At 39.6% G+C, this 72,089-nt stretch overlaps 1 protein-coding gene across 1 annotated transcript; it reads left to right on the top strand.

The window, feature by feature from the left end:
* Window positions 1-23,508: 23,508 nt before the first annotated feature.
* LOC106546277 (uncharacterized) lies at window positions 23,509-50,132 on the top strand. The gene is made up of 9 exons (XM_087719156.1): window positions 23,509-23,763; window positions 24,447-24,739; window positions 26,129-26,184; window positions 29,669-29,807; window positions 32,047-32,174; window positions 33,261-33,396; window positions 37,425-37,602; window positions 44,793-45,012; window positions 49,400-50,132. The coding sequence occupies exons 1-9, from the start codon at window positions 23,509-23,511 to the stop codon at window positions 50,116-50,118; spliced, it is 2,124 nt and encodes a 707-aa protein (XP_087575282.1). The 3' UTR covers window positions 50,119-50,132.
* The last annotated feature ends 21,957 nt before the right edge of the window (window positions 50,133-72,089 follow it).

Below are 72,089 nucleotides of genomic sequence, written 5' to 3'. Positions count from 1 at the left end.
GGTGAAGTAGCTTGGCTACTTAAAATAGAAGCTTTTCAGCTGTAGGTTTTAAGATTGTTTTTAAAGTTAAAAGAAGGTTCTAAATGGTAAGGAAGCCATTATTTTTTAAAAAAAAACTGCAAAAAACCATTTGTTTTCCACCACCACCACCCAAAACAACTTCTAACAACAAATATTTTTCTGAGTATTTTTCACCTTAAACCATTGTTGTGCTTTTCAGTGTAAATGTGTTTCTAAACTTAGAATTAATTAATACTTTATATAAAAGTATTTTCAGGTACCAAACATGAAATGTTTAACAAATTCATGAGCTGTAAAAATGAAGCTGTAAAAAATCATTTATCTCTCAACAAAAGTAATGCAGGTAATCCTCAACTTAGAATCACAACTGGGTTCCAAAATTACCTTGCCAAGCAAGGTGGTTTTTAAGTGAGTCATGGCCAATTTTTTTTTTTGCCACAGTTGTTAAGTGAATCGTGTTACTCAGAAAATCTGGCTTCCCCATTGCTTGTTGGATTCTGGCTGGGAAGGTGAAAGCCAGTCTGGTTTAATGGTTAAGGCACAAGTTTAGAAACTGGGAGACTGTGAATTCTAGTCCCATATTAGCCATCAGAGCCAGCTGGATGACTTTGGACCAGTCACTCTCTCTCTCTCAGCTCACTCACAAGGTTGTTGTTGTTGCAAGGAAAATAGGATGAAGGTACGTTGAATATGCTCACCTCCTTGAGTTATTTGTAAAAATAATAAAAATGGGCCACAAACCAAACAACCAATAAATAAACTGGCAAATAACGATCACATGAGCCTGGGGTGTTTAAGTTGTCATGAATACATGCCAGTTGACATATGGCTGAATTTTGATCACATGACCATAGAGCAGTGGTGGGTTCCGGATCCCGGTGCAACCAGGATGGTGTAGCGGCGCCTGGCGGCCATCACATGAACATGTGCAGCGTGTGCATGTGTCCTTACCTCCTGTGATGCTCTGCGATGCTCCAGTGTACTCCCCATGCGCATGCGCAGAAGCGACGAAAAGCTCAAATACAGGCAAGGACGGTGGCGGGCGGGCCCTCCGGAACACCGTACAAGAATGGTACCGGGGCATACTGCCTACAACCCATCACTGCCATAGAGATGCTGTGACAATTGTAAATACAAGGACTGGCTGTAAGTCACTTTTTTCAGGGCTGTTATAATTTTAAATGGTGATTAAACAAATGGTTGTAAGTCAAAGACTACCTGCATTACCTCATTATTTCAAATCTTCATAAGGAGAAGTATTACGCTTCAAGGTGCTAGTTGTCACCTACAAAGCCCTTCATGGTATTGGATCTGGGTACTTGAGAGACCGCCTACTGCCAATTACCTCCACTAGACCAATTAGATCCCACAGACTAGGCCTCCTCCGAATTCCATCAGCCGGCCAGTGTCGACTGGCGACTACCCGGAGGAGGGCCTTCTCTGTGGCTGCTCCGACCCTCTGGAACGAACTCCCCGTGGAGATTCGTACCCTCACCACCCTCCAGGCCTTCCGCATAGCCCTTAAAACTTGGCTGTTCTGACAGGCCTGGGGCTAAAGACTCGCTGCCCCACTTCGAATGGTATGACTGTTGTGCTTTTTAATTATGCATGGTTTTTATGTTTTTTGTAACTTTGTTTGTTTTTTCCCCTCCCTTTGAGTTGTGAACCGCCCTGAGTCCCTTTCAGGGAAAAGGGCGGCATACAAATAAATTAAAATGAAATGAAATGAAATGAAATTATTTTAAACTGGGCTAGACATTTTTCTTGCTGATACAAAAGGCATGAGGGAATATGAATAAGGCAAAAAATAAGCTCCCCTCAAAAAACAAACGAACCCCCAATTGCTAACCTTGTACATACTGCCCTCCACTATGTAAAGATGGAAACCTTGTTGGGGAGGGGGGGTACATGACACAAATACTCTATTCTCCAATCATTTCTTCCTCTATATTCTCCCCCAACACAATTCATTGCCTCATGTGGCTGCTTCATTGCATTTAATAGTAGCAAATGCCTAAAAAATATAGGCCACAATTTAGACCACAGATTTAATTTACATTCCAATTATCCGATATTAAAAAAAATAATTTAGAAAAAAATTGATAAATATCTTCAATACAAGGAAGAATGTCATCTTTCAATATAATAATTTTATAACATAAAAAGTGCTGGGAAATCAAGCTACATAAACATTTTTTCCCATAGTTTGGTGTTGTGACTCAGCAGTTCTGCTGAGAGTTTTTTCGGGATACAAAATTCAGTATGCAGCTGGGGCTTGTGGGAGGAGGTTTGGGGATAAAAGGACAGATGCTGCCATGCCCCAGTTGCTGGAGTCAACGGCGTTCCTTGGTGTGTTCTGTGTCTGGTACAATATTGCTTGCTTATTAATCATGATTAAGCCTGTTACACTTGGAAAAGTGCTTTGGTATTTCATGTAAACCTGATCTGTGCAGAGGGTGGAAGAACTGCTGCGTTTGTAAGAGCTTTTGTTTTGAATTCTTATTGGAGAGTGATGTTTGTGTTATTTCTGGGCTCGAAGCCAGTTTGAACTGAAAACTGATAAAAAGGAAAGTCCTTTTTAAGTTTGCCTGCCTGTGTTTGTTAACAAGCCGTCAAGGGGGGGGGGGTCAGAAGAGTTTGGGATATGTGAATATACTTGTTAATCATTTGTTGTGATACCCTCAACTTTCTGGTCACCATAAGACTTTTAGGAAGTTAAAAAAAAACCAAGAAGTCCCACTTACACGATTGTAGACAATGTACTGCAAATTTATTGCTGTGTTACATTTGATATTGTCCTATTGGGGTTTTTTTGTAGCCGTGAATTGGTCTGGAAGTGGTGTGACAGAATGACATGTTCTTAAGGGCAGAAGTTTGAGCAAAAGTTTTCCCCACCCTCCTCAGAGTTCAATTACTGATTCTGTATGAATGAGAAAGCCTACAGGGGAACTTGCTTCACTAGTAATAACAATAACAATATGACCCAAAAAGATATGAGTTAAAAATGTCTTTTTTTCTTTTTTGCTTTGCTTGCATGTCCTAATCAATAATATATTTTTAAAAAGTTTCAACAATTTGAATTTTTTAGATTACAGCCTTTTCAATAACAAATGATATTTTGAAATGATCTTTCATCATTGGTTATTAGAAATGCATCGAAATTAACACTTTATTTTTATTTATTTTTTACTTTTGGATGAAGAAAATTGACTTAAAACAAAAGGCTTACTGTTCAGTACCAGAAAGACAAACACATGACTCAAAAATTTGATTATTATAAGTCAGCTATGGATGTCTGCAATGAATTAAGGCATCAATTTATTGTCTCTAAATCCACATCTTGTAGGTTTCTTCTCTTTTACCTTTTTTCTCCCTTTTATAATTTGGTATATGTTTGTTTTTTGCATTCAGTTAATCATAATTTTAAAAAAAACAGCTCAAGCTATCGTTGGTTATCCAGACTTCCCTAATTTGGTGTGGATTGGGCAGCATTTTTATTATGAGGTCTCACCACAATGAATAGGTATCACATTCTGTCCCACAAACTAGCTAATAAACAAGTGTTAGATTGTTGAAAAAAACCCACCCTCTGTAATTAAGATTCAATGTGTTGTTTGAATTAAATAACAACATCATCATGACTCAGTTTATCATATACATGCTTTCTGTTTCAATCCTGCTCCTTAAATGTAATAGATTTTCTGATGGCAATTCTGATAATCAAAAAGACTTTGTATTTGTATATTTGATTGTAAATGTGTTAACAGCAGTCAGAATCATATTTGCAAAAAACTGGAAAAATGAAACAATACCAAAACAGGAAGAAGTTATCCGAAAAATAATGGACTGTGCTGAAATGAGTAAACTGACACTTGAAATTAGAGAACAAGAAGATGAGCAATTTTATAAGATATGGGATTTGTTTTATCTGTGGCTAGGGGGAAAAAAAACTTGGAAATGAAAAATGATATACTTATGCTTTAATTGAAGAAGTTAAATGATGATACAACTATGCTGTGGAATAAACTAACAATGATACAATGAAAAATTAATATATCAATGAATTGAATATTTTAGAATTTTTTGCTTTAAAAAGGATAAGGATAATAATGATTTTATGTATATTTAATAGAGGTCTGGTGATACAATGTATAATGTTAAGAACGTATTATAATGATATTCTGCTGCTGATAAATAATTTTAATAAGGGAATAATTGAAAACTAGTATATATATGTAGTGACGCTTTGTTGAAAAATAAAGGAATAAGATCTTTGTTTGAAAGTATGAAGTACAAGGATAATAACGAACATAAGTATATTTTCTGGGGAAAAATAATACTAATGGTAACTGAATATATATTGTAGAATGAAAGTGAGGTATTTAGTTATACCAGATGAAAAGTCTGAGATGGTAAATATTATTTGAGGATGTGGATGTTAAAACACCTGTAACCAAATGACATGCTTTATGTGATGATGGTTTTTTTTTCTTTTTGTGTTTTTGTGTGTGTGTGTGTGTGTGTGTGTGTGTTTTATTATTATTATTGTTGTGTGTATTAAATATATATATATATAATAGAGAGATACAAAGTGTGTGTGGGGGGGAAATATAGTTAGGAAAGATTAGCACAGGTAAGGGAATAAGAAATGATACTAAATTATAACCTATTAAATGAAATAATAAATGTATAAGAATGATAAATGTTAAAACACCTGTAAGCAAATGACATGCTGTATGTGATGATGGGTTTTTTTCCTTTTTTTGTGTTTTTTTCTTTCTCTTTTGTTTTTGTTTCTCCATTGTTGTGTCTATGTGTTGTCTATGTAACAAAAATAAAAAAAAAATAAAAAAAAGACTTTGTGATGGACAGAAAGACAGTAAGAAAAGTATGCTATATCACAATAATAATGACCGTGCAATATTTTCCAATATGTATATCAAACAACTCAGCCAGAGAATAAAAGGTTGCTGAATTAAGTTTGAATACTGTGTTTGTCTTGAAGTCGCCCCTCCCCCCCCCAACAGTAATAGGCAAGTACAGTATGATGGAGCAACAGCCATATTGTAATTTACTCTACCAACCACTGGTGGAACCTCTTCTAACCAGTTCGGTAGATTTGATGAACCGGTTCTACCGAATAGGTGCGAACTGGTAGGAACCCACCTCTGCAAGGTAAGGAGAAAAATGTGTAAGTTTTTTTATATCCTGTAAAAAATGTGTTCTCAAACTGAGCTATGAAATTATAATCCAATCACAGACTGTTGCTGGCATTTCAGAATCTCAAGGCTGATCCCTTTTGGCTTATGATGTCAATAGAGGCCTTGATTGAATTAACTTGATTGAGATGATTGAGGGTCCCATATTAGTCACTTGAGATATTGCAACAAAGAATTATTAAATTGCCAAAACATAGAATACTATACTAGTTATAATGACAACAGGATTCCTCGCCTCCTTTTATTTATAACAAGACAGTGGTGTTCCATTTTATATCATATGGAAATAAATCACACGCTTCACATGAAAGAGAGTTGGAATATTTAACTGGATATTAAACTTTTATTTCAAACACATTTCAAATTACTCCTGCAAGAAATGGAACACTTCAAGAGAAATAAAATAAAAGCATGAGTGGCTAATATGCCCATGCAGAGAAGACATTAGAGCAAGATTCATAAGTTAAATAACTAAAGTGTCATTTCTTGATGGACTAAATATGGTTTCTTCCTGGATGACTTTAAATAGCTTACAAATGGAAAGTATTAAAATTATGTAAAATGTATTTACCCCTTCCTCATGATGTGTATTGATGAAAAGTATGCTTCCTGAACCGAATTTATACATTCCAAGTTTGTGAATGCCTTGTTTTTTGAATGGATTAAATCAGTGTTTCTCAGCCTTAGTGACTTTAAGAGGTCCAGACTTCAACTCCCAAAATTCTCCAGCCAGCCTAATGTTTATAAACATAAGCCTTATCAGTAACAGAGTTGGACCTTGGAGGTCATCTAGTCCAACCCTCTGCTCATGCAGGAGACGTATACTAGTGATTCAAACCGCTCAACTGCCGACCTTTCTGATCAACAAGCTCAGCGTCTTAGTTGCTGAGCCACCAAGCCAGGCTCGCTGGGGAATTCTGGGAGTTGAAGTCTGGACCACTTAAAGTGGGCAAGCTTGAGAATCACTGGGGTAATCTGTTATTATCACTGTTCCTGGTATGTTCCTTATGCTTCAATGCTAAAGAGCCATATACAATGAAGATGGGTGATATGGAAGATTAACCGAGGTATTTCATCACTGGGTATGTCCTTTCCCCTTTCTCTAATTTTATGAGAGAATTGTGAGGATTAGATGGCTATTTGTAAAAGAAAAAATCCTTTGTCTGGTGCCTGATTTTCATGGAAGTCTTCAGCAACATGATGAGTTTGTTGATTCAGAGTGAGGATATGATTAAAATTTTGCGTTGTTAAGCTTGCAAGCTACTGCTCAGTACTGACTGGGCTGTATTGCAACCAAAGATTATGGTTTCCAATAGCTGGACCATTACTATAAAGATGCATTTTCCCTTCTTAGGCTTGTGATATTCAGGCCTAACCAACCACCCTCTGAGAACAGTGATTAGAAACAAGAACAGTCTCTGTCAAACAGAGGTGGGTTCCTACCAGTTCGCACCTATTCGGTAGAACTGGTTCATCAAATCTACCGAACTGGTTAGAAGAGGTTCCACCAGTGGACCCGGAAAGCAGGCCACACCTACAGAAGAGGTTCCAAAAAATTTTGAAACCCACCATTGGATATGATTGTTCTACACTATCATGCTCATATTTATAAAACTCAGTGCCTCTGTGAAAAGTAAGGATGACTACTGTGTTTGTGGTGCAATCAGAACATTGCGTGTGTTGAAGTTGTTTTAACGCAAACCAAAGATGCCTTTTAAAAAACAAGTTTACATCATATTCTTATTCATGCCAGTGCTGTGTGTGAAGTAATTTAAGGTGGTTCTGACAAGTGCATCTTCATATCCGGTCACATGGGTGGCAAGCCACTCCCATCCGGTCACATGGGCAGCAAGCCACTCCCACAAAGGAGGCCACACCCACAGAGTAGGTTCGAACAGAGTAGGTAGGTGGGGCTCAGTGGTCATGTGACTGGGTGGGCGTGGCCAACTCAAGGTCACTCAGGTCGATGGGTGCTTCGCCTTAGCGGTTACAATGTAATAAGGGTTAACTGGAGAGGCAGTTTCTGTAAGCAGGTCAATAAAGATTAGGTTAGAAACAACAGTAGAATGTTTCCTTCCTGCCTTCTTTACAGGATTATCCCTGTAAAGTGGGGAAAAAACAAAAGGAGATTTCTTCCAACAATTGGTTCTCTGAACTACTTAGAAAGTTACCAACCGGTTCTCCCGAATAGGTGCAAACTGGCTGAATCCCACCACTGGTCTGCTACTAGACATTCTAAACATTGCAGCATGATACACTCACATGATCTCAGTCTGTGACCTTTCCTGCTGGCTTCACACAAGGAAAGGCAATGGGAAAGCCGGCAGGTCATCAGAAGTTGTGATCATGGAAGTGAGAAAACTTCAGAAACTTCTCAAATTGGCTCCCATATTTGAGGGAAATTAAAGGTAGAAATTTGTTCCTAGAAGTCTCGCTCTTCCATTGTCAGTTCTGCAAAATAAAAAATTGATGATAAGCCAAAAAACAAAACAAAAATTAAAAAAACCCTAACCATGCTTATTTTGGTAGCATTTCCATACCTCTTCGGAACCCTTAGAAGATCAGGAGGTTGATTTATGGCCCCTGAATCTTCAAACATTGTCTACCCTTGACTTTTAACACTCATGCATAAACCAAGTTAACATGTAGTAATCTGAGGAAGGGACAACGGGTCTATTTCACGGGCTCATTTCTTAATTATTGAAATTCTGATATGGTACATTTCCTTCTGGATGTGTATCCAGTGTATGTATCACTTCCTTAAGTTCCTTGCACGCTGCCTTTTTGTACCAAGAGATCAGATTCATTGTGTGTATTTCCCATATTCTGAGCACAGGCAATTAGGGCCATATACTTTATGGGGGAAAATCTTTTGGATTTTTCAGATTCAACGGGTCCTATTTCAGCAGTATTCCCATTCATTTCAGTAGCAAGTTTTATCTTTACTTTTAAATGCACCATTTACAGGATTCAGTTTAAAGTCCTCATGGGCAAAAACGTTTGCATTCATTCATGTGAAATGCAACCCAACCACGAAGTCTAACTAATAACAGGCTATGATCCCAGAAATCAAATCTCTCCCATCGAAACCATTTGCACAACCAGTCCAAGGAGTACTTCCAGTATTCTTTCCTTTTCTGGTCCCCTTCGTGGACTGCAAGGGTGGTATTCGTAGAGTCCCAGGATTCTGAGCTCCCTTCCAAGATTTTCAAAGTCTGTAATGATATAGTTCTTTGCGGTATCATTTTTCCCCAGGTGTATTAACAGGATGGAATCATTTTCACTGGACTTAATAAGCCTTGGAAGACTGCCTGTTTTTTTTTTAATCCTCACAGCCAGCACACTTCATGAGCCAGTGGATGCTGTCAGCATATGTGTGTTTCAATTCCTTGCAGATGAATTATGCCGTGGCTCTTCTGTTTAACTTCTTACAGGATGTAGTCTCTGCCCTTTAGATAATCTGTTGTTGTTGTTGTTTTTCTCTCTCTCATTCTTCAACGCCACATTCTGACTGTTCCAAGCCTGTTTCTAATGCAGGCGCTTGAAAACTATTATTGAATTCCAGCAGAACATACAATCTTCTATATCTATTTATCAAAGTTGTTGCTGTCATTAATTGGGTTTGGTCCTCTTAGGAAAAGATCTTTCCACCGCCAGTTATTGTTGTATACCTTCCTTTCTTTGGTCATGATTTCTTATCAGATGAAGCCTGTTGATTTCTGTTCCAGGGCTTTGATTTCTTTTTCAAAGGCTGTTACAGACTTTGATTTCCCACAAATGAGTCCCAGGCTGGAAGATGAGCATGCCATACTCATTGCAAGTCCCCATAAAGGGCTCTTGTCCAGTCATCTTCACTCTTGCTCCTCAAGGCATATATTTCTTCCTTCTCACACTTTCACATTAGCCAAGTAGAAATTCTGCAATATCCCTTAAAACATCGCTCAGTGCTAGCTATCTGATCTGAACCAGATAGAGCAGGTTTCACTGAAGAGCAGGCCACAGGTAGCAGATGCTTAAGAATTCTGCAGAATTCTGCTTCTAAACAGATCATAGCACTATTACAGCAGAACGTTGCTAGAAATCAGCTTTTAAAACTGGTGTTTCCTCCTTCCCATTACTCTGGCCACCAGATGGGTAAGCACCTTATCTGCATTTAGCCTACCAGTTTTGCTGGCATGTGGAGTCTGGGATGTAATCCTTGGCTCCTGTCCGTGCAATCTAAGTAAGTGACCAACCACGTTACTTGGCAGAAGATTATTTCTTCTGAAAACCTAAAAAGCTTTTATAAAAGGAAGGCCTATGAATGACTTAATGTATTTCTTAGTTCAATCTTTTACACAGCCCATTCCCCTGCCTCCCTTCACTTTCTCTTTTTTCCTAGAAATGTGAGGAAATGTCATAACTATGTGAGGACTTCAAAATTGGTGTTGGTCTGAAGGGATGCTGGGGACCTAGAGGTTTGCACTTGAATATTTCCAGTAATGGCCTTCGAAGTAAATTGTTCTTGGCTTGTGTTACCTGCTGTTCCACCAGCAATTAACTTCTTACAAAGGTCTGGTTGTATAAATGTGAAGTTCCATATTTTGGTCTGTAAGGCAGCGCACAGAGATCTCACACATCTCGCTTCGATTGTATTTATTAAAAGAGGAACCGTAAAGAAAGTGGTGAGAAGCTTAAATTATAATTCTTATCTCTTGTTTAGAAGATTGTTTGGGTGTGTGTGTGTGTGTGAAATAATGACTGATCTTCAGGGAAGGAAGAAGAAGGAATGTTCACGGAGCTCATATTTTTGCAAAAGCAAAAACTCAGCTCCTGTCAAATCGTACTAGTTGAACAAGAGTGCTGGTCTGCTCCAGTGGAAGTTTGTGGATCTGCACAAGGAAACCGCAAAATAGGTAAGATGGATTTTCAGCATGCTGAAATGTTTCTCCTAAACTAGTCAAACTTTCCCAATGTTGTGATTGCATGTTGCAATGCAGCAAGCAATGTTCCGAATTTTTCAGAGCAAGTCATCCGGCTGAATGTTTAGCAAAGAGGGGAAGGACAGGACTGGATCTGTTTTTTTCCAAATAGCCAGTCAAGAGAAAAGAAGGGAATGTAGTTACAGTAAATTAAATATTAGTGAAATTTTCAACGTTTGCTGGGTTAAAACAGACAATTGGAAGGATTAGAAACTGCACTCAAAGTTTTCACTGGCCAACTCCCTCAGATTATCCATTCCTTTATTAAGGCCATAAAATCTGTATTAGTCACAGAATTTTGGTTATTTTTATTATTAAAAACTGTAAGCTTCCCCTACACTTTTAGCCTTTGGTAAGCTGGACTTTCCATAGAAGAGTAATTGCTGACTGTCACTGAGAGAGGTATTACTGCAATGCTTCTGACTGAAACAGAACTGGGATTCCCTTCACAATTCTATTATTTTAATTTTGATAGAAATAAAATATGTTTTCAAAGTGGTAGAAAAGGCCAGACAGAAACTAATGCTAATGCCTCCTCCGAATTCCATCTGCTAGCCAATGTCGACTGTCGACTCCTCGGGAGAGGGCCTTCTCTGTGGCTGCTCCGGCCCTCTGGAACGATCTCCCTGTGGAGATCCGGAACCTCACTACCCTTCCAGCTTTCCGCAAAGCCACTAAGACCCGGCTGTTCTGGCAGGCCTGGGGCTGATGAGTTCCCGGGCCCACTTAATCTGATGTGACTATTGCGTTGTTTTTAACTTGCTTGCTTGTCTCTTGTTTGTATTCCCCTCCCCCCCCTGCTTGTTAGCCGCCCTGAGTCCCTCGGGATAGGGCGGCATACAAATATAATAAATGATGAAATGAAATGATGCCCATTAAAAATATGAAAAAGTAATAGGTGTTTGTAGAAAGAACCCAAATTCCTGTTCATAGGTATATGTCCCCTACATAAATTTCAACTATGTTTTGTGTTTCATAGATTTTTTAAAATAGGTTTGATATTTTCTCTTTTTTTCCTGGACTCTGAACATGTAGAAGATTGAAAGAATTTGACTCATTAGTATTTCTTAATTGACTCTTCAACACAGGCAGTAGAAATACTATAAAAAAAGATAAATCTAAATTTATAACAACTGCATTCTCAACCAAAGGGAAAAATTGATTAAAAAGTATACACACATTAATATTTTTTGCACCAACTTAGCTAAAACTAATCCTTGAGTTTCTCATTTTTGAGATTTTCAATACTATAGTTAGAAAAAGGAAGGTGACCCTGAATATAACCGTATTTCCAGCGAGGGAAAAATAGATTATACATTTCTAAATATAAAATTATTTCTGTGCTAAATTAGCAAAAACTAACACTTAAGATTGTCATACACACACCAATAAATATGTACATACCAGTATAAGATCTATACATATACAATTATGTGGAAAGTGCTAAAAGGCTAAAAGTTACGGCTATCTAACTGAATTGAGATGACCACTAGGTGGAAGCAAAGGGATAGTTTTCTCTATCACTTCATTGCCATCTAGTGGCATGATAATTTTGCAGTTTACAGTAATCCTAAAAATATTAAGACCAGGAAAACAAAAAAAAATATTCAAATTAATCAGTGCTACTTAAAATTAATTCTGTGTAAAATAAGGAATCTTTAAAAAATACTCTCCATCTGCATGCATCAATTATTTCCTCTCATACACAGAAATATATGTGTTTGAGAAATTCCTCTTGAGATTCCTAACTTTCACTGTTGCCTTATTTTAAAGATTTAGCTTTCCTGTCAGGTCCTGGGCTTATTTGAACAGTGGCATCCTTTGGGGTGCTCTTGCTTATGTGGAGATATTATGATTCTCTCTATCGTTATCATCTTTTATTTGTTTTTAATATTGTATACTACACACAGTAGTTATTTTTTTAATTAAGCAGTCTTACAAATCCAATAAAAAAAATAATAAAACAGTTGTGGGTGCTCCAACATTGGAGGTTTTTAAGAAGAGGTTGGACAATCATTTTCTGAAATGGTATAGGGTTTCCTGCTGGAGCAGGGGGTTGGATTAGAAGATGTACTATACCTCCCCTCTTTTGAAAGAAACAACAAAGTAGAAAGAGAGGAACAAATGAAATTGGTGAGAGATTCTGGAAATGAGTAAAATACACATGGAAGGGAAGAAGAAGGAGACCCCCCCCCATTTCTTCAACATTAGAGATTTAGCAGCCAAACAGACTCTCCCAAATCTTCAGGCTAACCTTTAAATGTGAGAGTTACAGTGATTTGCCTCTCTATTCAGATTTGCCGCATATTCCATTATTCTCAGCAGTAAATGTAGGATAATTAGGATATGTAGGATATATACTGAGAATAGTTTTTGGCGGGAGGCAGTGGTGTTCTTCGGTGGTCAAAGCGAGCAAGATGATGATTGCAGCAGTGTGATTGAAGTTCCTTATTTGGAAGATGAGTGTAGCGTTGATGTATGTGCAAAAGTAGGGATTAGATTATGTAACCATAACCATCATCTAGTCTATTTCGACCTCCCCCCCACAGGTGCCATTACTGGAGGGAAAAGCTCACATTCCCATTAAACAAAAGCATTATATAATAGAATATGTATGTATGTATGTATGTATGTATGTATGTATGTATGTATGTATGTATGTATGTTTTCATAGATTTTCACAGGTGTAGGAATGCTGGTCTTGTTGTATTCGGGTCTTTTCCCATGTAAGATTGAGATTGTCTTGGCAACGTTTCAGCGAGGTGTCACTCGCCATTTTCAGGCTGGGTTTTGGCTTAAAATGTGATCGGAACTGCCGTCTTTCTATAAATCTTGGTGAGGGGGCTATGGAGTGCTGGCTTTGTTTCAGTAAGGGGAGTGATTGGTTGTGTGGTTGTATCATGATTGGTAGATTGGTGCTGATTGGTGCTGGCTGTGTGTACATTGTTGTTTCGTGTTGTAACGGCCTGGGTGGTGGGTGCGGCTCGGCCGTTACTCCACTTACTGAAACAAAGCCAGCACTCCATACCCCCCCACCAAGATTTATAGAAAGATGGCAGCCCCGATCACACTTTAAGTCCAAAACCCAGCCTGAAGATGGCGAGTGAGACCTCGCTGAAACGTTGCCAAGACAATCTCAATTGTCTTACACAGGAAAAGACCCGAATACAACAATGGCACACTTCTTTTCAAGGGAAGGAGTTCCATGTGAAGACAAAAAAATTAAATTAAACTCAGGTTAATAACATACGTCAGTATGAATCCATTCAGTACTAAGCCTCATTGTGTTAAATGAGGTTTACTTTCATTGGATTGCAGTTCCACAATAAACATGTTTTACCAATTCATCTTGCATTCTTTACTTTTTAAAGATGCACCAAAATGTAATATTTTGTTTCTCTTTCTTTCCCTCTTCCATGAGTGAGATCAGCCTTCACTCCTACAATAGAACAAAAGAATGAAAGCTGTTATAATGTCCTCTATCACTTCCATAGAAAAATAGTCTAACTTAAGCTCCAGGTGTTTTGATTTATCAGAATTGTAGTTAGGATTTCCCACTTTTTAGACAGATGAGAAATATTATGCTAGGCAATTCTTCAATTAGTAAGAAAGATATTTCAGAACATGGCAGTGAATTAAGGAAGAAAGGAAGCAAACTTTAAAAAAAAAATCAGTTGAAGAAACAGCAGAGTTTGGAATTCCTGAATATCTTTTCATAATCTGTAAATAGTAAATTAAATTGAAGCTCTTAATCAGCTTTGTTGGTCAGAAGTTAAATAAACCAGTTTCTCTAGGCACTAAGCAATACCTATGTGCTTCTTGATGGTTCAAGTAACAGTACACTTCAAGTAGATTCTGGGGGGTAGTTTGTAATGAGCACTCATAGTATTCCCTGGTTTCTGGCGTGTAAAATACTGATCTTATTTATCACAGTATATGACACATCTGGTACATGGTTCAGGAAACAACTGCTTTACTTCACTTCTGTCATCACCTTCCAACAGATTTCTATCACATTCCAATTTGGACAAGAAACCTTGGACTTTGTTCCATAAGTTCTCCGTTAGCAGCTTTCCAGCACTGAGTGCTCTTGGTCCCTTCTCCTCCCAAGGCAATTAGTCACTTCAAACTGACTGTTTCAGTTTAATGGCAGAGAATACACGAAGAGTTGCACGCATTCATTAATGTCTCTTCAGGACATCCTTGATTTGCTTATAGAATTGTCGAAGTAACTGCAGACACCAGATCCGTCCGAATGTTGCACCCCGAGGCTTAACAGAAGAATGCGGCCCCTTCCTGCTGAAGCCTTGATCAACTGTTCTGACTTGAGTTGTTGACAGGAGATCTTTTGTTGAGTAGCAAAATGGTTCATTTTGGGCATAAACAACGGCCAACATAACAGACTCCTTGAGGTTTGACTTGGCAAGTTCTGTGAATAGTGACGCACAAAATAAAGCCAAAAAAAAGCTTGAATTACTCTGCAGCCCACAAAAAAGTTTCAAATTAAAAGGCCATATTTACAGCCCCCCTGTGAATTGTGATTTTATTTAATTTAATCCCCTCTCATGGCCAATTAGGTAGGCACCATTCCATATGCCCAGGCCATGGGAGGAATAAAGAAGTATAAACCTAATTTTAAAAGAACACTATATCACTCCTCCACAGGCAGAAATCATTCTACCATCTGGTGCTGAAAATAAAATGGTTTTTGTAAAACTTCCTTTAAAAGCCATTTGGTCCTGCTTGCCCCTCAGTTTTCTCCTTGTTTTTGCAACACAGTAAAGTTTTATAAATATGAACTATTTCACCAACATATGCTACAATAAACATTCCATTTTGCTTCTGGAATTAAAATACTTTGCTTAACTCTAGCAACTCAAAAAATCAGGAGAGGTCCTGAAAATTATTTATACGAATAATAAATATGAAATATATGGTGTCTACATATGTCAATGCTTTACAATATACAGTGTTGGCCATTTTCATTGTTACATTCTTCTACTGCAAAAACTGGTTAATTTCCAATCACTTCCACATATTCACCTACTGTAAAAACAAATGAGTTTTAAACTCATAGAACCTTGCTCTCTCCCACTCTAATAATATATTTGTTGTGAAAATGTTGGCAATGAAATCCGGGTTAGCTCTTTTTCTGATGTCTATTGGGAATATATGAAAAAAAAAACCTTAATAAAACCCATATTGGATGTTAAAAAAGCTCCAATGGTAAAAGTTCATCTCCATCTATAAAGCAGGACAGTTGTTTTTGCTATTTAGCCATGCAGTTAGACTAGAGCCTATTGTTTGAATCGTAGATGCATTCGTCCACATCCTGACCTCTAGGCTGGAGTACTGCAATGTGCTCTACATGGGGCTGCCCTTGAAGAGTATTCGGCGACTTCAGCTAGTCCAGAATGCGGCCGCACAAGCGATCGTGGGTGCACCTCGTTTCACCCACATAACACCTATCCTCCACGAGCTGCACTGGCTACCTGTTGATCTCCGGGTACGCTTCAAGGTGCTAGTTGTCACCTACAAAGCCCTTCATGGTATTGGATCTGGGTACTTGAGAGACCGCCTACTGCCAATCACCTCCACTCGACCAAGTAGATCCCACAGATTAGGCCTCCTCCGAGTTCCATCAACCAGTCAATGTCGACTGGCAACCACGCGGAGGAGGGCCTTCTCTGTGGCAGCTCCGACCCTATGGAACGAACTCCCCGTGGAGATTCGTACCCTCACCACCCTCCAGACCTTCCGCATAGCCCTTAAAACCTGGCTGTCCCGACAGGCCTGGGGCTAAAGACCTTAACCCTGCCCGAATAGTATGAATGTTGTGCTTTTAATGATGTATTGTCTTATATGTAACTTGGTTTGTCTTCCCCTCCCCCTGAACTGTGAGCCGCCCTGAGTCCCCCCAGGGAAAAGGGCGGCATACAAATAAAGTATCTTATCTTATCTTATCTTATCTTATCCTCCATTATATACTTTGTGCTAGCACTAAATGCTCTAAAACCACTTACTCCTGGTAAAGGTAAAGGTTCCCTTCACACATATGTGCTAGTCATTCCTGACTCTAGGGGGCAGTGCTCATCTCCATTTCAAAGCCAAAGAGCCAGCGCTGTCTGAAGACTTCTTCGTGGTCATGTGGCTAGCATGACTAAATGCTGAAGGTGCATGGAACGCTGTTAGCTTCCCACCAAAGGTAGTTCCTATTTTTCTATGTGCATTTTTACATCCTTTCGAACTGCTAGGTTGGCAGAAGCTAGGACAAGTAACAGGAGCTCACTCCGTTATGCGGCACTAGGGATTCGAACCGCCAAACAGTTGACCTTTCTGATCAACAAGCTCAGTTTCTTAGCCACTGCGGCACCATGTCCCTTGCTCCTGGTAGCCCTCATTAAATAAGAAAACAATTTAACAATTTTTAAAAGTTAAGCCTGGGAATGAAGAATCTTGTTTCTGCTTCAACCAAATGACAAGCAAGGGAGATCTTTCCTTTAGGAAGAGGTGGTGACAGCAAAGCTACCTGTTTGGGGCAGGAAACTTTCTATTTGGGGCAATAACTAAACACAGAACACTGGACTGGGTAGTGGGAAAATAGAGATCCGGGCTATGGGCTTTACAGGTCTTGTTTGCAACATATACACTTCTGCTAGACTGACGCACATTGATTCTTCCAAGTTGAGTTTTTTATTGGTTTCACACAAGGATGGTATTCACTTACCTTCCCTACTGGTTCGCAAATGTGAGCATATGCGCTTTGGCTAAAAAAAGAGCCTAAGTGTGATGATATGGAGCCAGGGTGGGTGGACAGGCGTACTCGCGATTTCCACTAACTGTTCGGGCAAACCAGTCTGAACTTGCCTGAACCAGCAATATACCACCTCTAGTTTCATACCCATAGACAAAATCTTACCAGATTCAGGAGTCTACTATCTGCATCTACAATACACTCTGTGAACTATTAGGGAGGGACTGCCTTCATCCTCTTCTTTCACACATAACATCTGAACTGACTTTTCTTTTACTTTTCTCCCTCCTGGAAATTCAGCTCCTCATTACATTCCATTACATATACCACAGGTGTCAAACTCACATCACAGCGGTGTCACATGACATATCAGGACTTTCTCTCTCCCTCCCTTCGCTAAATTGGGCATGGGAATGGCCAGTATGTGATGCATCCAGCCCACAGGCCATGAATTTGCCAGCCCTGACATACACTTTCTGTGCTGTTTAGTAGGGAGGAAAGAATACAGACTGATGATTACTCCTATCCCACATAAAAGCTTCTGATTTCAAATGTCTCACAACTGGATTACCCAACTGTTCCATAAACACCTCCATGACCTGCAAGAATGTAGCATTTCATTAGAAGCAAAATGGCCAGTGAATGGTCATCTGAATGACGTGTTCAACAACATTAAAATGAAAAGGAAATTGACAATGCTTTACAGTAATCAACCATCTTAAAATGTTCAACGTTAAAGTGAAAAGGAAATTAAGATTCTAAAGGTCTGAAAATTAAAATAGGAACTTTTTAATTTGGGTTTGATTTATGAAGCAAGTTTTTTTTTTTTAAAGTGACACAATGATCAGATTCTTCACAAAAGTCAGATTAAAATTTTGATCCTGATACCCATTTCAAAGAGGTTATTACGTTTGCTTGGAGGGGGTCACTGCCTGAGACTCTAGGATAGCATCCAAATGAATTGTAAAACAATATCTTCAGTACAAAAATACATGCATATTCATGTCAGTTTTTGATACACCAGATGGAGAAACATCAATGTTGGTGACAGGGCACTGATGAAGGTCTGTTCATGTTGGAGGCATTGTTTAAGGCGCTCCTTGGTTGAAAGGATTAGCCAGTGACATCACCATTACCCGGGGGATAATGGGGGATAACTATGAAAGGAGATGCTTTAAAAAAAAAGATGCTTAGAAAATAAAGGTTGGAATTTTTTCCAAAATCACCCAGAATGCAGTATAATTACCTTGATTTAGGAAATACTACTGATCTTTTTGGCCATAAGAAATTTTGTAGACTTGTATGCCAATGGCGGAAACTTTTTAACCAGTATGTTCAAAATAGAAATTTGATTACGAATGATCTTCTTCTTCTTCTTCTTCTTCTTCTTCTTCTTCTTCTTCTTCTTCTTCTTCTTCTTCTTCTTCTTCTTCTTCTTCTTCTTCTTCTTCTTCTTCTTCTTCTTCTTCTCCTTCTCCTTCTCCTTCTCCTTCTCCTTCTCCTTCTCTTTCTCCTCCTCCTCCTCCTCCTCCTCCTCTCCTCCTCCTCCTCCTCCTCCTCTCCTTCTCCTCCTCCTCCTCCTCCTCCTCCTCCTCCTCCTCCTCCTCCTCTTCTTCTTCTTCTTCTTCTTCTTCTTCTTCTTCTTCTTCTTCTTCTTCTTCTTCTTCTTCTCCTTCTTCTATCACTACTTCACGCTATTATAATATTTCAGTTGTTTTGGGGAATCTATTTTTCTACCATCTGAAATAAAATATTTCTCTGGTTATCATTTAGGACTTTATATCCCTCCCCACTTCTTCCTTTTCTTTCTCTACAGTAGGTTAGGGAGAGATAAATGTTGCTTCACCTCGGGGGGAAACAATGTTTCTGTTATAATATTTTGATCTAAACAATTACTAAGACAACACAGAGACAAGCAAAAGCCCATGTGTAAGACGAAACCAGAGATGAACTGCCTGAAGCTAAACACTGAAGGATAGGATTACCAGCAGCTGCTACGTCATCAGTTGTGATTTTTATATGCCAAAAGCAAGATAGAAAGCATGCTTGTGAATACCAGTTTTGGAAAAAATATGATTGAGAGGAAATCAGTACACCCTGTTCTAATCTCAAGGGAGTGATAGAATCATATGTGTAAGGAGATGTTGAGTCAGACTCTGCTCTGTGTAGAAATCAAATTGAAGCATCTCAACAGATGGCTGAAACAACCTTTCCTTGAGCATGTAGCCAGAAAAGGAGCTTACCCCTAGTAACTGCTTATATTCTTGAATCTCTCTCAACATATAGGAACTTGTTTTGGAAGATTCAGTTCTGTCTTTAAATAATTTAAGACCATTATTTAATTTCCTGCATAATGGGACAACAGAGACAGGATAGTCTTCTTTTTGTAAAATACTTTCCAAGCTCTTGAAAAATGTCATTATATCCCCCTTCCAGCTTCTCTTCTTGGTGAGAAACTTATCCAGTTCCCTTAGTCTCTCATTTGTCATGCCCCTGACATGGGAAGAGAAAAAGAAAATAACAATCTACTAGACCTCTGACGCTGAGGAATTGGTCCTCATGCCAAGCTGAGGTAAAAACAGGCCCTGTTCTATATTTCTGCCTGTGGAGCAGTGGTGGGTTTCAAAAATTGTTCAAACCTACTCTGTGGGTGTGGCCTCTTTTGTGGGAGTGGCTTGCTGCCCATGTGACCAGATGGGAGTGGCTTGCTGCCCATGTGACCGGATATGAAGATGCCGACGACACTTGTCAGAACCACCTTAAATTACCTCACAGACAGCACTCGCATGCATAAAATATGATGTAAACTTGTTTTTTAAAAGGCATCTTTGGTTTGCGTTAAAACAACTTTAACACACGCAATGTTCTGATTGCGCCACAAATGCAGTAGTCATCCTTACCTTTCACAGAGGCACTGAGATTTATAAATATGAGCATGATAGTGTAGAATAATCATATCCAAGGACCAGTGGTGGGTTTCAAAAAAATTTGGAACCTCTTCTGTAGGTGTGGCCTGCTTTCCGGGTTCACTGGTGGAACTTCTTCTAACCGGTTCGGTAGATTTGACAAACCAGTTCTACCGAATAGGTGCGAACTGGTAGGAACCCACCTCTGCTTTGGAGGCTCAGCCACTTTCTGGAGTCTGACCCACACCACCCACATGACTACCATAATTGTGTGATTGGTTGCTCTATATGGGAAGAAGTTGGTGTTAGAAGATCTCCTATCATATTTTTCTGAGTATAAGACACACCCTTTTCCCTCAAAAAAGAGCGTGAAAATGTGGGTGCGTCTTATACACTGAATACTGCATTTATGGCCTCCCAAATCTCTACCCTTTACAAAAATGGCCATGCATAGCCTTTAGGAGGCTTCCAGAGTGCTCCTGGGGGCTGGGGAGGGCAGAAATGAGCAAACAATAGCCTGTTTTTTTTGCTCATTTTTGCCCTCCCCAGCCCCTGGAGCACTCTACAAGCCTCCTAAGGCTATGCATGCCCCCCCTTTATTTTTTACAAAAAATGGGCCCATTTTTGGCAGGTCTGCAGACTGCAAAAACTTTTTTTAAAATTTTGCTTCTTTAAAATCTTGGTGTATCTTATACTCCGGTGTGTCTTATACTCCGAAAAATAAAGTAATACATTCTTATACACATACACGGATGGATTCAGAGAATCTACTGGTAAACCTGCCCACTATTTTTAAAATATTTTTTTAATTTCATTTTAAGAAATCTGGACTTGAAGAGAGTTCTGACTTGTTTATGACAGGATACAAAAAGATACCAGACTCTTTAAAACACATACATGTGCCGGGAGGCAGGGACCAGGAACCAGTTCTATGGAAAGATTTTTTTCCATGGACTGGAGGGAGCGTGGTTTTGCATGCTGTTGCATCTACATTAGTAAACAAACATATGTGTCATAATTATTATTTTTAATTATAAAACCTGTCAGACAGACTAAGATAAGAAAATTAACAAAATGAAGCAGGAAATGCTGCTTTGTTCACACACACATACACACACTCACACACACAAACAAACACACACATCACAAATGACAGAAACCACAGATCTGAAAAAGCATATTTTAGCAAACTTTTTTCTCTGTTGGCAAGAAAAATAACATACAAACAATGTGTGTCACAGTTCAGAGATGATAGATGTATTAAGACAATCAGTACATAAGTACATAAGTAACAAGTACATTGACTTTCCTGCCAAATTGGCAGTTCCACTTTTTTCTTCTTTAATTCTGGGAATCACTGATTTTTTACACAATATTTCCATGACTTTTATGCAGGAGAAATATATGCCTTTTGAGTGAACCTCGCCCCATGCTTCTTCAACTATTTCTAGCACTCCTATCAGTTTTCTCCTAGCATTACAAAACCATCATGTTCCCTGTCGTGGACAAAAAAAATATTTCTACTTTTGTTAGTGCTGTATCCTGCCTTTCCCTCCCCCCCACAGGAGATCAAGGAAATAAACTAATGTGCTCTATAGCAACCTCAAGAGATTAATTGTTAACTAAGGACTGCCTGTATCAATAATAATGCTCTCTAAGAGGCTTCAATATCACCACAGATGGTGATTGTAGTCAAGAAATTAAAAGACGCTTGCTCCTGGGGAGGAAAGCTATGACAAATCTAGACAACATACTAAAAAGCAGAGACATCACCCTACTAAAAAAAGTGTGTATACGCAAGGCTATGGTTTTCCTAGTTGCAATGTATGACTGTGAAAATTGGACCATAAGAAAGGCTGAGCGCCAAAGCATTGGTGCTGGAGAAGACTCCTGCGAGTCCCTTGGACTGCAAGGCGATCAAACTGGTCAGTCCTAGAGGAGATCAACCCTGACTGCTCTTTAGAAGGCCACATCCTGAAGATGAAACTCAAATATTTTGGCCACCTAATGAGAAGGAAGGACTCACTGGAGAAGAGCCTAATGCTGGGAAAGATTGAGGGCAAAAGAAGAAGAGGAGGACAGACAATGAGGTGGCTGGATGGAATCACCGAAGCAGTCGGTGTGAGCTTAAATGGATTCCAGAGGATGGTAGATGACAGGAAGGCCTGGAGGAACGTTGTCCACGGGGTCGCGATGAGTTGAACATGACTTTGCAACTAACAACAAAAGAGGCTGAGTTAGCTAACTGCTGTTTTGAATGGAGATACAGTACTTAGTTTGCTACCATAGGACCAGGGCAGTGGTGGGTTTCAAATTATTTTGGAACCTACACTATGGGTGTGGCCTCCTTTGTGGGAGTGGCTTGCCGGCCATGTGACCTGGTGGGAGTGGCTTGCTGGCCATGTGTTTTTTCTCTCTCACTCTCTCTCTCTCTCTCTCTCCTTCCTTTTGTCTCTCTGTCCCTTTTTTCTTTTTTTCTTTCATCTCTCTCTCACACTCTTTTTCTTTTTTTCTTTCTTTATTTCTTCCTTTCTTTCTCTTTCTCTCTCTCTCTCTGCCAGTCTGTCTGTCTGTCTGTCTGTCTCTCTCTCTCTCTCTCTGTGTGTGTGTGTGTGTGTGGCAGTGGTGGGTTTCAAAAATTTTTGGAACCTCTTCTGTAGGTGTGACCTGCTTTTCCGGGTCCACTGGTGGAACCTCTTCTAACCGGTTCGGTAGATTTGACAAACTGGTTCTACTGAATAGGTGTGAACTGGTAGGAACCCACCTCTGGACCAGAGCTAGTATTGCTCATCACAGGAGCCCACAGTTCCCTTTTTATGGGGTGCCTTGCAGAGTGATCATCTTTGTCTCTCCATGTGGCAAGCCCTTGAATTGGGTAGAAGTGTCAGCTCACCTTTGGAAACCTATGGCAGCTGCTCCTGATGGTTGCTGGACAGCCCCAACTTTGGCTGACCTCAGGTCTTCAAACAGTGGTTCATCAGGTAACTCCAGAGTAGGCTGTTTGTCTCCTCATTTGAGCTCACCATAACACAACTCAATGAACTAACATCCCACCCCCTTTCCCTGATTCCAGGGAAGATTAAAGACAATGTACAATTCTCATCTAGTGCAAGATGAAACTGTAACTCCAGCCAAAGAATTTGGAAGGGATCTGAGAACACAAGTCATTTAGAACATGCTTGCCACCACTTTCTGTGTAAATTAACCTGAACTACGCTGATGCCATTACATAGTAAACATTGTGGCTGTTGTCCCTGAAAATACAGGGGGAAAGAGCCGTAGTCTAATTTAGTTGATTGGTGTTTAGGTAATGTTGGCCTCCGTAAATGGGAGTGGTTTATTTCATGAAATTATTATGTGACATTGGAGCTGTCAGTTGTGGGGCATTAATTGACATCTTGTATCAGGTTAGGTTAATAATCTCCAGCTTGGTTCTGCTTGAGCGGACCTCCATGCCTGCAAGTAGAGATCAGTAATGAAAACATAGCCTCCAGGGGAGCACAATTAAGTTCTGCATGACCAATAGATGTGTAGGGCTATCTGTCTCACCATAAGCAGAACTAGTTCTTGTGTCTTCTGACTGAACTAACTTTGGCAAGTTGTGTTCCTGGGAAGCAAGGCTGCAAACCCAACCCAACCTCTTGAAGATGCCTGCAGCAATAAAAGAGACCCCAGATGTCAGCCTCATCAATCATACAAATCAGAAAAAGGTATTATCAGGCACGGAGAAAAACCACAAAGATCTACACATACCTGCTTGTTTCAGGAAACTCTCCCAAGAAGAGCCTAAGAAGACTTTTCCACACACGAAACAAGTTGGGAATTACCTAGTAGGCAAAGTGATCAACAAGGGCTCTTTTGCAAAAGTGATGGAGGGACTGCACATTCTCACTGGGGAGAAGGTAATCTGAGCATGATTAGATGAACCTGATTAGCAACTGCATTCATCTCACATTAGCATGTGATAATTCATGAATTCTCCCCTCTTTTCTTGTTTGCTCATAGCTTTATAATAGCTCAACTATGGTAGTGATGCACAAGTGACAAGTATAAAAGTAATTCACTGACTTACTTTTCTCAAGTTCCTAAATAGCTTTGGAAGATAAGGGCATATTTCATACAAAATATGCTCTATAGGTTTGACTGTACTGTGAGTTTCCCCCAACTGGGTGATTCTGCTGATGTTTGAGTATCTCTAGAGCATTTCAAGGGAAATTAAATAATCTGTGAGTGCAGTAATAGCAGACTTGTTCAGTCCCCCGTGGAAATGTCTGCACTCAAGTTATCTATAAGAAATGTACAAAATGATATCTGAACATGTACCTACAAAGATGTTTGCTAAAACACTTACCTACGGCTCAAACATTACCATAGAATTGCATATTAATTCAAACAATGGCCTAATTTCATCGCTGGTTTTAAGAATTATACATTTTTCTTTCAGTAGTCCGGATCTAATATCTGAATGCCATCCGTAGCGATAATCAGCCATTGCTGAGCTTGCTTATTTATATTTGCAAAATGTTGCCAAATTACGGTGGGAATTACCTGTATCATGAAGGATTCATTCATTTCTGTGGTTTAGGTAGCCATAAAAGTTATTGACAAGAAAAAGGCTAAGCAAGACTCATACGTTTTAAAAAATATGAAGCGGGAGTCTCGGATACATCAGATGATTATGCACCCTAACATAGTTCAGCTGTATGAAACTTTGGAGACGGAGAACTCGTATTACATGGTGATGGAGCTGTGCCTTGGGGGGGACCTCATGGACCGAATATGTGAGAAAAAGTGGCTAGATGAAGAAGAAGTAAAGGAATATACGAGGCACATCATGGCTGCTGTTGACCATCTTCATCACTATGGCATTGTCCACAGGTATGACGCTACTGTTTCTTTTTAAAGTCCCGGTTGGAGGATAACATATTTTACAGGGAGTTCTTGACTTATGGGCACAATTGAACCCAACATTTCTGTTGCTAAGCGAAATGTTTGTTAAGTGAATTTTGCCCCATTTTATGACTTTTCTTGCCACAGTTGTTACGTGAATCACTATACTTGTTAAATACCACTTTATAATGCCTTGGTAAGGCTACACGTGGAATACTGCATTCAGTTTTGGTCACCACGATGTAGAAAAGATGTGGAGACTCTGGAAAGAGTGCAGAGAAGAGCAACAAAGATGATTAGGGGACTGGAGGCTAAAACATATGAAGAACGGTTGCAGGAACTGGGTATGTCTAGTTGAATGAAAAGAAGGACTAGGGGAGACAGGATAGCAGTGTTCCACTATCTCAGGGGCTGCTTCTCCAAAGCACCTGAAGGTAGAACAAGAAGCAATGGGTGGAAACTAATCAAGGAGAGAAGCAACTTAGAATGGAGGAGAAATTTCCTGACAGGTACTCCTCACCTTACGACCACAATCGAGCCCAAAACGCCTGTTCTTTGTTATGTGAATTTTGCCCCATTTTATGATCTTTCTTTCCACAATTGTTAAGTGAAGATCGTATGAAGCGATCACGTGACTGTAGGACGTTGCAATCGTCATAAATATGAACCAGTTGCCAAGCATCCGAATTGAGATCACGTGACCATGGGGATGCTGCAAGTGTGAAAAATGCTAATGTCACTGTTTTCAGTGCCAATATAATTTTGAATGGTGAAGAAATGAACTGTTGTAAGTTGATAACTACCTGTACATTGCTGGAAAAAATTAACATTGCCACACTGTCTTGTGAAAAGCTTGCATGCAATCAGTAAGATTTTCAGGAAGAAAAATATATACAGTATGTTTGTACTATTACATTTGAATCTATTTGAAATATTATAAAGAATAATGAATACTATACATATTTTGAAGCAGAATTTCTGACTCATACTAAAATATTAAATAAATCAGAGGCAGAAATTGAAATAATTTTTCAAGATTAAGAGAGAGAAGGAGAGAGAAGTAAAGTAGATTGTGCCTTAAAGCTCTTAAGAGTTCCGCAGGGCATTATGGACCAATTGTTATTTTTTTAGCCTAATGTGTCTCCTAGTCACTGTTGTGAGATCCCCGAGAAGAGCTATTTGCTTCCAGAACTCAAGCAGATATAAAGGCCATGTGTGTGATGTATGTGTGAGATGCAATAAATTAGAGACCTATCAACTATATTCCTATTAATATCATTAAGCAGGCATATTGTGAAAAACCTCAGTTATTGATATCTGCAGCGCAAATCTTATGTTTCAAGACTGCGTATTTACTTTCAGTTCTTCCTTCTTTAGAGATCTGAAGATAGAAAATTTTCTTCTGGATGAAAACAACAGCATTAAAATTGTTGGTAGGTACTGTAAATATGAAACTCCTGTTGATCGTTTCGCAGCAATGTGTCCTGTAAAGTATTTGCAACATGTAGATTTATGTCTTCAGTTAATTGGGGAATTTGGATGGTTTTGTGGATTCCTGAGTGGGTTTTGATCAGCCCTAACCCTTGGTGCAAGTTGATGCGCCTGCTCACACCGTTGTTGCAAGTGAAAGATCACTCCATGGCTTCTCCACAATTCCCTGAGTCCTTCCTACCTCTTAATTATTATACGCACAACTTCTGGCAGAGAATATCTGCCACAGATGCTGTTTCATATTAACTGAGGAGATTGAGCTGAAATTCAAGGTTCATTTTCCCTCAGATATGATGAACAATATCTGCAGAAACTCTCTAGATCAATGGTAGTCAACCTGGTCCCTACCACCCACTAGTGGGCGTTCCAGCTTTCATGGTGGGTGGTGGGTGGTTTGCTGTAACTCTGCTTTGTAAATTTTATAAAGTAAAGTTACTTCCCTACTTTATAAATCACCATTACTGTGGAACCAGTGGGCGGTTAGAAAATTTTACTACTAACAGTGAGACAAAAGTGGGCGGTAGGTATAAAAAGGTTGACTACCCCTGCTCTAGATGATGTGCTAAAACTTCTTTTTCAAAATGTTGGATGTGCTGGAAAGAGGAAAGTACATAAGGGCCATACTGCTTATTCTTGGTCTTTCCATTTTTCTCTTCTTCCTTTTGTTAGGAAGAAAAAAATGTTTACTACTTTATACATTACAGTACTTTTCCTCATTTTTGCATGAGTTTGGATGGGTGAAATGCAGACATATGTTTCCTTTTAAAATGTCATCACCTGCACAATCTAAGAAGCGTCTATGACAACTTGCCATGGCCAACTCTCTGTGGCCAACTCATCACAGCCAACTTGTTGCAGCCAACGCGCAATGTCCAATTCACTATGGGACAATTTGCTGTGGGAAAGAGTCATGGCTGCTTCTAAATTGTTCAATTCTACCTGCTTTTTTAAAGGAATGTATTAATCTGAATGAATTCCAGACCTGTCTAAAATCTTTATTTAAATGCTTTACTATGAATATTGTAGGGATGTTATCTTGTTCTTCTACCACTGGAATAGACATTAAATAAAACAAGTATGTGAACTGGACTAAAGTAAGGATTGTTGACATGAGAATTTAAGCAATCTACAGGCATAGATTGACTTTAATGTTAATTTTTTTATTTATTAAATTTATATAGCCGCCCATTGTACAAAAAGTAGAATTGTACATTTAAAAAAAATCCTTATACTTTAATGTAGCACATCCTTTTTGCCACTAAAGGAAGGCCATCAAGCCTTCCTTTAGTGTAATCTTAATGTACATACCTCTCCTAAAAATCTAAAAACTGGAATGAACATGTCTACAGAAATTTTCAGTCATTCGGAACTTCAGCAATGTTCCCTCTAATTTTTTTTCAGTGTGAGCGGAAAAGTATAGTGTTTGAGCGGCACATTTTCATGCCTGAGCACCTGAATTTTTTTCACAGATGTCACCTAAGACAACAACAAAATCAGTGTTATTTGAAACTCAAAGTTATGTTTATTCAAAGTACCCGCTTAATTAAAAGTGTTATATAATATCAGTATCACTTAACAACGGTCCTGCTTAGCAACCAAAATGTTGGCTCAGAAACTCTGGCATTGAAGCACGCAAGTCTTAAAGCTGTCAAGTTACAAGACCCTTGCACCCCTAACCCTTTAGGGAAAAAAACCCCAGGGGTCTTCAAACCTGACAGCTTTAAGCCTTGTGGACTTCAACTCCCAGAATTCCTCCTCCAGTCATGTTGCAGCAACGTCATCTGCGTGGATCTGCTCCATCTTCGTTTTTTTTCACAGGAGGTAGGGCTGCTGCTGAAGATGCCAACGAGCCCCCACCGCCACTAGAATATGCATTTGTTTAGCATGACATAGAATAGTCTTTCAACCAGAAGTATGGAATAAAAGAGAGACTGATAAATATTAAAAAAAATAAAACCAAAAAGCAGCTATTTATTCGAGTTCTAGATAAACATTTAGTTCAGATTTAATAGTGTTTCAGAGATGTGGCTGTCAGCTATTTGTGTATGTATGTTATTATTATGGAAGGTTAGATGAGATTTCACCAACATTATTCACCCCTGATTAATGCATTCATTCTAATAATCGAGTCTGACTCTGAATTACAAATCTATGTCTGAAGAATCTGGGTTAAGTTTTGGATTGGAAATTTGGGGAACATGAAAGTTTATGCATAATTTTTGTAATTTTTTCATTGGGTCTTAATAATGATTTTATTCATTTGGGATTTTTTTCACAGGCTTAACACAGCTCTAATTTTGTCATTAGGAGCAATGTAACATTGGCCACTAATGTATTGTATGCAGGTTGCCTTAGAAGGTAATATCTTTTGTATAGTAGGAACTTAAGATAGGCAGACTTCATACAGATAAACAATTGAGAAATATTGTTCTTTTTAAAAAGCAGTGTTAATTGCTGCACCTTTCTCATATTAAGTATATTAGCTCAAGTTCATGTTAGGAAAAACTTTCAGTCTTAAAGGTTTGGTGAGGAGAAATCCAAAAATTCTTTTAAAGAATTTAAATTAAATTTGAGGCTACCTCTGCTTTCGCTCTCCCTCCCTCAGTTGTGCAGCAGCGGCAGCTCTCAGCCTACGGCGGCAGCGTCACACAGGCTGTGGAAGGAGGAGGAGGAGGAGGAGGAGAGAACCAAAGAGAGGCTTTTACCGGGTCTGCGCCCCACAGCCAGGACCGTCCTTGCACCTCAAGCCGCGTTTCTTCCTGCAAAGCCCTTCGGGCAACCCGAGAGTTCCGCTTGACACCAGAAGGGCTTTGCAGGAAGAAACGCAGCTTGAGGCGCAAGGACGGTCCTGGCTGTGGGGCGCAGACTCGGCAAAAGCCTCTCTTTGGTTCCCTCCTCCTCCCGCTCCTTCCACAGCCTGCGTGACGCTGCCGCCGTAGGCTGAGAGCTGCCGCTGAAACAAGTTTGGGGAGGTCTTTTGCGGGCGGCCAGTTCTAGCCACCCGCAAAGGACTTCCCCACGTTTGCTTTGAAAGAAACCTCTGCGCGGCAGTTAGAAACCTCTGTGCGGGGGTTTCTTGCCATGTGCGCGGCTGCGCACGCGCGCACCTTAGAGGGAACAGTGAACTTCAGAACTGAAGAAACTTCTTGGATGAGAAGTGAAACAGCTTCAAAGAAAAACTGGAATGAATACAAATGAACAATACACTGAAACTTTGGGGAAGGAGATTTATTATAATGACGTGACTAAAAAGTTCTTCACACTTCCTCTGGATTCTGTTTACATCTTCCCAAAGCTCACAATTTGGGAAGCCTTGTTTTAGAGCATTCTTGAAATCTATTTTCTGTATGATTAAAGCTGTTAGAGTTTGTCATGCAGATCTTTAAATTGGTTTTTGTTTTTGTTTTGGCCTATTTGTTTCTTCAGATTTTGGACTGAGCAATATCATAAAGTTTCAGGGCCTTTCCCAAGAACTGTTAAACACCCAGTGTGGGAGTCCAGCTTATGCAGCCCCAGAACTCTTAGCTCATAAGAAATATGGGCCAAAAGTGGATGTCTGGTCCATGTAAGTAGATTACGAATATTTCTATCTCTCCTTCAGCACTTTTAGGGAGACAAAGTGCTGTATAATGTCAGTAGCATTATAACTATGCATAATGGGAACTGTTTTCTCTCTGTTACATCACCTAAAAATCTAATTTACCAGGAGTGAGAAGATGAGCTAGAATAATAAAATACAAGGAAAATAAGCATGCTACTCCAAGATGTTGTTATAAAAAAAGTCAAACTTGGACAACATAAACACCTATCCGACCAATTGTTTTTATTTAAAGAGAGGGCTTAATGCAAATCAGTGTAATATGTCAGTATGTTTACTTTGGGGATCTAAAGAGCTCTTGATAATCCTTGCCAACACAACAGATCATGAAGTCATTTAAAAATGTACAGAGACCTTAAATACTACTGTAGAAATAATATTGTAAGAAATATTAAATAATGTTATGAAAACTGAAGCCGATAAAAGGTATAACGTATCCAGAACTTCTACAAGGCTACGCTATAGACCAGTGTTTCTCAACCTTGGCAACTTGAAGATGTCCGGACTTCAACTCCCAGAATTCCCCAGCCAGCATTCGCTGGCTGGGGAATTCTGGGAGTTGAAGTCCAGACATCTTCAAGTTGCCAAGGTTGAGAAACACTGCTATAGACATTGAATCAAAAAAGAGGAATACCCTGAAAGGGTTAATGCCATCGTACCCAGAGGTGAAATGCTACTGGTTCTGACCGGTTGGGTGGAACCGGTAGCAAAAAATGCTAAGGTTTGCCCCAACCGGTAGCAAAAAAAAAAAAATACTTTAAAAAGTGGAAAAAAAAGGTTCCATGACACTCAGCTATGCCACACAATCGTCGGCAACTTTTCCCCCACTTTTTAAAACATTTTTTTACTACAGGTTCCAGAAAATAGGTAGTAAAATATGCTTTAAAAACTGAAAAAAAGCTTCTGACGATTGTGCAGTACAGCTGATTTCGCGGAACTTTTTATTCACTTTTTAAAGCATTTTTTTTACTACAGGTTCCGGTCGCGCCTATCAGCTGTGAGCCGCACGATCATCAGAATCTTTTTTTCACCCACTTTTTAAAGCATTTTTTTCCTGCCGGTTCGGATGAATAGACAGGGAAAAAATGTTTTAAAAAGTGAGGAAAAAGGTTCTGATGATTGTGCGGATCAGCTGTGAGCTGCCCTATTTAAAGCATTTTTTTCCTGCCTATTGAACCAGCAGGGAAAAAATGCCTTAAAAAGTAAAAAAGGTTGGCCATGTTGGCTGCCCAGTCACATGACCCTTCCACCAAGCCACGCCCACAGAACTGATGGCAAATAGAAATTAGATTTCACCACTGATCATGCCCAGGTTTTATTTTTATATGAAGGAATGGAGAAGAGAGAAAACTGTCTTTTCTAGATTTGGTTTTGGCTTTTCTTGTTTTATTGATGTGTGTAATAAATCATGACCCGACAAATGCGCGCCCGACAACAGCGCACCGACAAAACCGTGGCGATAAAACCGCGATGTCAACAGCGCGCCCACAAAGGCGCGCCGACAAAAGAGCAGTGACAGAAGCGCGATTACGGTTAAGGTAAGGTTTAGGATAAGGGTAAGAGTTAGGGTTAGGTTCAGGGTTAGGTTTAGGTTTAGGGTTAGGGTTAGGGTTAGGGTTAGGGTTAGGTTCAGGGTTAGGTTCAGGGTTAGGTTCAGGGTTAGGCTTAGGGTTAGGGTTAGGTTTAGGGTTAGATTTAGGGTTAGGTTTAGAGTGCGCTTCTGTCGGTGCGCTGTTGTTGGCATGCTTCTGCGTTCATTCGTCGGCGCGATTTTGAACTCATGGTTTTTTCCCCGCGGTTTTGTTGCCGTGCTTTTGTCCAGCGCGCATTTGTCGGTGAACCGTAATAAATGGCTACAGCAAGGATCCCATGGACTGGCACTGGTCCATGGCATGCCAGCAATCGAACCATGTAAACAAACAAAGTCCTATCTGTGGGTGCAGGCAGCATGCAAAACCACATCCCCTCCAGTCCATGGAAAAACCTTTCTCCATGGAACTGGTCCCTGGTGCCCAAAATATTGGGGGCCACTGGGCTACAGTATATAAAAGCAGAAATATAAATTGTTGCTTTTTGTAGGAAATAACTCATCCATTTTTGCTTGGTATAGCAAGTCCCAGTGATGAACAGGTTTGATGCACAAAGGGAGGGGCGAATGAATAGAGTCATCTCCATAGCCATTCTGTTTTGTCTTCTCCTTGGACAGAGGAATCAGCACATTTGCCATGCTGACTGGCACTCTGCCTTTCACCGTGGAGCCATTTAATATCAAGCAACTTCATCTCAAGATGGTTAATGGAGAAATGAATCCCATCTCTCCCAACATTTCCTCTGGTAAGGGATGGTTTATTTTATATTTTAATATAAAATATGGCAAATATAAAACCTGCTGTTTTAGATTATAGCCAGCGTGGCCATTGGCCAGGCTGGTTCGAATTCTGGAAGTTGTAATCTAGACACATCTGGAAGAGACCAAGTTAAGACAGGCTTGCAGTATATTGCAGCAATTTCTGTGTAACATATCAAGAACATCCATTTGGCACAGCTCTTCCTCAGGACGATGACTGACTGATTGAATTTCTACCCTGTCCTTTCTCTGAGAGTTCTAAATAACCTGCACAGAAGACTTTTTATCCACATAATGACAGTCAAACCTGGCTGACAAAGAGTGAGGAACTCCAAGTCACCAGTGAATTCTGTGATTTGAACATGGTCATTGCAGTGCAGGGACAGTATAGGAAGCACTGGATAATCCTGATAGTCCAGCTGCTGTCACCAGCTGAAATAGCTGATGAATCTCTTCTGGATTGGCTTATTATTCACAATAATGAGCATTACATTCATCCTATAAATAACAAATCAATAAATGACAAAATAATCAAATGGTTTAAATGGAAGTGGCCCAAGGCCTGGGAAAATAGAATAGATTTGAATGTAGTCCATTTTTTCCCCTTTTCTTTTCCAAAACGTTAACTTTTTTCAAGTAGTGTTGGCCTTTTGCCTAAGTTTAAGCAAAGAATAAAATGCTGTGATTCTTCAGTATTTGAACTGGATCATTTGTCCATGATAATATTGAAGAATGGCTGTGGGATTTCTGGAAAGATGAGTAGACAAAAGTGCATTAGTGAGAAGGTATGTTTTGCCTCTGTATGAAAGCCAATGACAAGAATAGGTCTATTAAAAGAATATCATTGGAAGTGAATAGCTTGCCCCTCAGAAATTTAAATTCAGCAGTGATTTCTCTGATGTCAGAAATGTTGACTTTGGTTATTTTTCTTCCATGATGTTGTTGTCAGGAAAAGTGCTTCATTAATTCTCCCTATTTGTTGTTTGAGGACTCTGTAGGCTGTTTCAAAAAAGCAATGCCACCTAATGAATTTGCTATAACAACAACTCTGGGTTTTTAAAATTTGTTCACAGGAGCTGTTCATTTTATGCACTCTTTGCTTCAACCTGATCCCACAAGGCGGCCTACTGTTAAAGAGGCAATGCAAGACAAATGGTTAAATGATAGTAATATCAGCAAACCACCAAATGCATTCATATATAGAAATAGGTAATTATTGCAAGTTTGTCATACTTGATTTCTTCATTTTCAACAGTAATGAATTTGCTTGAAAAGGCTCTTTGGTCATGTGGTGAAAGTGGCTTCTGACCATACCTTTCAGGTCCCATCATCCTGCCACACTTGAAGTATTCTGTTTATGGGCTGCAGAGGTGGGTTCCTACCGGTTCGCACCTATTTGGTAGAACCGGTTTGTCAAATCTACTGGACCGGTTAGAAGAGGTTCCACCAGTGGAACCTCTTTTCACCCGGAAAGCAGGCCACACCTACAGAAGAGGTTCCAAAATTTTTTGAAACCCACCACTGCTAAAGGGTTAGGGGTGCAAGGATCTTGTAATTTGACAGCTTTAAGACTTGCATGCTTCAATGCCAGAGTTCCTGAGCCAATGTGACTGGAGGAGGAATTCTGGGAGTTGAAGTCCACAAGTCTTAAAGCTGTCAGGTTTGAAGACCCCTAGTTTTTTTTCTAAAGGGTTAGGGGTGCAAAGATCTTGTAACTTGAGAGCTTTAAGACTTGCATGCTTCAATGCCAGAGTTTCTGAATAGCTACTTGGACCGACCTGAATACTAATTCATAATTTCATATCCGGTTACATGGGCTGCAAGCCACTCCCATCTGGTCACATGGGTGGCAAGCCACTCCCACAAAGGAGGCCACACCCACAGAGTAGGTTTGAACAATTTTTGAAACCCACCACTGATGGGCTGTGTAGTATTTCCTGTTGCGTCATCCACTTTCCTGAAGAAAGGCGATGTCTTGTCCTGATTTCTTTTAAGAACAACTTGTGAAAGAGATGAGCCTTTTACAATCTGGGCATAATTTTATTTATTCATTTATTTAGATTGAAAAGCATATCTAATTTCAAATAACTCCAAGCTCTGCACCTAATAAAAATCAGAACAATAAGAGAAGCAGGTCATAAGCATCCAAAAAACCCATTACTCCAGTTCTACTTTCTTTGGGAGAGGGGGTGGGGGTGTTACAGCCAAAGAACAGCAATTATATCTCCTTCTGAGGAGATAAAACAGAAATACAATTAATGATTTAAAAAAAAACAATTTAAGAGAGAATAAAACTTCTCCAGAATAATGATAACTAGCTGGAATAAGACATTTGGCTCTCAAAAAATCATAAATAGTTCTTCAAACACCATTCTAACCTATAACACTACGTGGAGATTCAGGCACAGTTATATACAGATGAGGTCTGAGGCTCAAAAAATTTGGGATGATGCAAAACTTTAAATTCTGCACAAAGATGCAAACATTACTAGGAACAATTGCCAGAATCAAGCAAGTTCAGCACCCAGAAAATAAAGCAGAACATCTGGATTAAGAGATCTAGTTTACTGATCAGTGATTTAACACTTACTCTAAACTCTGTTAAGTGTTCAACTCTGTTTCTTTCAGATTCCCAGTTATTTATTAGAGACTTAGGAACATTTCATCATGTACTTGGATCATCCTTGGGCTGACATGACCCATTTGAGTTGGGATGAGGTGGGATCCTACTGGTTTAACAACCAGTTTGCTGAATGCACAGTTTACAGAAAACTCACCTTCCACATTACTGTTGGTGAGGAAAACAGCTGAGGCGTGGCAATGTACACTGCCACGCAGATCAGCTGGGCTTTGGAAAAGGAAATATAGGTGAGTAAAGCACAGGGGCGGACAGACAGGCCCACTTCAAAGTTGGAGCAAACCAGTTCACTCCCAGCTGATAGTCGGAGATACCCGTTCGCCCGAACTGGTCCAAACCGGTAGAATCCCATCTCTGTTCTCATCTCTATTGTCCAGACAAACCAAATGAGAAACCTTTGGTTCCCCATTCCTGAATTAATAGAACATTGACCTACTATCCGGTATTCTACTTTCTTTTATCTGAGAAGACCAATATGGTCTTCTGGGTGCTGTTTTAGCCATCATCTTCTGGCACTGCCATCTCTTCCTCTGAGAAACAATAAAAAGATTGGTCCCCCTTTCTCACATCTCAGAGCCCTGGTGGTGCAGTGGTTAAAGTGCAGTATTGCAGGCAAACTCACAGCCAGGAGTTCAATCCTGATAGGGCTGAAGGTTGACTCAGCTTTTCATCCAAGGTCAGGAAAATGAGGATCCAGATTGATGGCAGCAATATGCAAATAATGCTTCTGCATTGCAAATCGTCCATAGAGTGATGTAAAGTGCTATAGGGCAATATATAAGCCTAAATATATAAGATGAAGACTCAAATACTTTGGCCACCTAATGAGAAGGAAGGACTCACTGGAGAAGAGCCTAATGCTGGGAAAGACTGAGGGCAAAAGAAGAAGGGGACGACAGAGAATGAGGTGGCTGGATGGAGTCACTGAAGCAGTCGGCGTGAGCTTAAATGGACTCCTTGGTGGTGATGGTGGTAGAGGGCAGGAAGGCCTGGAGGAACATTGTCCATGGGGTCACAATGGGTCGGAAACGACTTTGCAACTAATAACAACAACATAAGCCTGAATGCTATTGCTACTGCTGCTCCACTTAATTCTTCCCCTCACATGTGCCTCATTCTCTCTCTCTCTCCAAAAAAGACAAGATGGGGCTGGAAACTTTCTTCCTGTTTTTGCTCAAATCATATGGCTATTCTTATTCCCTCCTATTTGGATGCTAGGATTCTAAAAAGGCAATGTTTTTGTTCTCTTTAGCGCAAAGGAAGAGCCTATGGCCCATCTCCCATAGATGTGCTTGCATTTGAAGTCAATATGAATTTTCCTGCCTGCCTGTTGTGTGACATCTCTCATGTATTGGAGATACCTGAGGGCTTGAAGCAGGGGTGGGTTTCTCGCCCCGTTCCAACCGGTTCGGTTGGAACGGGGCCAGCGGCGTCCTCGTGCAAGCGTGCGGTGCACGCATGCGTAATAGCGTCTGTGCGATGCTCCAGCTGTTCCTGGAGGATCGCGCAGGCGCTGTATGCGTCCTGCGCATGCGTGGAAGCGCAGAACTCATCAAAACCGGGTAAGGAGCGCGGGCGGATGGGTCCTTCGCCGTTCCCGGAAGTTACTTACTTCCGGGTTCGCCGACCAACCAGTTCGCAGGGACCGCCACGAACCGGTTGAAACCCACCCCTGGCTTGAAGGATGTGTATGAAGGCAGGAGCGCTCTGCTTTAATAACAGTGACACAAAATATAGTCTAAGTTCGATGATAAAAAAACGTTCTTAGAAAGAAAAATAGAAACTATTTGGGATGAACCTTGTGAGTAAGGTTAAGATGACCTTGATAAAAATATGTGAGAACTGTTTCCTAGGTGAACCGGGATGAAATATTTTTAAACTCCAGAATAATGAGAAAGCCTCCCTGAAGTATAAAAAGAAGGGAAGGGATAGCACAATCAAACTTGCAAGTTCTGTTATTCTAACTAATCCCAATAAAAGTAATTTTAGTCTTCATGTGGAATTAATTTCCTGGCCTGGCCTATCTAGCGGGACAGACATTAACAGCTCATTTAGCAGTTTCTATTATGACAATGAGTCATGAAATGTATTTCCACAGTGCTAAAAATCCACTTTAAGCATTCAAAAACTCACGTCGAAATGTTGTAACTTCTAGAAACTGAGAGATTTCACCCTGAAGTCCTTGGTGAATCCTTGTGTTCAGTGGTCGGCTGCAAATATTCTTACTACTGGTTCGGGCGCACTCCTGCGCGTACTCGCACACAACACTTCTGTTCATGTGCAAAAGCGTCCAGACGGGTGGGCGGAGCATCCCACCACTGTTGCTACCAGTTCGGCTGAACCAGGCTGAACCGGGAGCAACCTACCTCTGCTTGTGTTGCTGCTGTGAGGGTTTGCCCCAGATAAATTTAGAACAAATTGTGTTATGTGGGGTGGGGGGAACTGATTGGAAAACCTGGTGAACTCAGGGAGGATTTTTCAGACTAAATTTTGACCAGAATTATAGCACAATTTTTTCTGCTGTAGAAGAATATAGCTCAGTTTATTGCGGCAACTTGAGTCAAAGAGATTTGCCTATCCCATAACCTCTTCTTTTCAGGCTTCGCCCAAATGAATTGAATCCTGTGGTCTTGAGTTACATGACAGAAATAATGGAGTCCAACCTTTCAGATGTTGTGACTGTCTTGATTAAAAACAAGCCATCTTCCATCATGGCTACATATTACTTATTGCTGAAGAAATTAATTAGGTATCAGAGAGAACCCAGGACTGAAAAGGTAAGATATGACTTCATGGCATCTTTAAATTAATTAAGGAACACAGTTTGCTTATATCTTGTCGATAGTCTGTTTCATTATTTATACAATATAATTTATATTATATAATATATTATTTATATTGTATATTTATTGTGTTAAGTCACATTATTTAAATATATTATATTTACATATAATATAAATAGGTTATATTTATATCATATCTAATTAATTAATTAATTATATAAATAATTCTACTATTATGAAATGTAGGGCTAGCAGGGCTGATCATCTGGAGAACCTGAAATTGTAAAAAGAAATAAGTAACCTGACTAGAAGTGGATTAAACAAACTGGGTGAGCCTAGCAACTCAATCTGTTGTTAAGGTGATATCTGAAAAGGGATTTGCTTCTTTTCATATTGCCATGCATGAGGTCAAGCCATGTGGTTAATGTACAATCCTGTCCAGATTATCCATGGGGTGGACATGGCTCAGAGGATCTTTTCCCTAAAAAAAATAGAGTGGTGCAGTCTGCTTCAGTTGCATTTGAGATTATTTTAGAGAAAGCTGATAGAATTTCCAGGAAGCAAACCTTTAAGATATTCTAGTTGGCCAAGAATGGATACAAGTTGACAATCTGGTTCTGATTTGTCTATATTAGCATCCTTCTGTTGGATTACCAATGAAGATATACCTGAATTCAATCCTGATCATTAAAACCATAATTACAGACATGTAGGGGTTTTTTTTTAGCAACAAAGATGGGTCATCAATGGCTTCTTCCAGAATGATTTAATCTACAGCCTTGCTATTGTTGGAAGAAATATCCATCTGGTTCATTCCAAGCTGGGAAAAAGGCACTAGAAATAAAATGGCAGCTGGAGGCTGATTAGAAAGATGGTTTAATGGTGAAACAGAACTACATGGATGGTCTTCAGCAGCTGACCACACAGAGTTGAGAGTGGGTTTTTTTTATACATTCTCTTGGGCTTTGAACTTGAACTTTCTGTTCCTGTGCAAGAACAAGTATTCTATCGGCTGTTGTCAAATTCCTATGGGGTCATGTTTGTCTGAGCTCCCAGGCTTGGATGAAGTTTGCTGGTTGATGCAATGTCCTTAGGAGATTGTGCCATGTGGTGAGCTCTGCTGCTAAATGTGTTAATCCTATTATGTCCTGGAGAGTCATGTATTATCCCATCACCACAGAGCTGGAGGTCTTGTAGATAGGCTGGCCCAGTCTTTCTTAATGGGCACCAAATATCTGCTTTCTGTCTTTAAAACGTGTTTCTTCTTTAGGGACATATAACAGTCTGGCTTTTTAAATATTTCTTAAAATATTTCATTCTTCTAGGTGGGGTGTAGCTTCCCACAATATATTTCAATATACCATGATTGGACTTCCATACAAGCTTGCCAGTTATAATGCCCCTAGTACGTGGAGTGTGTTTGGCCGGAGCCGAGGTGGCGCAGTGGTTAAGGTGCAGTACTGCAGGCCACTTCAGCTGACTGTTATCTGCAGTTCAGCGGTTCTAATCTCCCCGGCTCAAGGTTGACTCAGCCTTCCATCCTTCCGAGGTGGGTGAAATGAGGACCCAGACTGTGGGGGCAATATGCTAACTCTGTAAACCGCTTAGAGAGGGCTGAAAGCCCTATGAAGCAATATATAAGTCTAATTGCTATTGCTATGTCTAGATTATGGGAAATATGGCCCTAATACCTCTAAAAACACGAGGTTTGAAGAAGGTTCTAATAGATTATTCTTGGATCTTTTCTTTAAAATAATTATTCTGCTCTCACCCATCTTCAAAAAGACAAGCTGTTGATAAACAAGAGCAAAGCAGGCCTATTTGTACAAATGTGAATTTAAAATGGGTTTTCTGTGGCAGTATTTATAGAAAATCATTTTTTTAATTTCTATTTTTTAAAAAAAATATCCAAAAATACTGCCTTATGATAAGGAAAATAGCTACCTTATTTACACATATGAAGATTAAGTTCTTGTTACTTAAGGTAATAAAAAAAAGCCAAAGCATCCTTCAAATCATGCTTAATACTTAGAGGTTTTACGGATGTGTTTACATAATTTACTTGGTAGCATTATGGATATCGTTGCTACTGCTTTTGTCTATGATGTTTTTCAAATTTCTAATCTAACATATAACTTAAGTCCCCAGCAACTTCAGGAAAATTTTATAACCACTACGCAACTGAGAAACTATTGTAAGATAGCTGTAACTGACACTAGCTCATTGGCTGCCAGCTTGTCACCACCAAGTCAATTCTGTCAGATATTAGAATGCTGCTATCATGTTCCCCCTAGTCTTTCTTTTCTCTACACTAGCCAGACACAATTTCTCTAACCGATCTTCATATGTTTCAGCCTCCAGGCCATTAATTGCCTTAGTTGCTCTTCTTTGTACTTTTTCCAAAGTCTCAACAACTTTTTCATAGTGTGTGGCAGCAGGCTATGATAAACTACTCCTGAATCTTATAAAGAAAATCACATGAATAGAAATAGAAATAACTTGTAAAGTACTTTCTCATCCCTTTTATCCTTTCTCACACATACTGAACATATTCATAGCATTTATTTTCTGGCATAGATAGGAGATCTGCAAACTCCTGTATGGATTGTAAAATAAAATATGATATGAAGCACATTTAATATTCAAGTATAGAATCCCTGACTGTCTTAGAGGTAGAAATGAAAGTGGAAACTTAGATGTTCAGAACTGAAATTGTCTATATCTTTCCATTATTCATATGATTACTGTTGTGACTCAGCAGAAGTTTGCTGTGAGTTGAGTCGGGATGCAAGATTAACAATGCAGCTGGGGCTCATTAGTGGTGTCTTCTGGTGATAAAAGAACGGATGGTGCCACGCCCTGATTGCAGGAGTCAACGTTCAACGTTCATTGATCATTGGTCGTGGTTTGTTTGTGAGAGACACTTGGAGAAGTGATTTGTTTTGTAAGAGTTTTGTTTTGCATTCTGTTATCTTGCCAGAGACTTTATTTATGTTTATTTTTGGGCTCGCAGCCTGTTTGAGCCAAGGACTGATAAAGTTCTTTCCTTTTAAGTTTGTCTGCCTGTCGTCTGTTAACGAGCGAAGGAGGGGGGACAGAACAGATTACCATTACTGATCTATTTCCCATAGTCCATATTATGTCGGCAAGAACCAACATAATAAAAATTCAGGAATGATTTCTCCTCCATTTGTAACTCCTCTCAATATTAATTGTAGACATTTCCCTTGTGAATCTATTGCAACTTGCACTTTTTTTTAACATTGTCATAAATATTTTGTTACTTAAATTTTACGCCCTTTGTGAAAGCTGGGTAACTGAATTTATTTTCTCCCTGACATTTGTTTATGTTATTACTGTTAGCAGTTAATTCATATTATCAAGTTGTCAGAAGAGAAATAACCTTATACATTCATCTTGATTGTTCAAGGAGCTGCATTAATGAAATGGTTATCACTGAAAAATAATTCCCTAGAATGAGGCTGATTTTTCTTAGCCCTTTGAATCAATGCAGATAGAATCATATTCAACCACTCATTCAGACAGTTAAAAATATTTAAGTTCTATAGCCCATTAACATATTTCAATACACTAATGCTGGATGTAACCATAATCTCTTGGTTTCAAATGTTCAAACATACTTTTAATTGAAGCATAGAACTGTAAGTCATAATGGCTATCAAATTCAACTTTCTGCTCAGTACAAAATAAATGTAAACACCATCTTCACCATCACTATGGACAATTAACTTACTTATTCCACTTACTCTTTGAGTAGAATCTATCTTCCTGCTGACCTGGCTTTCCTCTTCTTTTTCATGTACTTGAAGAATGCTATCATATCCCTCCTCCCATTATTCTTCCCTTCTCAAAGGATAAAGTACTTTTAGGATAGTAGCACCAAACTGCTCTTAGGTGTTAGTCTACAGCCCCAACTTACTCCCCATCAATCTCATTTTCTTGAATTTGCTCTAGGTTCTCTGAATCTTTTAAAAACATGTTATTCAAATCTGGTTGTAGTACCGTATTTTCACCCATATAACCCGCGGGTTATATGCGGTTTTTACATGCACAGCGCCCCCTGCGGGTTATATGCGTGGGCGGGGTATACGGAAAATATTTTACACGATCGGAGGCTTACACGATCGGAGGCTTGCTTCTTTCTCCGTTTCTTCCCCCACCCCGATCTCAGCTGTTTCCTTCTCCTCCGTTCCTTTCCTCTTCCCCAGCGTGCGCAGGCTTCTTTCTCCGTTTCTTCCCCCACCCCGATCTCAGCTGTTTCCTTCTCCTTCATTCCTTTCCTCTTCCCCAGCTTGCGCAGGCTTCTTTCTCCGTTTCTTCCCCCCCCATCTCAGCTGTTTCCCTTCTCTTTTACTCGTCGCGGGTTATATGCGTGGGCGGGTTATATGCGTTGGCGGGGTATACGGGAAATATTTTACACGATCCGGAAAACCCGCGGGTTATATGCGTGTGCGGGTTATTTGCGTGGGCGGGTTATATGGGTGAAAATACGGTACTTGAGATTGGTTCTGACCAATCACTGCAGAGCAATGACTTCAGTCTATTGGAATATAACATCCATCAGTGGAACAGACTTGTTTTGTCACTCCATCTGGCTGTCAAATCCACTCCAGAATGTGATGACACCTTTTATCATAAAGGTGGGTTCAGGAGGAAGAACAATTTAATCAGAACTCTGCCTCTGTAAAGCCAGCTGTTTACACAAGAGTGTCATCTGTGCATATGAATTGTCCATATCACTTTTTTTTTGCTTAGTTCCAAAGAACTGTAGTATGAGTGTTGAGAAAATGTGATTTCTCACACTAGATCTGGAAAAGGATATCTGATTCTCCTTCATCATCTAAGTGTTGTGCTATGTTCTGCTTGTCCAATAAAACTCTCCTCTGGAAAAACCCTGAAGGTTTAATATACTAAAGTTATATCTCACTCTTTATAATCTTGACTGCAAACAGCTGGTCACAAAAGTGACCATGGAGATTCTTAGTCATCCAGGTCATGTTTGTCCCCAAAGTGCTTTTTCAAGAGGCAACTGAACTTTCTTGCATTGAAAGAAAGTCTAGTCCAGTTGCCTGTTGAAAAAGCACATTTGGGTCTCATCACAAAAGATTTTGTTTTAGGCATGACTTTTGATGAGAAAACCCTACTGTAAATTTGGCTCTGAAAAGACTATGAACAACACAGAGGTTTTTTTTTCCCATGACCATGTTTGAACCATTAATTATACATATAAAAGAAGGGCCTGTTCTGTTACACACTGTGATTTCTCCAAGCAACTTGCATTTTATGACATTTGTTTTAGAAAGAACAGTCTAATGCCATCCAAAACCATCTAGATCAGTTTTACAGAAAAGTTATTGCCAAAGAACTTCCTATCCAGATGCTTAACCAATTAGTTCTTTTGAATCCAGTTCAGATGGACAGTAAATAAAGTGACTGTAAAAATCTTAAGATGAACCTTGGATTTCTTAGGTAGGAGTGTATAAAATTCTGAGATAGTCTTTGACTAAGTTGGCTAGAACGCTTACGTTATCTCATATTCACCTCCAGCCCTGATGTAGTAGAGAGGGAGCAGTGCATTTTTTTTTCAAATGTTACAAAAATTGTTGAAGCAATTGTTGGGGGAAAAAAACCTCAGTTTTGATACAGAAAAGTTTCTAATTCTAGGTAGCTCTCTTCTTTCCTGAAGTCACAAAATGCACTCAAAAGTGCATATGCTATACATATTGTATATAATGCATGTATATTATATATGCAAGTGCATACAAGTGTGTATTACTGTATATTTAATTAGTTTTAGTTAGGTTGTTGAAGTGCAATGGGCATTGAAGTTTAGTACTACAAAAGCCAGCTGTCAGGTCAAATTAATTACCCTGTTTCCCCGAAAATAAGATCTCCTCAGATAATAAGCCCAAATCGGACTTTTGAGCGCATGTGCTAAAATAAGCCATTCCCTGAAAATAAGCTCTCCCCAAAAATATTGCAGCAGCCATGAGGTGACCATGCTTGATGCCTCCTGCACATCAAAAATAATAAGACCTCCCCGAAAATAAGGCCAAGCACTTATTTTGGGGGTCAAACAAAAATAAGACGCTGTCTTATTTTTGGGGAAACGTGCTATGTAAATATGCCTAAATTATAAATCTGCCTCAGCCTCTGAATGTAGAAATATCAAGTATGCCTGAAAAGGATAGACAGTTTATTCTCAATCTTAGAAACTTAAGATTTATGTCTGTGGAGATTCTCAATCATCCAGGTCATGGTTATTGCAAAGGTGTTTTTTCAAGAGGCAACTGGATTTCCTTTGTTTTTCCTTGAAGATGTTTTGTTTCTCATCCAAGAAGCTTCTTCACTTAAATCCTTCTATCCTCCACCATTCAGTCAGAACAGAAGAAGCTTCTTGAGTGAGAAACGAAATGCCTTCAACAAAAACAATGAATGTTCAGTTGCTTCTTGAAAAAGCACCTTTGAGGTTTAAGATATATGGACATCAACTTCCAGAATTCCCCAGCATGCTGGGAGTTGGTCCATATATCTTACAGTTGCTAAGTTGAGAAACACTGGTCTATAGTAGAAGCAAGTCACCAGTTTTCCAATTCTGGGAAAAGAGATTGAGAAGTGCCTGGGGAATATAATCTAAATCCATTAGGTAGGGAGGGTTATCTGAGAAATGGTATTGAGATTATTTTATCCACCTTGATCTATTTAATTTTGTAATTTTTTGTGTATCAATGTAAGCTATAATCTGTCTTGTGAGGAAACAGAAAGTTAGCCTATTCAGTTAGATAGAAATAACAATAATCTATTACTTCCAATACTAGTTTTCATAGAATTAAAAAAAAAGATGCCTGAATTAACTTATCACTTTTCATCTTCTTCTTTTTTTACTTCCCTTTACACTGAGAAGCAATTTGGGGTAATGGTTAAATCATCAGATTTAGAAACTAGGAGACTGTGAGTTCTAGACCTGCTTTAGGCCAAAGCCACCCAAGTTGGGTGACCTTTGACTAATCCCTTTCTCTCAGTTCTAGGAAAGAGGCAATGGCAAATCACTTCTGAAAAAGTCTTGCTAAAAAAAGCTGCAAGAACCTGTCCAGGAAGTCTTGAAAAACCTGATTGAATGAAAGAAAACAAAAATAATATTACTGTGTCTGATGTGTCTACAGAAAGAACCTGAACCAGAAAAGCTTCACGTTGAGCATCCGGGAAGCCTAAGTCAAGATGCAGATGTTCCAGTTTTACAGAAAACAAAAATGGTTGCAACAGAAAAATGGAAAAGTGGCAACAATAAAGCATTTCATTCCACTCTCAGCTCAAAAATGCCATATGTTACCAAGGAGGATGACATTGCAGTTATTCTTGAAAATCAAGAAATCTTACCACAAGGTAATGTGTACTGCTCTTTTTGATAGCCTGGGGATATTATAAATGTATAACAGTGGCATGGAACAAGACTTCTAACAAAAGACAGAAAATTAACATTTTACACTTGTCAAAATATTTTCTGATTAAGGGTGAGGAAAAATTTAAAAAACGGTAAATGTTTTAATGCTTGAAATTAATATTTTGAGTATGTCTAACTAGGTTTTGTAATGTATGAGACCCTGATAAAATGTGAAAGGGACTTGCATGTAGAAGTTAATGGCAAGGATCCTAACCTCAGTTGAATGTGCTGTTTAATGCTTATGTTATCTCATATTCACCTCCAGCCCTGATGTAGTAGAGATGGAGCAGTGCATTTTTTTTTCCAAATGTTACAAAAATTGTTGAAGCAATTGTTGGGGGGGAAAAAACCCCAGTTTTGATACAGATGGGCTCATCAGAAAAGTTTCTAATTCTAGGTAGCTCTCTTCTTTCCTGAAGTCACAAAATGCACTCAAAAATGTATATGCTATACATATTGTATAGAATGCATATATATTATATATGCAAGTGCATACAAGTGTGTATACCGTATATTTAATTAGTTTTAGTTAGGTTGTTGAAGTGCAATGGGCATTGAAGTTTAGTACTACAAAAGCCAGCTGTCAGGTCAAATTAATTACCCTGTTTCCCTGAAAATAAGATCTCCTCAGATAATAAGCCCAATCGGACTTTTGAGCGCATGCGCTAAAATAAGCCATTCCCTGAAATGGAGCCCATTATTTCATTCATAGTTGCTTTGTACTGATAGCAATAAAGGTCAGTTGTTTGTTTGTCTAAAGGTTAAGCTACAGACTTTCATAAGAGACAAAAACACAGAAAAATAATGTAAACAATGTTATCGGAGTACAGTAGCATTATTTTGAAATTTGTTGTTGTTGCTATTGTTTTTGCAGTCTTGAATTGCTTGATAAATCTCCATGATTCTCCGAAACTTGCCAGCTTTGTAATATGAAAAGGACATTAGAAACATTGGGTTGGATCCAAATGTTTATTCCACTGATGGGAACTTCTGGAATAGTTAAATTTCTTCAGCAATCTACATTGTTTTCTTTTCATTTATGAAATCACTTCAGGGTTTGAAGTGACTTATGCAATTTCAGCAATGGATTACATTATTCTCTACTTAGTGAAAAACATTTTTCAGTGGATCAAATGCTTTCAACTACGGGAGGGAGGATTTTTATACCTGGGAATACTTCGCTGGATCCAATCTATGATTTATGGGAAACACAGTGTACTCTGAGAATAGACAGAGTCTTTAGATTTATAATCCTCCATTCAGAATTAGAAACAACAACAAAATATTTCTTCACTTTTCACTCCAAAGAACCTAGAAAAACTTTTCCTTCCGGGGGTGGCTTGGTGGTGGTCAAGTGACTGGGTGGGCATGGCTATGTAGTCAAGTGACTGGGGGGAGTGTCAAAAAACAGAAACTCACTTTAACAATGTCTTGATGGAGCAGGGGGTTGGACTAGATGACCTCCAGGTCCCTTCTAGCCCGGATTGCTGTGCTCTTTCAAAGTATCCTCTGAAGTTGCATCTAGTGCCAGGTCTTTCCTCCTTCTCCCTTTTCCTTCCCTCCCTCCCTCCCTCTCTCTCTCTCTCTCTTTCTTTCTCCCTTCATTCCCTTTCCCCCCTTTCTTTCTTTCTTTCTTTCTTTCTTTCTTTCTTTCTTTCTTTCTTTCTTTCTTTCTTTCTTTCTTTCTTTCTTTCTCCCCACCCCCTGTTTTTGGCCTAGCAGGCCTCAGAAAACCCTCCTGGGCGCAAAAACAGACCCCAAATGCTAAAAAAAAGTTTTAAAAAAGTTCCTACCATCGCGCAGCACAGCTGATTGTCATCACTTTTTTTTTTACTTTGTTAAGCATTTTTTTACTACTGGTTCAGATGGCCAGTAGCAGAGGTGGGTTCCTACCAGTTCGCACCTATTCGGTAGACCCGGTTTGTCAAATCTACTGAACCGGTTAGAAGAGAGAGAGAGAGAGAGAGAGAAAACACATAGCCTGCAAGCCACTCCCACAAAGGAGGCCACACCCACAGAGTAGGTTCGAAAATTTTTTGAAACCCACCACTGACCAGTAGCATTTTTTTACCACAGGTTCAGGCAAACCGGTCCAAATCAGTAGCATATCACCGAGGGGTGGGTTCTGGCAGAGACTACTGCTGGTTCACTGAGGGGCGTGCCACGTGCTTGATGCACGATGTGTGCGCATGCACAGTACAACTACAATTGCTTTGCGCATGTGAAGAAGCAAAAAACAAGATGGCACCGCTGTAGGTGCCACCAGGAGAACTGGTTTGGGGACGTGGTAGGCCTCGATCACTGCCGGTTCCAGCAACCCAGGCCGCCAAGCTACTAAATCGGTCTAAACCAGTAGGAACCCGCCACTGATTTCACCCCTGCCTAGAAGGTTTTATGAACAATGTAAAGAGAAAAAAAACACCACACAGTTCAGTTATTGGTTTGTTTTAACCAAAACCTTCAAAATTTCCTAAGACAGGACAACAAAACTGCAGCAATATTAAACTCATTGTGGATTCATAGCAACATGTTGAGTATAGCAATAAAAAAAAAGCTGCACCTGGCATATCTACCAATCAATCCAGAATTTTATAGTCTTGTTAAAACCCTCAATGTCACATATTCTTTCAGTTGACATTTCTGAATAATGTTCAAAGGCAGTATGGAATAAAGAAAAAAAATACCCTTTAAGATAGACGAAAGCCCGTAAAGGTGCAATTGTCACAGTCGATTATACTGAGAACAAGGCAAACATTTTTGGTCAGAATTGCAGCTGTAGCAGTGGTGGGTTCCGGATCCCAGTGCAACCCATATGGTGCAACAGAGCCGGGCGTCCACATGAATGTGCGAAGTGCACACATGTGTACTTACCGCCCGTGACCTCTGCGATGCCTCTGTCATGCTCCAGCTGCTCGGCGGAGCACCGCACAGGCACCATATGCTCCGTGTGCATGCGCGGAATCCCCCAAAAGCTCAAATACCGGGTGGGCCCTCCGGAGCACCATACTGGAACAGTACCTGATGCTCCCAGCAGGCACCAGTACGCCTGTACCGGGGCGTACCGGTCACAGGCGAGTTGTAGGTTCAGAAATACTTCAATTCTATGAACTTGTTCTTCTTTGAGGAAGTGCTGTTCTGTCCAAAACTGATTCTACACACAGATTCCATCATTGATTAGAGGGAATTAATTAGTGTTTTTCTTGCCTGGGATTAAAAGAGCCAGAAGATAATAGACAAAACGACAAATTAACTTAAAAGGACAAACAACTTATAGAACTTCTTCGAAGGTTAAATGTCTGCCTGATGTGACAATTGCAAAAAAATTAGTTACTCAGCACAATGCAGCAAATTAGTTTCTCTCATGCTCTTACAACATTCCTTTAGTGGGAAAGGGAAATAGAATTAAACACCCTTTCCTTAACGCCACAGCCATGCTAGTTCTGAGGAGATGACAAGGTATGTTTACACACAACTGATTAATCAACAGATTTCTTCAGAATTTATTTGTAATCACTCTAATCCTATTCCTTGAAGTAGCAGCTCCTGAAATATGATGCATTGTTTAATAGAATAGAGCAGGGGTCAGCAACCCGCGGCTCTGGAGCTGCATGTGGCTCCTTCATCCCTCTGCTGTGGCTCTCCCTATCGCCAGTCAGCTCCACAATTGATAGAGTTAGAGTTAGGGCTTTTGGTTAGGACAGGTTGAGAAAAAGGGATGCCGTGCTAGGAGGAGACTATGGTGGGGGAACCGGATTTCCTGTTGTCAGAGGAAAAAGGATGCTGTGCTAGGAGGAGACTCTATTGTGCGGGAACTGGACTTCCAGTTGGCTCCAGAATTGAATGGGGGGCTTTTGTTTAGGACCTTTGTAACTCTTTGAGTGTTTAACGTTGCTGACCCCTGGAATAGATAATGAAAAAAAAAAAATCCTGACATGAGGCTAAATAATCATCCTCAATGCTTTGTTAAACAAAGCAAATTCTTGCTTGTTAAAATTTTAAAAAACCTTTCAAAATGTTGTAGTAAAGCTTAGATTTATATAACACCCCATAGTACTTTATAGCACTCTCTGAGCAGTTTACAGAGTCAGCATATTACCCCCAACAATTTGGCTCCTCATTTTACTGACCTCGGAAGGATGGAAGTCTGAGTCAAACTTGAGCCTGTCAGGATCGAACTCCTGGCTGTGAGCAGAGTTAGTCTGCAACACTGCATTCTAACCACTCCACCACCATGGCTATGATCCAGAGGCAAAGCAGATATTCTTATTTTGATGTTTATAGACTTTAAATTTTCATTACCTGATTTCATGTATTCTGTGTTTTTTTTAGCTTCCAAGTTCGCAGGCAGAGAATCTTCATGTGGGCCATTCAATGAGACACAACGTGAACCACAGGAAAATGGAGAAGATGTTAAAGATTGGCCAGAAGTAAGAAAATTGTATTTATTAGAAAAGCCACCTTCTCCTCTAAAAAATAACCCAAGATATGCTATGAATCACGAGACTGAAAAGTCTTCCATGTCATATATATGTAGACTAACACCAAGATCAACAAATGAAAACAGAATTGTAGATCAAGATCCTATGGTTTTTCCTAACACAAAAGTCAAAGATCTCTTGAAAGCAATGAATGAGAACCTTCTAGTTCCAAAGTGGCAACATCAAGAAAGAAAGAGTTCTGCTTTTCTGGTTATGGAAACACCTCAACTCTCACCTTTACCAAGATTGAAACCAGGTGCTACAAAGGATCATATTATAAAAAAGATCTCCTGGGTGGGATCATCACAACAGGAACCCATTGGCTCACCTTTTTTTGTTAGTGTTTCAAGACCACCAGTTTTCCCAGTAACACACGAACATACTTTCATGGTAAAAAGTTTGAGGAAATCTAAAGAAAAGGCCAATGACTTTTTTAAAAACGATAAAATAAAAAGAAACATTCAACTCAAATACACAACTAAGAATGCAGACCTAAATCTTCCCACATTATCTCCACCATATCAAACATCAGGAAAAAAGTCTGAGATTTTAAGGCTAGATTTTGCATAAACAAAATAATTACCCCCCCCCCCCCAAAAAGCATACTGATTGGAAAACAATGTACAAGTTCAGTAAAGAAACCGAGAACTTGTTGATTGGAAAAAGGGAAATGGGAAATAATTAGTTCACTGATTGTACAATAGATGCATCTCAGGTAATGAATAAAAAGGTTTGCACTTTATGACAAAGAAAAAAAGAAATAAGAAATTCATCCTTTGAAGAAGGTCAATGGTAAAAAAAAGAATAATATATTTTGTCTGGTAGATTCTGTTTCTGTCCTTTTATTCACACACAGAGAATGTGCCAAATAACTGATTTGTTTGATTATTTTTATTTTTTAAAAAATGTTGTACAATTGTACTTAAATGCAGTTAATTTATGACATTTACTGCTATAGGAATTTATATTCATAATGATATAGTGTATTCAGTGGTGGGTTTCAAAAATTGTTCGAACCTACTCTGTGGGTGTGGCCTTCTTTGTGGGAGTGGCTTGCCGCTCATGTGACCGGATATGAAGATGCCGATGACACTTGTCAGAACCACCTTAAATTACCTCACACACAGCACTGGCATGCATAAGAATATGATGTAAACTTGTTTTTTTTAAAGGCATCTTTGGTTTGCGTTAAAACAACTTCAGCACACGCAATGTTCTGATTGCACCACAAACGCAGTAGTCATCCTTACCTTTCACAGAGGCACTGAGTTTTATAAATATGAGCATGATAGTGTAGAATAATCACATCCAAGGACCAGTGGTGGGTTTCAAAATTTTTTGGAACCTCTTCTGTAGGTGTGGCCTGCTTTCCGGGTCCACTGGTGGAACCTCTTCTAACCGGTTCGGTAGAATTGAAGAACCGGTTCTACCGAATAGGTGCAAACTGGTAGGAACCCACCTCTGAGTGTATTCTAAAGGTTAAATATTGGCCAACACATTGTAAACTTGAGTATGTGACGTACTCAATCTCTACATATCAGTGGAAAATACAGAATACATACAGAATCTCCACATATCAGTAAGGTTTCCAGTCTTGAACTAAGAGACCCCTGTGTAAATACCTAGTTAGAATTCACAGTTAACACTACACAGTGAATTACATTTAAAAGGAATTTGTTACCATCCAAGTCTCTTCAATCAAGTTCAATACATAATTAAAGATTGATACAGTTTAGTATAGTTTAATACACGTTTGATGTGGGTTAGAATTAAAATCATATGTCATGCAAAAGCTTTAGAGTACAGCCATTAATCGGGAATCCATATTGTCAAGATCGTTCAACCTCAAATGTACATTGTAGAACAGAATTAACAGTAGCATCTGCCCAGCCTTCTAGAGGTGTAGAAAGGATTCCTGCAGGTTTCTCGAGGATCTTAAAAATACACAAGCACCTTCTCAAGAAGGCTGCTGGCATTTCAGCTCCTCCTGTGCAACCTCATGGACTTGTGTACCTTAGATGAAGTTAGTTGTGCAGCTGACACCAGGGGAATTGGCTTCTAATGTCACTGAGGGAAGGAGGAGAGCAACTTGAAACTAGAGGCTTAGAAACTCTGCAGTGCAGGAATGTTCCGTAATGCGGTTCCACCACAAAACCGCGCTCGACTAAACCGCATCTGACTAAACCGCGTAGCTGATGTCATCAACAGGGCGACAACAGCGCGGAGACAGAAGCACGCTGTAAACCCTAAACCTAAAATTAACCCCTAAACCTAAACCTAACCCCCCTAAACCTAATCCTAAACCTAACCCTAAACCTAACCTTTAACCTAACCCTAAACCTAACCCTAAACCTAACCCTAAACCTAACCCTAAACCTAACCCTTAACCTAACCCTAAACCTAATCCTAACCCTAACCCTAACCCTTAACCTAACCCTAAACCTAACCCTAACCCTTAACCTAACCCTAACCCTAACCCTAAACCTAACCCTTACCTTAAGTTGAATCGGCTTGCTTTCAAAGCACTATTTAAAGCGCCTTTCTTTCTCCGCGCTGGCTGTTGTTGCCCTGTTGATGACGTCAGCGACGCGGTTTAATCGGGCGCAGCTTAGTCGAGCGCGGTTTTGACGGGTCACGCCTTAATGCTATGAATTCTCTCCAGTTGAATTGCAGAGGGGCGAGAGAAAGAAGATGTCAGGTAGACTTACTTTGCAGGTAATAGGTATCACATTAAGCCACATCTTTCTGACAGTTTGTTCTGGTCACTGAAGAGAATTCTATTGAGAGCGCACAAGGGATTTGCCTTTTCTTTCAAAATCCAAAGGAAGCTCATTTGGAGCTTCAAGGTTGACCCAGAGGACCCAAATTGTTGGAGGCAATAGGCTGACTCTGTAAACTGCTTAGAGAGGGCTGTAAAGCGGTGCATATGTCTACATGCTATTGCTATTTGTCCTGACCAAAAAAAAGATAGACACAAGTGTACATTTATTTACAATAACATTTAAAATGAATAAATGTTAATCTTTTTTTTCGTGTGAAAAAGGTTTTTATTTTCCATTTTTTCATTTTCATACACTCACATATATACTGTGCATAGCCGGAGCCATACAACATTAAACAATAATCACAGCAATTCCCCTTATCAACAATACCACAAAAAATAGAAACCCAATATACCTCTTCCACTCTCCGTACACCTCTTTCTTCCACCCCCCTCCAACTTTCTATCTTCCCTCCATCATCCCCCTCTACCGTACTTCCCCTCCCCCTCTACCACTCCTCTCTCCCAATCCACTCCCACCCTTCCTTCTCACCTTCCCTCCCATCCTCTCTCCCACCCTCTCTACCCATCTTTCTTCTATCCCACTCCTCCTCCCCTTGGTGTATTAATAAATGTTAATCTTAAATGGGACCAAAGAGTATGTTGCTTTGAATAAAAGTCTGTGGATGTTGTTGTCACTGAGCAATTTTATTTAATAAGAATAAATAAATATGAATATTTCAGGGAGTGTTTCCTTAAAAATGTCATACCTGGAAAAAGAGCCACCTCTCTATCAGATATCTTATGAAATAAACAAGGAAAATATTTGAACTCTCAACCTCTTTGTTCCATCAAAGAGAGCAACTACAGAAGAGCAAATTGAATAAGATTGCTGTAAAGAATTCAGACAAAAATGACTCCATTTATCAACAGGTCTTTTTCTTGAACATAAGATAAAAAGGGAGAATTGACCGAGGAACTTCTAGCTAGGGGTGATCTGTTGTTGTTTGTAACACATGCCTAGCCACGCCATTCTTTTTGTCATAAAAATACACTTTCCTTAATAATTTAACAGTCAGGGAAATTTTGTTTAGCTTCTAAATAGCCTTTGAATAATTGAGAAGGCATTTGACACTGGATAGCTTTTTCATTGACATCCACCTTGTGTGAAATGGTGATGAAGATTGAAATAAGTGACCTGTCTCCTGAAGGTCTCATTTTACAGTCTATGGACAGACTCTCCAAATCAGAAACCAATCAACCATGGCTTCAAAGAGAACCAACTTAGGAGCCCTTTAGAAACAACTTAAGAATATGGAATATTTTAAAAAGCATGGGAAAAGGATAAACAAGGAGCTATCAGTACAGCTTTGGATTCAAACATACAAGAAACAGAGCAAAGTAGTTAAAAACAAGGTAGAGCCCTAATATACAAGATCTCAGAATATACTTCTTTTTATTTGTGAAATCTATTCTCTTACTTTGCATTTTCTGTCTGTGAGGTCTTGTGCAAACATGTGTGGACATGCATACATCAACAAAGTGATAGAAGAGAAATTAATTTCTGAGTGCAGAGTTTACTTCTGAATGCAGATTTACATACTGTACCTAACTTTTTATTTTTGACCAGTATTTATTTATTTAGCATAGGGCGATGTTACATTAGGCAGGAGACTACAATGCTAACACAGAATAGTTATTTTTCTGCCTAAGATTGTTAGCTTGTTCAATTCACACTCAAGCACTATCCATGGTGCACCACAGGCATTGAGCTAGCTCTGCACCAATTCTGATATAGATAGATAGATAGATAGATAGATAGATAGATAGATAGATAGATATAGATATAGATAGACAGACAGACAGACAGACAGACAGACAGACAGACAGACAGACATCACCATTGGATTTGGAGCCTGATGGAATGGTTAGGAGAGAGCACGCCTATTGAGCCGGCTTTATGTACATTTCCTGGCAAAATATATGGGAAAATGCCTTTGGGGAAAAGAGCAAAACCGACATCACCATTGGATTCAGAGCACATCAGTATGGTTAGGAAGGGGGATGCCTTTTGATCCGGACTTATGTACATTTCCTGGGAAAATACCAATGGGGAAAATCCATTTAGGGTTAGGGTTAGCTCTCCCTGAATTTGCAGAGGAAATGGACATCACCATTGGATTCAGAGCCCGTCGGTATGGTTAGCAGGGAGCATGCCTTTTGAGCTGGCTTTATGTACATTTCCTGGCAAAATACAAGGGGAAATACCATTGGGGAAAATTCCACTTAGGGTTACGGTTAGCTCTCCATGAATTTACAGAGCAAAACAGACATTGCATTGGATTCAGAACCCATCGGTATGGTTAGGAGGGAGAACGCCTTTTGATCAGGCCCTATGTACATTCCCTGGCAAAATATATGGGGAAATACCATTGGGGAAAATTCCTCTTAGGGTTAGGGTTACTGCTCCATGAAATAGAAGAGCAAAACAGACATCACCATTGGATTCAGAGCACATCAGTATGGTTAGGAAGGGGGATGCCTTTTGATCTGGCCTTATGTACATTTCCTGGGAAAATACTAATGGGGAAAATCCATTTAGGGTTAGGGTTAGCTCCTCGTGAATTTGCAGAGGAAATGGACATTGCCATTGGATCCGGAGCCCATGAGTATTGTTAGGAGGGAGCACACCTTTTGAGTTGTCCTTATATACATTTCCAGGCAAAATACATGGGGAAAGCCATTGGGGAAAATTCCACTTAAGGTTACGGTTAGATCTCCATGAATTCGCAGGTCAAAATGGACATCGCCATTGGATTCGGAGCCTGTCAGTACGGTTAGGAGGGAGCACACCTTTTGAGCTGAACTTATCTAGATTTCCTGGCAAAATATATGGGGAAAGCAATTGGGGAAAATTCCACATAGAGTTAGTGATAGCTCTCCATGAATTTGCAGAGCAAAACAGACATCACCATTAATTCAGGGCCCGTCAGTATGGTGAGGAGGGAGCATGCCTGTTGAGACAGCCTTATGTAAATTTCCTGGCAAAATATTTGGAAAATCCCATTCGGAAACATTCCACTTAGGGTTAGGGTTAGGGTTAGCTCTCCATGAATTCGCAGAGCAAAACGGAGATCACCATTGGATCACCATTGGATTCGGAACCCGTCAGTATGGTAAGGAAGGAGCACACCTTTCGAGCTGGCTTTATGTACTTTTCCTGGCAAAATACATGGGGAAATGCCTTTGGGGAAAATCCATTTAGGGTTAGGGTTAGCTCTATAGGAATTCACAGAGCAAAACGGACATCGTCATTGAATTCAGAGCCCATCGGTATGGTTAGGAAGGGGGAGGCCTTTTGTGCCAACCTTATGTACATTATCCTGGCAAAATACATGGGGAAATGCCATTGGAACTGGTAGTGTCTTGCCTCTATGAGAACTCATCCTCTCATTCTTATATTTATTTATCATGGGACAAAATAAGTTGTTCCTGTCAAGTGATCTCACCAAATGATGAACTTTGACCATTTAGATTATCAGGTTCAGCTATAGCCTGTCACTCATCAAATGGTGCTCATCCCTCCTCTAGAGTTTCTACTTCAGGGTGGATCCAAGTAGTGGTGGGATTCAACATTTTTTACTATTGGTTCTGTGGGAATGGCTTGGTGGGCATAGCATCGCTTGGTGAGTGTGGCAGGAGAAGGTTACACCTTTCCAGCTTCGTTCTCCTGTTCAGGGAAGCAAAAGAAGATCAGCTGGGAGGCTGGGAAGCAGGTGGCAGGGCCAGTCTATTTGCTAGTTCTCTGAACTACTCAAAATCCGCTACGGGTTCTCCAAAACCTGTCAGAACTGGCTGAATATCACCTCTGGGTCCAAGTGAGAAAAATTGTGTAGGATTTTTCCTGCGTCAGGCAAATCAGTCACATGTTTCATGAATCAAGTTCATTCAAAGTTGTGGTTAATACCATCCACCAGCCTTATATTCAGCACAACAATCTGCTTTTCTTTTTTTACCTAAAATGGTTTGTTTTCTTCCTCTCCCTTCGTGAAAGATAATTCACCACATCTGTATTTTCATCCCACTGTGCCTATCACTGAACTAGAGTTGGGTGGGGTGGGATCTCCAATGTTTCTAACTAAAAGAAAATTTCCTTCAAATGTTTTAGCATGGTAGGAAATTTCTTTAAAAACCTTCAGCTGGCTTATTTTTAATGATGTGTTTAAAATAAACATTCCCAGATGGGATATATCATGGGCAAATCATGTCCTTCTATTCAAGTACCTTGTTTACTTTAAAATTTGAAATTAGCTACAAATGTAGAACCGATTTTATTTTAAGCCACCTGTAAAAAATTATCAAATTTTTAGTTGTGTATCCTAATGAGAACAAAAACAGTGTGAATTCTTAAGCTGCTAGGTCTACTGTTAAAACTGATTCCCAAGTAAGCTTTTGCGAGATTTTAACTCCATTTCAAAACACATAAACACACAAACATATACAAACATGATTATTAGAGGCACATTTCGGTTTGTAAACATGGCATGGCTTCAATAACGTCTCAGATCCTTTTTGGCATTTCAGATGAGCGATCTTCCTAAATAAGTTGATTTATTATTCATTTTTACAAGAAACACACCATTAAGGAATTAACTATTTCACTGGAGACAGAGATCTTTGCAATTGCTGAACGTTGGTTGATCTATTTTTGAAACATCTTGGCTGTTAAGCTGCACACAATTAGTCATTTAAGTTCCATTAATTAAATCAGATGTATATGGCCTGGATATAGAGGATTGCAAATCTAAAAGTTTTAAAGATACTGTGATTTGGAGACTACTATTTTTTACAGTACAGACATTTAATAAGACTTAATCCAAAGCATATGTCAATAGGATTGTACTTTATTGTACCTAAAATTAAATACTGTATGTTTAAAAGGTTTCTATTTCCTAATAGGAAAGTATTAGGCATGACATTTAGCCATAGAGATATTAGATAATTGCTCTATGTAGTTTCCTTCCATCCCATGGAGATTAGTAATATAGATATATTACATTTTTATCGTATTCATAAACCTCTTGGATAAAAAAAAAATTCCAACAGATTTAGAAAGATAAACAAAATTGGTTCCAAATAAAATACGTAAATCTCAACTTTTTTTCCATGACTTTGTTAGAGTTGTCATTCAAGATTGCCTGAGTGGGCTCTTGTCCCTGTAGGGCAGGCAGAGGTGTCAAACTATCAGCCTGCAGGCTGAATGCGTCACCCCCCCCCAGCTCTATAAGGAAAAAAATGTCATGAAACGTCATGTGGCGGCAAACAATTTTGACACTGGTGGGAGCCAGGACCTTAACTCCTTCAGAATTCTCTTCAATGCATTCAGAGAATCTGTTTCTTTAAAAAACAAAATGCTATATGAATCTGTATGAGTTGTGAGAATATTTGTTTGTTATATTTGTTGATACAATATTTAATATATTGATATTTTTAGTAAGTGGGCAGCCTTTAAAAAATTGAGATCATCATCATTGTCATTATCATCCCCATGAATGGTGTAAGTAACGCCATTATAGAATTGCAAAAAAAATGTGAATTTATGTAGAAAGTTTGGTTTTATTGTTCACAAAAACTACTGGGACAACACATACAACAAAAGGAATATGAGGAGGGAAAGACTTTGTGGGATCTTCAACTACAATCAGTAGATACCTGGAACACAACATAACCACATTATTGGTAACCACATAACCACATTATTGTCACTGAAAAGAAGTGTGGTTCATTGGGGTAGCAATACTATAGCTGAATTGATGGGAAACCAATGGAAAAATATTGGGATTTACAAATTGAATTTGAAAGACACACACACCTACCTACCTACCTACCTACCTTGTGTGGAACTTCCTACATATTACAGCACGGTCTTCCAATTAAAATCCAAATAATCAGAAGCACTGTAATATTTGATTCATCATCATCACCATCATCTTTCATCTTGTGACGATATCTGTAACAGTATCAAGCACACACATCTGTCTATCCCAGACCCTTGGTAAGGACTCGATAGGTAGACAAAAATGCCAAACCCAGTCTGAACACCTGGCTGACTGTGTGAAGAATAACAACAACAACAACAACAACAACAATAATAATACAGACTGATTGTCATTTGGAACACAACACACCATATATCACAGTTGTAGAGGGCCAAAACATGCAATTTATTGACATCATGGTACCAGGAGATGCCAGAGTTGAAGAAAAAGAAGTGGAAAAAAATCAGGAAATACTGCGACCTGGCCATTGAAACTACCCGATTACGGATGAAACATGTAACTGTGATACGCATTGTCATCGGGGCACTTGGTACCATGTCCTAGAATTGTATAAGATACATCAACAAATTGCAGCTTCCTGCAATAACACCAGCAAAACTGCAAAAAACTGTGGTACTCGGAACATCATATATTTTAAGAAGGTACTTGGTTGATACCTAGGATGCTGGGAGCAACCCGTATCAACCATTAACACTAGTCAGTAGTATTTGTGATACATTTTTGAATGTTCAGTTGACTGAGTTAGATGTTTAATGAATAAAGTATAATAATACTAATAATAATATTTTAGGGCAATGTTTTCTTATTTCACATGCTCAATAATATGGATAAAACTTTCAGTCTGTGATCCAAAGGTGCACTGCTATTTTAAAAAAAACAAATACCGAAGGAAAAGTTGGTAGTTTAGACAAAGACGGGGTTAAGGTTAGGCTTAGGGCTGAAACATATTAGTTTGTATCAAAAGTCCTAGAGCATCATATTTAGTTTGCTTTTTTTTCTTAAGGTAAAGGTTCCTTTTGCACATATGTGCTAGTCGTTCCCGACTCCACTGAGTGGTGCTCATCTCTGTTTCAAAGCTGAAGAGGCAGCGCTGTCCGAAGATGTCTCCATGGTCATGTGGCTGGCATGACTAAACGCTGAAGGTGCATAGAACGCTGTTACCTTCCCACCAAGGTGGTCCCTATTTTGATACTTGTATTTTTACATGCTTTCAAATTGTTAGGTTGGCAGAAGCTGGGACAAGTAACGGGAGCTCACTCCATTATGCGGCGCTAGGGTTTCAAACCGCCGAACTGCCGACCTTTCTGATTGACAAGCTCAACGTCTTAACCACTGAGCCACAGCGTCCCTTTTTTCCCCCCTTATACTAAGTCTAGATACAGTCTTGCTAACAGTGGACTCCTGAGTTACAAGATGGATTGATTTTGTCCAGCAGTAAAAGGCAATGAGGCAGAAAGATCACCAGAGAATGAAAGCATATTTTTAAAGCCAGTGATGTTCAGATGACCAATGCCATTAGCTAATAATTATATTCTCCATGTGCAAGTCAGAGCATGACAGGGCTAAACGCATCAAGGACCTTGTCAGCTAGTGGCGTCTCTGGCCCTTCTGAAATATGATTGAATAAGGCACATCCTAAATGGCCTTTTCCATTTCTCTTTTCAATTTTGTGACTATGATACCAGAGCATATTTTCTATTGCAGGCTATTTTAGCAAACCATAAATCAACAAAAGATGTATGTTTTGAAAACCTGAATTTAGGGGTTTTACTTTTAAGGCAAAAAGCCAAATAATCTTCAGAAAATGCCAGTGATGGAAAAGAAACACGCAAAAAAGAGGGAGGCTTATGCAAATGCAGGAACAGCGTGTCCTGGGAGACTCAACGGGCAGGAAGCAAAACAAAGTTTATTGCACTCAGGACAGGGGCAAGGAAGCCATAGGAAATCCTTCCTTCCCTTCCCCACTATACAAATCTGTCTAGCGCTACCTGGTGGTAGAGTCTTAGTATGTCAGGAGAACCCACACCAATGATGATTCCAAAGGCTTTCTTTTTTTAAATTTTTATTTTATTTTAATTGAACAAAAAAACAAAAAAAGAATCATCCCTCATTACATCTACAGCGTGTCGATTGCTTACAGATAACTTTCATGCATTTCTTCCATAGTCATTATTTATAGTTCATATTAGATTATACACTATAACTCAAAAATCTTTGTATATCTTACTATTAATGTATCCAAAGGCTTTCTAATGCAAAAGCCATTACCAATTTTGGACCTTAATACAAATTAATTAATTAATGCAAGTAAATAGCCCAGATATTTCTCAGATACTAGAGGTTAGCTTTTAACCCAGAGGTGGGTTCCTACCAGTTCACACCTATTCGGTAGAACCGGTTCATCAAATCTACCGAACCGGTTAGAAGAGGTCCCACCAGTGGACCCGGAAAGCAGGCCACACCTACAGAAGAGGTTCCAAATTTTTTTGAAACCCACCACTGGTCCTTGGATATGATTATTCTACACTATCATGCTCATATTTATAAAACTCAGTGCCTTGTGAAAGGTAAGGATGACTACTGCGTTTGTGGTGCAATCAGAACATTGCGTGTGTTGAAGTTGTTTTAACGCAAGCCAAAGATGCCTTTTAAAAAACAAGTTTACATCATATTCTTATGCATGCCAGTGCTGTGTGTGAGGTAATTTAAGGTGGTTCTGACAAGTGTCGTCGGCATCTTCATATCCGGTCACATGGGCGGCAAGCCACTCCCATCCGGTCACATGGGTGGCAAGCCACTCCCACAAAGGAGGCCACACCCACAGAGTAGGTTTGAACAATTTTTGAAACCCACCACTGCGGCTGAGTTTCACCACTGGATGAAATGCCTTGATGACTCAGAGGGAAACTTCAGACCATAGGCACTTTGCAATTTCCTTTTTGAAGCAGGGATTGCACATTCACAACACATAAATAGGTGACATGCGCTGGTGCCCAGACTGTTCCCTCTGCCTTTCTGACTGTCGGGTTCCAGCAAAGTGCAATAGTGAAGGGCTGGGGCTGGTGGGAATTGAATGAACTGACCTTCAAATGGAAGAGATCAGTTTTACCTTCTTGAATGAAACATTAGCTCTGCGGACTTTGGCTGAGGCTTTATTGTTACTCGCCGTCGTGAAGAAACGCTAAAACCGGTGACAATTTGTTCAAGCAATTTAGAATCTATTATTGAGTATTCAGCTGCAGTGAGAGCTTTTTTTTGTTGCTGTTATAATGATCAGCAGATGTGCTGCTGCCCGAATTCATTATCTTTGGAGAAGAACATGGCTCAGTCCACTCCTGAATCCTTAACTCTCCCTGTGTCTGAAAACCCCACAGCTAATTTGGGCTTTGCTCCCTTGTGAGTCATTCTGAACAAGACTGGACAGCTTCAGTTGTGTTTGCTTTGATCCGGCATCACTCAGAATCAACTGTGGCTCTTCTCATCCTTTCATTTGTCTTGTGTACATCAAATACCCAGGACTAATAACAGTGAAGTCAGTTACCGTATTTTTCAGAGTATAAGACGCACCTTTCCGCAAAAAAGAGGCTGAAAATCTGGGTGAGTCTTATACACCATTTTTTGCCTCCCGAAGCCTTGCCCCCCCCCTTCACCAAAATAGCTATGCATACCCTTATGGAGGCTTTCAGAGAGCTTCTGGCTGGGGAGGGCAGAAATGAGAAAAAAAGGCTATTTTTGCCTCCCTAGCCCCCAGCAGCACTCTATAAGTCTCCATAAGGCTTTGCATGCAATTTTTTTGACAAAAGATGGCTCCGTTTTTTGCTCATTCCTCCCCCCCCCAGAGCACTCTGCAAGCCCCCCCCCCCAGGCTATTCATGCCTTTTTGGGGGGAGAAACGGGTCCATTTTTGTGAAAAACGGGCCATTTTTGGGAGGTTTGCAGAGTGCAAAACCTTTTTTTTCCTTTTGGAAAGCTCTTTAACTGATTGATGAGAATTACATTGATCAAGTGCAGTGCCGGCAGAAACAAAGGCTTAGGTGCTGCAGATTGTCAGCGATTTCCTTCTCCAGCACATGGATAAATACACCTGGAAACATCTACCTACCTACCTACTCTCTCTCCCTACCTACCTACTGTATTTCTCTCTCTCTATCTATCTATCTATCTATCTATCTATCTATCTATCTATCTATCTATCTATCTATCTATCTATCTATCTATCTATCTATCTCCCTACCTATCTACTGTATGTCTCTCGCTTTCTCTCTCTCTATTCCTCTACCTACCATCCTACCTACTCTCTCTCTCCCTACCTATCTACTGTATTTCTCTCTCTCTCACACACACACACACACTATCCCTCTATCTACCTACCTACTTTTTAAAAAAATTGCCTCTTGAAAAAAGTCTTCTACTCCAGTGCATCTTATACTCCAAAAATCATTTGCTCAATTAATCTGAAAATTAAAATAAAACTTTGATTCTTCCAGCAGTTCTGACCTGTTTTCATGGTATCTGGAAGGAAAGCAGGTATTCATACTTCATGGGTTACAGTTTTGGAGATCCTTGTTCAGGAGGTAGTGAAGAAATGGAAAGACAAGATAGTTTCAGGGTAAATCCTTTTCCTAAATTAACTGGTTTGTTGTTTTTTCTGGATTGCCAATGGGTGGGTAGGGGGATGGAGGCTTGAACAAATGCTGTCTGCTACTGAGGTAACTTATTATATATTGAAGTTTTAAGATGATGTATTCTCAAATGCACAAGCAGCCACATAATGTTACTGGAATAAGGGCGTAGCTATAACTTTCTCCATTGGTTCTCTAATAGGACTGAAATCAAATGGGGCCAGTGTGAGAGAAATAGGAAGTTTGCCCGGGTCACTTGTCCTCAGATATATTTATTTATAAATTGTATTTGCTGCCTATCTTGTATCCAATAACTCTGGGTGGCTTACAACATATAAGGGGGCTTATAAGGGCATTGTCTAAACCAGGCCCTAGGATTCAATCATTGCTCTTCAAACAGTGGAGACAGAGACCCATGTTTATAATCAGGTTCAACAATGCCACCACCACCACCCACACGCAGAGAGAAAGACCAACAGAACAAGTTTAATCCCAAAGCTACCATGGCCCAGATCCAGAAGGCACTTCTTCCCCTCTACACACACACATACACAGAGGGAGGGAGGGAGGGAGGGAGGGAGGGAGAGAGAGAGAGAGAAAGAGAGAAAGAGAGAGAGAGAGATCAATGTCCCCTAACATATATTAAAGGTATACATCTTTTGTCCTTAAAAGTGACTTTTACAAGTATTTGACTGCACTCTAAAAAAAATCAACAGTGATTAAATTGCCCATATAACAGCTAGAAATGATCACAACATTTAGAAAGGAGGAGGACTTGATAATTACTCCATCCAGAAGGGTTTATAAGTTGAGTTTGGCCTAAGCCTTTCCATTGACTTTGAGTTGCAAGGAATCCCCAGGTGCAGCACTGTCTATATAAAAGGGAAAAGCTTTCATTTTCTTGCCTTTGTGAAGAGTGAGAGAGAGAGAGAGCTATAGTGCCTATCTTCAGGCCTTGGACAAGCCTCAAAAGAATAGCTTAAGAGGGTTTCTTAGCAACAGTAAGGCACCATGGAATCGAAGATTCAATCTCAAGAATCAAGCCTGGTGACAACTAGATCTCCACGTACTACCTCAGATCTTAATCAGTTCTCCCTTCACCTCAGGAATTTGCATAGCTTCTCCTCCTCCAATGTTCTATAGTGTCATTTCTTATCTGCCGTGACCCGTCAAAACCGCGTTCCACAAAAGCGCGGTCGACGAAATCGCGTATGTGACGTCATCACAACGCGATGAAAAAGATCGAAAAATTGAAATAAAAATTAAATTACAGCAAGCCGATTCACATAAAGGTAAGCGTTAGGTTAAGGGTTAGGGTTAGGGTTAGGTTAAGGGTTAGCGTTAGGTTTTTCGTTAGGTTAAGGGTTAGGTTTAGGGTTAGGTTTAGGGTTAGGTTTAGGGTTAGGTTAAGGGTTAGGTTTAGGGTTAGGTTTGGGGGGGTTAGGGGAAGGTTTTCGCTTTATTTTTACATTTTTTGATCTTTTTCGTTGCGCTGTGATGACGTCACATACGCGCTTTCGTCGACCGCGATTTTGTCATCCGCGGTTTTGTGGTGGAACCGAGAGATGGAGGAAAGAGAAAATCTAAGAGATTTGAGATACAGTGATAGCCCTACAGATTCAGTTTGATTTCCTATGGCTTAAAAATGAAACATCTGTTGTGGATGACCATTGTTGACTTAAATACGTATGGTTCCTTTTCTGCCCCTGAATTTTATTTCCCTTTCTGTTTATCCCCCATTTCTCCACTTTAAAAAAAAAATTAATTTGATTTTTATCTCATCTTTATTTTTGGCCCACTGAAGGTGCTGTAACTAATGTTTCTGTCTCTGGGTGGAATGAAATAGATTTAGGCTCAACCCAAGCAAGGCCAACTGTTTATAGCAGGGGTGTCAAACTTTCATTATCACGTTGTTGTCACCAGACATATCATGACTTTTCTCCAGGGGTGGGTTGCTGACGGCATTACTGCTGGTTCGGCTTGCAAATGGTCTCCACACGCATTTGCATATGTAGCTAAAAAGGTCTGTGCATGCACAAAACATTATAAAAGGGGGGGGATTACATTTCTGACGTGAAAATTGTTCTGGGCATGCGCAGAACTGAAAATCAAGATGGCAGCACCATAGGAGAACCGGTTTGGGGGCGTGGCAGGCCTGGGTCACTGCCGGTTCCAGTGACCCAGGCCACCAAGTTACTACCGGTTCGGCCAAACCAGGCTGAACCGGTAGGAACCCACCTCTGCTTTTCTCCCTTCGCTAAAATCGGGGGGGGAGGGCAGCGTGTGATGCATCCCACCTGCGGGCTGCAGGTTTGACACCCCTGGTCTATAGGTTTTAGGGTTCTGTAGTTCTGAGGACTTTCCACCCTTGGTAATGAGAGAGGTTGCATTGCCTGAGATAAAACTGGTGTAGAGTCTATTTGAACTGTTGGGTCTTGCTCAAACAACAGGTACAAATCATGGCTAGGGAGTTCTTTGCACAACTATATTTTGTCTACCAATAGTGTCCATTCTGGACCAGGAGACCCTATCCAAGGCCACTCACACCTTAATCATGTCCCCTTTCGATCGTTCTGCTGTACTCAACATGGGGCTGCCCTTGAAGACTGGAAAGTGTAAGGCACATTAGTTATGAGAGTACCTTAGTATTCCAATGTGACACTACTGCTGTATGATCTGGAGTGCCTATCCATAGATTTCTGGGCACTATAAAGTCCTTGATGCTGTTATCTAAGAAATGGCTTGTTTCCAACACTTCTGCCAATCAAATAAGATCTGAAAGAGTGGGAAAACTCAAGACTGATTTCATCTCATGTAATTTTGGAAACATGTCATCTCTGTCGTTGCAGTTGCCTTGTAGAACAGCATACCCATCTGGCCCCCAACTCCAGTTCAGAGGACCCTTGACACTCTATTGTAAACTATTATAAATTTGGCTTTCCCCTTGGTCACTGGGTTAGGATATTTAATGCATCTGGCTTTTAGGACATTGTGGATGTGGATATATGCATTGCTCCAGGCATGATGTGTTTTCAAGAGATGATGTGATGATAATATGCTTGTCATTAATTTAAATTCTTTACCTTTGAGGGTCATAAATCACGTGAGTATCAATACACGATTATTGATAATGTTTCAGAATTGGTCGTCAATCTCTAAATTTATATGCAGAATCTGTTAAAAATTAGTTGGAGTGAGCAGAAAAACCTCCATGATCTTGATTTCTGAGTCAAGCTTTGGATACCTTTAAATGTTCATTCATTTTCAGTCTGAGAAGCTGAAGAGAAATAAAGTTCTTGAATGCCTACTTATGGATGACCATACGTCAGTGGTGGGATTCAACCGGTGTAACAACCGGTTCACTGAGCATGTGATTTGCTCGCGCACACAGCAAACATGCACTCCACGTGCGCACAGTGCATTTGAAAACTTACCTTCTACTGCAGCCCTGGTGCAAAATGGCTGAGGCATGGCAATCCTCTCTGCCACACCTATCAGCTGGGCTTCAGAAAAGAAACTATAGGTCAGTATAGCGCAGGGGTGGGCGGGCCCCAGCTGATCATCGGAAAGAACCGGTTCACTCCCAGCTGATCGTTGGAGCTAACGGTTTTCCTGGAACCAGTCCGAACTGGTAGAATCCCACCCCTGCCATAGGTGTATTCAGAAGAGATCACCTGATTGAAAATGGTTCCGTGAAGCTTCCCCATTTCTTTAGAGTAAAAAAAGAACTAGCTTAGAAGAATTATTTTTTTTAAATTTTCTCAGTATACATGACAGAAGCCTTGCCAATCAGCTTGCGTACCTAACAAAGGCTGGAACCTGTGAAGCAAGAATCTTATTTTGTTCTGAAGAGTTTAAGAGAACATTGGAACATCATGTACTCATAACAAGTAAAAAGTGGACTAAAATTAACAGACTCCAAATGTTTTCTTAACCACATATTTGTTTCCAATTATATGTTTTTAATCTTAAAAAATTGCTTTCACAACTTCAAAGAATGTGTGACATGTATCTTCATGCTCTTTTAATGATTTGTTGATGCTGGTTGTCAACACATAGAAAAGCCTGCCATATTGCTGGCTTGAAATCTTCCAAAGCCAGTGGACCTCTGGGAATGCTTCCTCATCCCCCATCCCCCTTTGGTGGGTTCGTATCCAGGATGGTACTTAAGGGCAATCCTAAATGGCATTCCCCTAACTAGCTACCCCTGGTTTCTCTTATATTCTTCCTGAAGCTGCTGCTAGAGACAGGGAAGAAATTCAATTACACATTTGAATGAGATATATTCAATTTCAAATTTTCACATACCCAAAACTAGAGGTGATATTCAGCCACTTCTGACAGGTTCTGGAGAACCAGTAGCAGAAATTTTGAGTAGTTCAGAGAACCGGCAAATAGGCTGGCCCCGCCCCTTCTGCCTCCCAGCCTCCCAGCTGATCTTCTTTTGTTGTCCTGAACTGGAGAACAGAGCTGGAAAGCAGGTTAGTGGGGATGGGGAAGGAATGGGGATTTTGCAGTATCCTTCCCCTGCCATGCCCACAAAGCCACGCCCACAAAGCCATGCCATGTTCACAAAGCCACGCCCACAGAACCGGTAGTAAACATTTTTGAATCCCAACACTACCCAAAACACAATTCAATGATGTTTCAAAATCTGCATTTCTCTGAATGCTGCAGTGCCAGTCATAAAAGCAGTAGTAGAATAGAGAAACGATAATGTGGGAGTACACAAAGTGCACACATATATAAAGGAAATGTGCAGATGAGCATTTAAATATGGGGAAGTTGTTTGGAAAAAAAATATGTATGCTAGGCAAAATTATAAGCAAAGCTATGTTTGGACATTCTGTACAATAATACATAAGCATTCTAGTGCAAGCTTTAAAAATTTGTTCAAATCAATTCAGGAAGTGGAGGAACTGATCATCAAAATATGTAAGTATTGTAGTGCAAACTCTAAAAATTCGCTAAAAAATAATGCGCGAAGTGGAGGAAATGAATGAAAAAATGAAAAGAAATTGAGAGAAATGGAAGATAAGAGACTTAGAAAGGGAAACTTTCTAACTGACCTGGCATAATTATCTATCCTTACCTGCTGTACCCTCAACTCATATCCCAGGTATTTTTTAGATATCCTCCAGCTTTGAGTAAAGTATGGAAAGAAAACACAAGGCACAGCAGTGATAAGAGAGTCACAATACTCACATTTATACACCCATCATTTGTAAGTACTTTTTTTTTTGTTTACAAAAACTAGGGGTAGAAGGTAATAGAGACATACCCATTGCAGATATCTACATATAATTATATATTCCATGCAGTTCAGGGGGAATGACAATGATACATAAAGTCTGAATGTCCCATCCGATACACAGAATTATTGGGAATTCCATTGAATTGGCCTACAATAACCTCGGTTTTCTGCCAAGCCATTGGTCCAGTGGTGGGATTCAGCCAGTTCGCACCACTTCGGGAGAACCGCTTGTTAACTTTCTGAGCAGTTTAGTGAACTGGTAGTTTGAAGAAATAATTAGGGCAGAGAACCGGTTGTTAAATTATTTGAATCCCACCACTGCATTGGTCCCACTGTAATGGAATGTGTGGATAGCCTTGGGGGAGAAATGCTGCCCAGGAAACAATCAGAGAAGAGAGGCAGGAGTGCCTATCCCCCCTTAATAGTCAGAGAAAGAAGCTCAGGAAGGACTCTCCTTAACTGATCAAGCAGTTAAAAGTGGTGGAGGGAAGTACCTTCAGACTTGCAAGATTCTGTTAATGTAGCTTTATCCAATCAAGTTTCCTGTCTAGATTACTCGGGACGGTTGACCCAAGCCATTGGCCCCACTGACTTATTTTTCTGGCTGCCTGGTTTATGGAACACAATTCCATTCATATACTTTCAGAGGCCAAGGGTGCCTTGACTGCAAATGGTGTAGATGAGACAATTCTTAGGTTCCTAGTAGGGGACCAAAGACAGGAAATGAGAATTCATTATATTACAGATGAATTCATGGAAAGGATTAAAACATTGGATGGGAACCGAAAGGTTATTTTCCTCTGGCATTCTGTCAGATAATTCTACTTTTGAAGAAAGTGAGCCTTACTTAAAAAAAATTAAATAAACCAAACATATGACATGATCCAGGAAAGATTCAGTACACACAACTGCTGAATTAAAAGTGGCCTTCAGCACAGTGTCTAATAAATTGAATTGCTGTGAACATCACATTGGTAGAAGTAAGTGCACCACATTGTATCCCTAACTATAGTTGACCCAATTAAACAAAATTAGGAAAGTTAAGACCTTCAGATGTTGCTGGATTCCAGCTCATGCCAGCCTCAGCATAATCAATGGATATAGATACTGGAAACTACTTATCCATCAGCTCAGGGGTGAAATGCTACCATTTAGGACTGGCAGTAAAAAAATGCTACCAGTTCAGCTGAACCGGTATTTCTGACAATCAGCTGTGATGCTCAATTTATATTAGCTAGAAAGCAGGATTTCCTGCTTTCTAGCTAATCTAAATCATGTGGACCAGCAAATTCCCCCCCCCACTGTTCTACTTACCATTCAGGCACACTCAGAAGCAGGCTCTGCCCATCCGCCCAGATGTTATCACATCCTTTTTTGATATTCTGCGCATACGCGGAAAATCCTGCACATGCACGGAGATGGCATCTGAAAGCGGAGCGTGAACATGCCCACTCACATTTGCGAACCGGTAGTGAAGGTAAGTAGATTTCACCCCTGCATCAGCTACTTAATTCATATTTTTGCCCAATAAAGTAATTTTTCAATGGTTCTAAGTTAAGAATAAACCTCCCCAATCAAAATAAATAAAAGATATAAATGGGTTTGTTTTCTATCTAGACAGACTTTGTCCTTGGGCAGAACAAAGGGAGGTTATTTAGGTCAGCATTTCTTAAAAATTTCAAGATTATGAACCACCAAAATCAATATATAACTGTTTCTTTTTTTAAAGGATGAGAGTGACAGTAATGTAGCAGTGAAAACACATTATTCTTTATTTTTCCCTTACATTAATTTAAGACATACATCTTAAAGGGGTGAATGATTTACATATGGTAGTATATTTCATCAATATATGAAGAAAGACTTGTTAAAGAAAGTCTTAGTGTTGACTAATACTCAAACTATTTCTATATTTGTTCTTGACTGTAGTTAAGTGCTGAAAATCCACTCTCACAAAGGTGTGTTAAAGCTGCTCTATCTCCAATATTTTTTCACTTAAAAGCTCATAATCTCATATATATATATATATATATATATATATATATATATATATATATATATATATATATATATATATATATATATATATATATATATATATATATATATAATTTTTCAGTTGTATTAATGAGATTTCTGGCCACAGATCTGCTAACATCTCTTCTTCATTTATTGATATGGTATTTTTTTGGCAAGTGAAATTGAATTGAATCCAAATCTATAATAAATCTTCTCTGGAATCTTGGGACCAACTCACAGAACATTTGAAGTTGTTTGGGGGAACATTTGCATTTTGCAAAATGTAATTTAAGACAAACTGTTCTTCTCAACTTTTAGTCAAAGTGTACAGTATATATTGCCTCCAGCTCACATATATAGTTATTAACTTAACTTATAGTTAAGTTTTTTGAATTAGTATTAAAAAAAATTTTGTTTGAATTTCCAAATATTACAAAAGTTCTGCATTTAGAAAAATTAAGACAGGCCTTTCCTTAAGTGAAATTTCTCTGTATGATTCTGCCATTTTTTTCCTAATGAAATGCTGGCATTTCATAAACATTTTTTGAGCCAACAATATCAGTTATATAATACATACCATTTTGAATTACTATTGAACTAAATAATTGCAAAGTTTCCATATGATAATTTTCTTATGTGGGTATATCAGGTGGTATAATCAAATACAACTTTTTCAATGGAGATATGTACCATGAAGTGTCAACTACCAATCAATTCCCATATTAAGATTATATAGCTGAGCATTCATCCAACATGGCAGCAAGGTATTCCAGTGTTTTATATATATAGAAGTAATAACCCCATGCAAAATTAATCCTGTCCTAAAAAGTCCTCACTTATTTTTTTAAAAAAACGGATTATGCTTCAAAGTTTAAATGCACAAAGCCAAATTCATAATTTAGACTATATTTTGGCTGACAAAGCTTGGATTGAAGATAGCTCAAAAGAAACCAGATGTATTCACAGCTAGAAGTTTATTCTGACAATTTCAATATTGACATAGCAGGTCTGGCTCTTGCAATGCTTTAATAATGTCTTTCTGGTAAATTTGCATATCAAGGTCATTAACCGCTGCAAAGAAAGATGGTGGACAGATGCTGTTGACTGAACATCTCCCTGGGGTTGCCAGTCCTCTAAGAACACTGCCATATCAACCACTTTATGAGAGTTATAATCCCAGCTGATACAGTTACAAAGAACTTCCAGGGGATTTTTTGAAGATATTTTTATCCTGCTTTTATTATTTTTATAAATAACTTAAAACAGTGAACATACTTAATAACATTCCTTCCTCTTCCTATTTTCCCCCTAACAACCCTGTGAAATGAGTGGGCTAAGAGAACAGGACTGGTCCAAGTCACCAAGCCAGATATAATGCTTAAAGCAGGGCTAGAACTCACAGTCTCCTGGTTTCTAGCCTAGTGCTTTAATCCCTAGGCCAAGCTGACCTTCCATATGACGTTGATGGAAACCAACATTCTTGAACTCCATGAAATATATCGGAAGATCTTCAGCAGGGGTGTCAAACTCAAGGTCCGGGCCATGGAATGCTTAGATCTGGTCTGCGGGGATGCTCTGGAAACAGCGAAACACTGGTTCGTGGTGCCTCTGCCAGTGAAAACGGAGCTCTGTTGAGGGTGCTTGAGGCTCTACAGATGTTCTTGACACGAGTGATGTCGAGCTGGCCATGCCCACCCTGGCCACACCCACCTGCCCCCCCCCCTCCAGATCGAACACAACCCTGATGTGACCTTCAATGAATTCAACACCCCTGATCTACAGCAACACAAGAGGTTGCTGTCCCTGCCAGATACATTGGAGGCAGTCATAGTTTTGTTTACTCGAGCTGTGATGGCTGTTTTCGCAAATGTAAAATTCCCATTTGCAAGCAGTGAATGTTGCAATAAAAGCAACTGAGTTTCCCTTTGATCTCAGTGACAAGTCAATAGCTGAGCAGGAATTGGCTGAGATGTGTCTAATTACCAATTAACCAGAAAAGGTACACGCTCTGCACAACTTATTAGCTTGCTGCATAGAGGTACCAT

This window comes from Thamnophis sirtalis, unplaced genomic scaffold, assembly GCF_051295495.1.
Source record: "Thamnophis sirtalis isolate CommonGarterSnake01/CBP01778 unplaced genomic scaffold, rThaSir2_p1.2 scaffold_6, whole genome shotgun sequence".
NCBI lineage: Eukaryota > Metazoa > Chordata > Lepidosauria > Squamata > Natricidae > Thamnophis > Thamnophis sirtalis.
The sequence above is the reverse complement of the archived record's forward strand: the minus strand, read 5'-3'. Positions and strand labels throughout refer to the sequence as shown.

Coding starts and splice junctions, on each gene's coding strand:
- LOC106546277 (XM_087719156.1), top strand. CDS start 23,509: ATGCCTGCAGCAATAAAAGAGACCCCAGATGTCAGCCTCATCAATCAT. Junction 24,740..26,128: donor CACTATGGCATTGTCCACAG/GTATGACGCTAC, acceptor TTCCTTCTTTAG/AGATCTGAAGATAGAAAATT. Junction 26,185..29,668: donor CAACAGCATTAAAATTGTTG/GTAGGTACTGTA, acceptor TTGTTTCTTCAG/ATTTTGGACTGAGCAATATC.